At 34.8% G+C, this 71,331-nt stretch overlaps 5 protein-coding genes and 1 non-coding gene across 7 annotated transcripts; 5 read left to right on the top strand and 1 right to left on the bottom strand.

The window, feature by feature from the left end:
• Positions 1-4,134: 4,134 nt before the first annotated feature.
• On the top strand, positions 4,135-4,241 carry LOC133302364 (small nucleolar RNA R71). The gene has a single exon (XR_009750335.1). It is a non-coding gene; the product is annotated as a small nucleolar RNA R71 (small nucleolar RNA).
• A 6,397-nt stretch (positions 4,242-10,638) lies between these two features.
• Positions 10,639-13,685, top strand: LOC133302359 (probable mitochondrial saccharopine dehydrogenase-like oxidoreductase At5g39410). The gene is made up of 2 exons (XM_061502126.1): positions 10,639-11,324; positions 12,590-13,685. The coding sequence occupies exons 1-2, from the start codon at positions 10,656-10,658 to the stop codon at positions 13,277-13,279; spliced, it is 1,359 nt and encodes a 452-aa protein (XP_061358110.1). The 5' UTR covers positions 10,639-10,655; the 3' UTR covers positions 13,280-13,685.
• Positions 13,686-21,571: 7,886 nt separating this feature from the next.
• On the top strand, positions 21,572-29,188 carry LOC133302360 (probable mitochondrial saccharopine dehydrogenase-like oxidoreductase At5g39410). The gene is made up of 2 exons (XM_061502127.1): positions 21,572-22,284; positions 28,065-29,188. Exons 1-2 carry the CDS (start codon positions 21,613-21,615, stop codon positions 28,752-28,754), a joined length of 1,362 nt encoding a protein of 453 aa, XP_061358111.1. The 5' UTR covers positions 21,572-21,612; the 3' UTR covers positions 28,755-29,188.
• A 5,517-nt stretch (positions 29,189-34,705) lies between these two features.
• LOC133302349 (probable ubiquitin conjugation factor E4) lies at positions 34,706-45,178 on the bottom strand. Its single transcript, XM_061502113.1, has 16 exons — positions 44,207-45,178; positions 43,458-43,662; positions 43,129-43,280; positions 42,748-43,039; positions 42,443-42,595; positions 39,834-40,037; positions 39,630-39,742; positions 39,369-39,480; positions 38,825-38,914; positions 38,535-38,738; positions 38,340-38,435; positions 38,073-38,195; positions 36,034-36,126; positions 35,767-35,931; positions 35,178-35,267; positions 34,706-35,084 (listed from the first exon to the last, which is right to left on the bottom strand). The coding sequence occupies exons 1-16, from the start codon at positions 45,043-45,045 to the stop codon at positions 34,905-34,907; spliced, it is 3,111 nt and encodes a 1,036-aa protein (XP_061358097.1). The 5' UTR covers positions 45,046-45,178; the 3' UTR covers positions 34,706-34,904.
• A 12,288-nt stretch (positions 45,179-57,466) lies between these two features.
• Positions 57,467-60,541, top strand: LOC133302353 (uncharacterized). Of its 2 annotated transcripts, none has more exons than XM_061502116.1 (2): positions 57,467-57,589; positions 59,180-60,541. In XM_061502116.1, the coding sequence occupies exon 2, from the start codon at positions 59,266-59,268 to the stop codon at positions 60,061-60,063; it is 798 nt and encodes a 265-aa protein (XP_061358100.1). In that variant the 5' UTR covers positions 57,467-57,589; positions 59,180-59,265; the 3' UTR covers positions 60,064-60,541. The 2 variants fall into 2 exon arrangements, with proteins under 2 accessions (XP_061358100.1, XP_061358102.1); XM_061502118.1 differs by having other exon boundaries at positions 57,468-57,589; positions 59,265-60,541.
• A 1,729-nt stretch (positions 60,542-62,270) lies between these two features.
• Positions 62,271-65,743, top strand: LOC133302354 (uncharacterized). Its single transcript, XM_061502119.1, has 6 exons — positions 62,271-62,578; positions 63,089-63,238; positions 63,649-63,907; positions 63,997-64,215; positions 64,322-64,464; positions 65,324-65,743. The coding sequence occupies exons 1-6, from the start codon at positions 62,300-62,302 to the stop codon at positions 65,621-65,623; spliced, it is 1,350 nt and encodes a 449-aa protein (XP_061358103.1). The 5' UTR covers positions 62,271-62,299; the 3' UTR covers positions 65,624-65,743.
• Positions 65,744-71,331: the final 5,588 nt, after the last annotated feature.

Below are 71,331 nucleotides of genomic sequence, written 5' to 3'. Positions count from 1 at the left end.
CAAGAACAACATCTATGTCAGTCATAGGTAGATAAACTAAATCTATTTCAAATAATCTTCCTTCAATTCGAAGAGGACAATTTCTACAGATTTGAGAAGTGGTTATTCTTTCTCCAGTGGGAAGAAAGATTTTAAGATAAGAAAGTAAAATAGAAATTTGTAATTTTAACTTTTGAACAGAAGATAGGGAGATGAAAGAATGAGTAGCCCCAGAATCAAATAGTACAGTTATAAGAGAATCTTGTATTAGACCCGTACCCTGAAACAAATTTGAAGCTTGAGCCGCTTCCTGACTGTTTAGAGTGAAAACTCTTCCTCTTGCTGCAAGTTGATTGAATGAATTTTGACCTTGATTCTGAGGACATTGCCTCAACATATGTTCAGGCTTTCCACACTTAAAGCACACACCTTTTCCTGCCAAGCATTCTCCAGTACGAGTCTTCTTGAATTTTGGGCATATCTGAATATAAGAATTAATTCAACCTGCATTCTTCTTTCCTCCATTGCCAGCAAAATTATTTCCCGAGTTTTGTGCCCGTGGTAACCTTCTTTTGTTGTTGTCTTCATTCCTTCTCCGACTTGAAATTTTGTCTTTATTTCTTTCCTCTTCAGCTTCCTTCATACTTGCTTCAATGTCTTTGCACCTATTTATTAATGATGAAAAATCCCTGATTTGGGGCCCTATTACCATACTTTTTAGTTCATATTTTAATCAATATTCAAATTTAGTTGTCAACCACTCCTCATTAGGTTGATTCTATACATAATTAGAATATCTGGATAGTTCCTTAAATTTTGCCACATATTCACCAATAGTCATATTTCCTTGTTTCAATTCAAGGAATTCTATTTCTCTCCTATTTTTTTACATTTTGAGGAAAATATTTTTCCAAAAAGGCATTTTTAAAGGCTGTCCAAGTAATCTTCATTCCTTGACTTTGAAAATATCTTTTGGTATTTGTCCACCAATGTTATGCTTCTCCAATCAATAGGTATGTGGGAAAATTTGCACGATGAGTATTACTGGTGTAATATATGCTACGAAAAAGTTTGTCCTTCCTCTGGCCCAGAACTACCCCAATAGCATGATCACTTGCATCGCACATTAATTCAAAGGGTAAGTTCCAGTCTGGAGGTTGGATGACAAGCGTGGTAATGAGCTTATTTTTCAAAGATTCAAAAGTTTTCACACAGTCAGAGTTAAACTCAAATTTTATATCTTTTTCTAATAAGTGGCATAAAGGTCTAGCTATTTTGGAAAAATCTTTAACAATCCTTCTGTAAAAGCCTGCATTCCCTAAAAAGGATCTCAAGGTTTTTACACTTACTGGTGGTGGCATTTTTGCTATAGCTTCTACTTTGGCTTGATCCACTTCCAGTCCTTCTCTAGAAATTTTGTATCCCATGACTATTCCTTCTTTCACCATGAAGTGGCATTTTTCCCAATTAAGCACTAGATTAGAGGACAGACACCTTTGAAGGACTTCTTTTAAATTGTCTAAGCACTGATCATATGACGTCCCCAGTATTGAAAAATCATCCATAAAGACTTCTACTCCTTCACCTATTAGATCGGAAAAGATTGAGAACATACACCTCTGGAACGTTGCTGGTGCATTACATAACCCAAAGGGCATCCTTCTGAAAGCGAACGTTTCATATGGGCAAGTGAAGGTGGTTTTATGTTGATCTTCTGGTGCCAAAGCAATTTGATTATATCCCGAATATCCATCAAGGAAGCAGAAGTATTCTTTTCCTACTAGGTGGTCTAGCATCTGATCTGTAAAAGGAAGTGGGAAATGGTCCTTCCTGGTGGCATTGTTGAGCTTCCTGTAATCTTGGCAGATTCTCCATCCTGTAACCTTTCTCACAGGTATCAGCTCATTCTTTTCATTCTTTTCCACTGTGATGCCTCCCTTTTTGGGGACGCATTGGATAGAACTTACCCAACTGCTGTCAGATATTGGGTATATGATCCCTGCATCCAGCCATTTGATGACTTCCTTTCTCACCACTTCTTTCATTATAAGGTTCAATCTTCTTTGATGCTCCACTGAAAACTGTTACGATCAGTCAATAATATTTTATGCATACAAAATGAGGGACTGATACCTTTGAGATCAGCTATGGTCCAACCGATTGCTCCTTGGTATTTTTTTAGCTTGTCAAGCAAAAATCCTTCTTGTTCCTTGGTAAGAAATGAAGAAATGATCACAGGAAGGGTTTTGTTGTTCCATAGATATGCATACTTCAAATGTTAGGGAATGGGTTTTAGTTCTAACTCAGGAGGTTTTTCTGAAGAAGGTCTTTTGGGCTGCTTCTCCTTTTCAGTTCTTATCAAAGGTTCAGGCCTTCTTTCTTGCAGATAACAACTCTGCTCTTCCTGTTGTGGGTCTTCTTCTTCTTCCTCGTATTCTTCTTCCTCTGTTTTTTTGCTATGCTGATTGTCTAACAAAGTGAGAGCAGAACATTCTTCCAAGTCTTCTCCTTCATCCTGGAACTTTATTGCTTTGACAATATTGAACTTGATCTCATCGTCATGAATTCTCATGGTTAGTTCCCCCTTTTGTACATTGATAACTGCTCCTCCAATTGCTAAGAACGGTCTACCCAGAATGATGGGAACGTCAACATCAGCTTCATAATCCAGAATGATGAAGTCAGCAGGTAAGATAAATCTATCTACTTTGACTAGCAGATCTTCAATCTTCCCTTCTGGCTTGATGATAGATCTGTCTGCCATTTGCAGGGTCACCGTGGTGGGTTTAGTTGGTCCAGTGGATAATTGTTTGAAGAAAGATAGGGGGATGGGATTTATGCTGGCCCCTAAATCACACAAGGCTTTCCCTTGGTACGTGTTTCCTATAATGCAAGGAATGATGAAGCTTCCTGGGTCCTGAAGCTTAGGTGGGAGTTTGCCTAAGTATTGGCAACTCTCTTGTGTCATTTTTACAGTCTTATATTCTGTTATTCCTCTTTTTTTTGAGAGGACATCTTTCATGAATTTTACATACCTGGACATGAATGTTGATGTGAAGTTGTTTTAAAATGTCCAGGAACTTTCCAAAGTGTTTATCCTCCTGTTGCTTTTTTGTTCTTTGAGGGAACAGAATTTTTGTTGATATTTTCCTGCTTTGAGTTGGACTGATTGGTTGGTTGTTGGCTTCCTTTTCAGGTTCTGGGTTCTGTTCGTCTGTGACTGGTAATTGTTGTTGTGCTTTTGGGGCTGCTTCAGGTGTTTCAGTTTGTTCTTTTTCCTTTGGTCGAACTGTGGGTTGTGCTATGGCTTTCCCACTTCTTAAGGTGACAACCTTGATTTGCTCTGACGGGGAGATAGGTGTTACTTTTGGCGAGGTTGTTGAAGGAACGTCAGTATTCCTTGCTAATGATCCTTGTGTTCTGGTTTGAAGGTTGGCAGGAATCTGCCCCGGATGGGACTCAATGTTCCTGACCACTGCATCATTCCTGGTGACATATTCCTTGACATAATTTTCCAGGGTATTGATGTATTGGTCATCTCTGTGGAACGGAACGTAGTTGTTTCTCCTTTGTTCAAACGTTCCACTGCTGCTGCTTTGCTGATATTGCTACTGTTGATTGTTGTTGAATGGTCTCTGGTTAATGGGTGGCCTCCATTAGGTGTTGTGGTTCTGATCCTTACTGATAGTTCCTCCAGGGCTTAAATGTGTATTTCGTCCTGCTTGTTGATTGTCTCTGGTGAAGTTCCTATTGCCAAAATTTTCTGCATAACACACCAATGCAGTGGATGGGCAGTCTGTTGAGTCATGAAGGTCACCACAGGCTGAGCATGGTTCTGTTTCAGTTGCTGTGAGTTGTAAGACTTCCATCCTTGGTGCTGCTTGGTCGGCTTTTAGGTTCTTCACTTCATTCATGTGTGATGCCAGCTGGGCTTCCATGGCAGTTTGTTTATCTAGTTCTAGCATGCCTGGCTTCCTTACTGGGCTCACTCTGTCTATTGGCCATTTGAGACATCTTTCAGCAGTCCCTTTTATGATTTCATATCTTGATTAAAGTGATCCTGTAAAGAAATATCCTTCTGCAGCAAAATCTAAGTGAGACTGAGAAGTATGATCAAGTCCTTTATAGAAAGATTGTAACACTCCCCAACTTTCTACCCCATGGTTTGGACATTTTCTTATGATGTCCTTGTATCTCTCCCATGCTTCATAGAGATTTTCTCCATAAAACATTCTAAAGTTAGAGATTTTTGCTCTAACATCTGCTTGTCGAGACATTGGGAGAAACCTCTCTATGAACTTGTTAGAGAGTTCTTCCCATGTGTGGATTGACCCAGGGGTGAGAATTTTCATCCATATTTTTGCTTTTAAGCCTAAGGAGTGATGGAACAACCTCATTCTCATGCTCTCTTCTGTTACACCCTCAGCTTTAAAATTGTCACAGATATCTTGGAATGTGGTGAGGTGTGTGTAAGGATCATCTGCAGGGAGTCCATTGAAGACTCCTACTTCCCTAATCATGTGAAACATGATATGTTTTAGTTCAAAATTAGGTGCTACAGGAGGGAGGATTACTCCCCTGTCTGGTCTGTTCCTGAAAGGAGCAGCCAAGGTTCTGAAGTTCTGTTCAGGGGGAACCTCTTCATTGTTATTATTGTGATCAGCCATGTTTTCAGGAAATCTTTCCCTGAGGTTCCTTCTTCTCCTATGGAGTGTGCATTCTGGCTCAGGGTCAAAGAGAAACTCAGGTACTTCAATGGAGTGGTTAGAGTCTGTTTCAAACTCTTCACTCATAAACCAATAACACAGGGTATATATATATGCACAGCAGATTCAATGATAAAGAGAAAAAAATATAAAAGTAAAGGCAGATATACAGTATATGTGTTAGAAAACAATGATAAGAATAATAGTTAGTGTTTCTATCCCCGGCAACGGCGCCAAAAACTTGTTGGGTGGTTTGCTGATGGTAGAAAATATAAGTTCTGATAGGGGACGTTCCTCTGTTCTTGCAGAACACAGATTCGTCCCTTAGTTTCAACCCAAGTGCGCAAGTGCACGCATCAAGTAATAAAGGGAGTATTAATGCTCAAATTATCGTTCCCACGAGGATAGAGTGCTAATTATTGTTTTATCACTGTTTATAAAGAGTGAAAATGAGAAGAAAAGTTAGTAAATGAACTGTCGGGTCAAACATTCCCTACTGTCTTGACAACATTCCTCAAGAACAGTAGGTTCAATCTGATGACAAACAATTGCTCGCTGCGTTATGTATGTGATCCTTCTTGTTTATAAGAATGTGAGATAATAATCATTGGAGTTTTAATAAGTACTAAATAAAATAAAATAAAACTACTAAAATAGAAATAACTATAATCAAGAGACAACAGGGTGGTGGTTAAAACAGTTTAACAGAAGGAACAGATTCACTGCTTCACTCTTAAAGGGGCTGTTTTCTCTGCTCAAGACTTAGCACCTTTTGGCTTTGTCCTAGTTTCTTTGCCTGCTAACTCTGATTTCTCAGCTCATGGTCTAGATGGCTCACAAGTTTCCATATTCCTATGGCTCCCTTGACTCCAACAGGTACTTAGTTCAGAACCTTAAAATGGACGAGTTGGCCCCTTATTCCTAAGGTGACCAGTAGCGTTTTTGCCATGATATCTACCTTCCTCCAATGGCTAAGCTGTCTGAAATCCCTTCCTTATGGAAGTTCCTTTCTTAGTATGTACCCAATTTCCATTGGCACACAATGAATATAGCTTACTTAGCCAAGGAAATACAAAAAGCTTCGGTCAAGAGTTTTGAAAACAGTTCTTTAAGAGTTTCATAGTTTACCCGTTCCACAGATAGTTCAGCTCATGGCCGATAGTTTAAACATAATTATTCTCAACTGAGATCACATAGACCCGAGATTCAGTCAAGAGATAACGATTGGAACGAAGAGAAAAACACTTATATTAATTTAAAAGACAGTTTACAAAAAGAAACAGAAAATGGAGAAAGATGGGTATTTGCTCGTGAGGAGTCTTGATGGTTGTTTACAGAGAAGAGAAAATGGGTTGTCACTTAACTACAGTTACAGCTTAAAATTAAACTAAGTTATTGACTACTACTACTACTAGGTGATCTTCTTCCTTCTGGACTTTAATCCCTCCAGAATCCGATGATGTTTTTGTATGAGGGTGGTCCTATTTATAGATGGAAGGAGAGTGGAAGCTTGTAAATCCTTTGGAGCAAGTTGCTTGAATGAGGGGACGGGATGGTGGCAGCAGAGTATGGAAGCTGTGCAATTTGCTGAATGGAACAAGGTTTGGTGATGATTAGCCGTAGTTTGCAGGCCTTCCCATGTTTTGCTTCTGTTTTCAGCCAACGAGAACTCTTGATTCCCTGCTCTTCACGTTTCCAGCTGCTCAGTTGGTGCACCACCTTGCTTTTTAGAAGTCTTTAACCCTACGTCACCTGCAAAGTGTACAGAGGCATTAAATGAATGGAGCTGGTGCATTAAATGCGGCTCAGTCCGTTCCCCTTTTAATATATTTTAAAAGAATACGTTACCATTCGTTCCCCCACTGTGTTTTTGTCACAAATGTGTAAAACAAGTGATTTTCATGCTGAAGTTGCTCATCAGATGAGGGAACGTATTGTATTTTGCCATCAAAATGGGCTTAGATGGGAACAAATTTACGTCCCATCAAATATCACAAGTAACAATAAATAGTAAATTGTGTAATATTTAACTGAAATTAATTAAATGCCCAATTTTGTGGGCCTCTACATGTGAAAAGTTCTATATGACGGAGTTCAAGCCAAGTAAGGCGTCCCTTATAGTATTATCATCTGAACTCAAATCTTTGTGGTTCAGTTCACATGAGAATTTTACAGTTAAAATTTACACATTTTATTAACATTCATTTGGTACCAAAAGAATTAATGATTTTATAACCAAAATCATAGAAATAAAATTAAAAGATAAAACTAAAGATAAAAATAAAATAAAATAAAGTCAAGTAGAAAAGAACTCAAGAAGAATTTGACAGGGTATTACCATTATATAAAAATTCAACCTCAAACTATAAAGAAGAAAAATCAGAGAATAAGTTAATCCATCAACAGTACCTCTTTCTTTTTTTCTTTTTTCCCTCTACGTTCTTGTCGTTCTTCTCAATTCCTTAAGTCTCTGTTTCTTTCTTCTTCTTTGTTTTTACTTGTACATGATGAAGGAAGGTGGTTAATCATATAGCTATATATATAGCTATAGTCGCTAATTTCTATCTTTCCTCTCTATTTTATTTATTTTTTGTTTTTTTTTTCTAAAATAAATCTTATTAGAATCTAAATGATGACTTAAACAATTAGAATATCTTTGATGCTTATCAAATGTGGCTTGGAGGGGGTTGTTCCATGTGGCCCCCTCCTTGCCAAGTTATTATGTTTATATATATATATATATATATATATATATATATATATATATATATATATATATATATATAATAATATTTTATTATATTATTTTAATTATTTGTTAATACTTTAATATCTATATTTATTCTTATTATTTTATTTTTTTAAGATATATATTATTTTGTTTTATATATATATATATATTTATTCATTTATTTTTATTTCATTCTATTATTATAGAGTAAACACCCTTTTTAGTCCCTGTCAATATCTACGAAGTCCTTTTTAGTCCCTGGCAATAAAAAAGGACCAAATTGGTCCCTGAAATTACAAAAAAAGGGCCATGTTAGTCCTTATGTCAACTCCCAAATATGTAGAGTGGCACTTTTCTTGTACTTTCAGGGACCAATTTGGTCCTTTTTTATTGCCAGGAACTGAAAAGGACTTCGTAGATATTGCCAGGGACTAAAAAGGGTGTTTACTCATTATTATATTTGTGTAACAAAATTTTTTTTATAAAATGTGATATTGCTTATAAAGAGATTATACATGTAAATAACTGATTGTCAATTAAATATATTTAGCATGTTGTCTATTACATTACGTTAAAAGTACCATATAATATACTCATATCTCTTTAATATATATTACATCGTTAAATGCTAAAATATTTATTGATAAATTTATAATATATTATTTACATAAAGTAAAATTTTGCATACATACAATACATATGATTGTAAACTTATATAAAATGTTTATACTTTATTATGAATTTACGTAGGCTTTTTCACCCTTTTACCCCTTATTAATTAATTAATAACTATTTTGCCCCTGATTTGAAACTATTTATCAATCTGCCCCTCTTTAGTCGACTACCTTGCATTTTTAATCGACTAAATGGCCAAAACAGACAAAAAATGGCTATTACTAATATATTTTACAAAAATAAGATATTACAATAACCCTATTTAGTCGACTAAATCTTCATATTTTACAAAAAAAAAAAATAAGTCAGTATGATTTTAATCGATTAAGTAGAGAGATTTAGTCGATTAAATCTCCCAACAACCGTTTAGTCGATTAAAAATGCAAGGTAGTCGATTAAGGAGGGGAAGATTGGTAGATAGTTTCGAATCAGGGGCAAAATGGTTATTAATTAATTAATAAGGGGCAAAAGGGTGAAAAAGCCAATTTACGTAAGTATCCATGTAAATTGAATTGATTATATATATTTTATAATACTATCAGTTATATCTTATTTTATACAATAATTAAACTTTATTATTACAATATTATTATTTGGATATTACACACCAAGCCACATAAAATACCCAACAATAGATACAACGGAAGCTCTAACAGAAATAACGTGAATTCATCAACATATCATGAATTTGTTAAAAAATATCAATCAAATTGGTACCAGCAGAGAGCCAACAGCGAATCCAGCGGCGAGAAGAGAGAGCATTCTGATGGAACTCTTGTCAAAGCAAGAACCAACACCTTTGGCAATGGAAGTTCCGAGCTTGACGCTAGGACCTTCTTAACCCAAGGAATTATTGGTTCCTAAAGTAATAGAAGCTGCCATAGCCTTCAAGAAAGGGCATGCAGCGAATTTGAATGGATCTCGGTCAACATCAAAATCAAAACACTCTTTGCAATTACACGCTGGGTCTGTTTATAGTGTAACGTGGACCAGGGCAACGATGAACCACCCTCTTGCACAGCCACTTTGGCCACCTCAGCAAGCTCCCTCACCTTCTTCCTTGCTTCTCTCCCTTTCTCTTCTTCCATCAACTCTCGCGAAGCCCTTCTTCCAACTGCTTAATTATTTTTTCAAATTTCGCCAACCTTAGCCCTTCGGGGTCCATCATTGCAGCTAGAAATTTTGTTTAGCTCATGTCAAACATCAAATCCTGAAAAAAAAAAAACCAGTGTCAGCTATGGATAAAACTGTTATTTCCATAGTTTTCTATCATTTCCATAATTCTATAAATAGAAAGCCAACTATTTTTGAAAACCAGCCAGTGGACACTTCCTGGTAGGGGTGTTTATCAACCGATCCAAACCGTGGTGACCAAACCAAAAAATCAATAACCGAATAAATCGAAAATCAAAAAATCAAAAACCGAAAAAAAATCGCAAATTTTAATTGGATTGGATTGGTTTTTGGATTGATTGATGAAAACCGATCCAATATATTAATTTCTCTCTACCTACTTGGGTCTTTCCTCAATCATAACCCAAAAATTTATAATCCATGACCCATTAACCCATCAACTAAAATCAAGAAAAAATCTAGTCACATCTTATCAACAAATTTTCATGTGTGTAGAGCTTCATATTCCATTGCCAAAAAAAAAACTATATTATCGTTTAATGATGCTTTTGGATTTTAAAAAAAAATAAAAAATTTACAAAACCAATATATACAAAAGATGTTAGTTGCACAATAATCTTGAAACAAATTTTAGGATTTTTAAAAAACCGAAAACTGATCCAATCCAAATCGAAAAAAATTGGATTGGATCGAATCAGATTTGAAAAAAAATACAAACCGAATGGATGATTATATGATTAAACCGAAGAAATTGGATCGATTTATAAAATCGATCCAATTCAGACCGCGAACATATCTACTTCCTGATTCTAAAGTGGCTCTACATTGCCCCTTCGTTATTAAGGTGTTACGAAATAACAGTCGCGAAATTGAGTCATGTAATTGGCCCATGCTCCTTTGAAAAATATAAATTTGTGTTATTCTTTTTATATCAAATTGAGTTATTTAAGGGATTTTTTTTTTAAAGTGTGGTGACACTGATCATCCTCATTAATTTTTTTTTTCTCACTCATGATAATTTTTAATTGACTTATCCTATAACCGTAGTATTATTAGTAACGTATAAGGAAAGCCAGAGAATAAGAAAATTGTTATTGAAAAATAAAATTAAAAATACTCTCGCATTATACGTGTCTTTGGTTTATGCATAATTGAAAGGAAAAAATTATTCTTATGTTACATGACATAAGTTTTCTCTCCTATACACCCTTCGATAACTGTGTCACTTTTTTTTTTTTTTTTCAGGTGATAGATCCCACTAGTTTGTCTCTATGACATAAGATAATTATCTCTTTTAACACGAGATTAATAAAACCCTAATTGAAATTGCATCTACAATATTGTTTTAAAAATCTACACTGGTAATATACATGTAAGAGAAAAACGCTAACTTTTTTACTGTGTCACAAACAACACTGGATTTACAAAGAATGGGAGAGGCTCTCAAATTCGACGTGATAATCTTAGGAGCATCAGGTTTCACCGGCAAACATGTCCTCAAAGAAGCTCTCAAATTCCTCAACAACAACACTTCAACATCATCATCATCATCTCTCAATTTCAAATCCATAGCCATAGCGGGTCGCAACCCTTCAAAACTCACCCAAACACTCCAATGGGCAACCCGACCCGACCCGACACCAAAAATCCCCCTCCTCGCCGCCGACACTGCCGACCCGGAATCCCTCCGAGCCCTCTGCGCCCAAACTCGCCTCCTCCTCAACTGCGTCGGACCCTACCGCCTCCACGGCGAGGCCGTCGTCGCCGCCTGCGTCGAAACGGGTTGCGACTATCTCGACATAACGGGCGAACCAGAGTTCATGAACCGGGTCGAGCGAAAGTACCACGAGATTGCCCTAAAGAACGGTTCTTTGGTGGTTTCTGCATGTGGGTTTGATTCGGTTCCCGCTGAAATGGGAGTGTTGTTCAATTCGAGGCAGTGGGTGGATCGGGCCGTGCCGAACCGGGTCGAGGCTTATCTGAGCTTGGAATCGGAGAGAAGGATCGTTGGTAACTTTGGAACCTTTGAGAGTGCGATTCTTGCTGTGAAAGATGTGATGGAGTTGGGATGGTCCAAACCCACAAGAACAAGGCCTGTGGTATGATAAGACTTTTAATAAGATAGTTTCATTTTAATTGAGTTGAATTCAATGTGTTTGTTTGTTGTTTGCTGTATTATTTTTTATAGTATATTCTATTGCATGCATGTTGAAGATTTTGTATCTTAAAGTTGTGGGGTAAGAGACTCTTTTTGATGAAGGGTTTGGGAGGAAGAGGTAGGGATTGAGTAATAGATTTGAAAGATTTTATTATAAATATTATTTTATTCTTTTTTATTACTTGAAATGAGAGTGCGGAGCCTTGGAGCAGCAACGAGATTGCTCCTTTTGTGACCCGGAGGATTGCAAATATATATATAAAAGGGTAAGGTTGTTGTGTATAATCCACCCTCACCCCTACCTTTGTAAAGTTGGGGAGCCTTGTGCACAGTAATTTGTCTTTTTATTACTTGAAATGAAAAATTGATCTCCTTTGCTCCAAACATATGGAAGGATAAGTGAGATGTTTAGAGTGAAATGTTGCTGGGGCATCTGTTTAAATGGATTTATCATGGAACCACAGGTATGACACAATACCTCAACCTACAATGGATGCATGGAACCAATAATATATTATAGAATAAATACCATTTTTGGTCCTCAGTAAATTTCACGATACCCGTTTTAGTCCCTAGCAAATAAAAAGGCCCATCGTGGTCCTTAAGAAATTCAAAATAGACTCATTTAGCTGAAATCATGGTCCCTCACAAATTCAAAAAAGACCCATATTAATCCTTAAAATGACTATAATGGGTCCATTTTGAATTTCTTAGGGACCACGATAGACTTTTTTATTTGCTAGGGATTAAAGTGGACATCGTGAAATTTGCTGAGGACCAAAAAAAGATATTTACTCTATATTATAGGTTTGGGTATATTTTTGTCATCACATACATGTATGTACGACTAGAAATGTAACCATTTTGCACCCTCAATAAAATTCACAGTTGTTAATTTACAGTGAAGATGGCTGATACCATGGAATAATCCTCATTGGACACAATCTGTTCAACTGAGCTTTGTATTTTAATCCTTGAGTTACTTGTGCTAGTTGTTGATTATAGGTCCTCATTTTCAATGTTAAGATATTTACTCGTTTCTTTTTAATTTCCATGGATCTATCATCTAAAATGTGATTAACTTATACTAATGTAATCTTGTATTTTTGACCTTCCATTGCATTATTTATTTATTTCTTTCTCTTTTTAATATTTTTCATATATTGTGTCATTTTGCCAACTCTTATTATTCATGCATGGTTGTAGATTCCTGGGCCCTCACCGAAAGGAGAAATAATAGAACACCAGAAGAAAATTGGTCTTTGGGGAGTGACGATACCTTCAGCAGATTCAACTGTTGTTGGAAAAACACTTTCAATTCTAACAGAAAACCTCCACGGTCTCCCTGGGATGAATGAGAGTGCTGAAATGGTAGAGAAAAGGAAAGCCTTTTGGTCATCTGTAAAGCCAGCTCATTTTGGTGTGAAATTTGGCTCAAAATCTTTGTTGCACATTGTTGGACTTATAATGTTTGGAATAATCATTGGTCTTTTAGGAAGTACCTCTTTTGGAAGATGGCTTCTTTTGAAATATCCTTCCATATTTAGCCTTGGTGGGTTCAGCAAGAAGGGTCCTTCTGAAGAGGAGGTGGAAAGTGCTTCATTTAAGATGTGGTTTGTTGGACATGGTTTTAGCAATGAGAGTCTTGCTGCACAGGGAAACACAAAACCTGACATGGAAATTATAACAAGAATAATGGGACCTGAAGTTGGTTATGTAACCACACCAATAATTCTGATTCAGTGTGCTCTCATTCTTCACAGCCAAAGAAACAACCTACCAAAGGGAGGAGTTTACCCTCCAGGGATTATATTTGGTCCAACCGATCTTCAGGAAAGACTTCAACAAAATGGAATATCTTTTGATGTCATCTCAAAGAGCACCCTTTCTTCTTGACTGGTGCAGTTCATCCTTTGTGTTCTTAATCCTTCATTTTGTTTTTTTCACTTCATCAGAGCTGGCAAACTCCTAAAATTTTGCTTTCAGTTCATTATTAAGAATCACCAATCTTAACAAATTTTAGAACAATGCATGACATCTTTCATTTTGTTATACAAAGAGCAAATGTTGAAGATTTATGTTTTGGTATGGTGAGACAAGAAAAGAGTACTCTGATGTAGAGTGGGACAAGAAGAAAAGGATAAATTAAAGTGCAAGAAAATTGGTAAAGCGATTTAGTTGGATTTCGAGCCAAGTATTGTAGTTCCTAAAAGGATTGATACCCACTTACTTGAGCCAGAGCACTTTAACAATAGTGTTTAGGGTTGTTATTATTTATTCATTTATTTCGCAGTTGGTGTACTAGAAGGTATAAAATGAGCTGAATTGTGCATTCTTTACTTTTACACTATTTATTAAAGGGAAAAATTACTCTTATGTTATATGTGATAAATTTTTCTCTTACACACTCTTCGATAATGGTGTTAAATTTTTTTTTTCTTTATTTTTCAGGTGGTGGGGCCTAGAGCTGTCAAAACGGGCCAGCTCGGTCCATTTAGCCCTAGCCCTAGCCCAAGTGGGTTAGGGCCAAAAAGTCCACAATGATATAGATCCACACGGGCCAAAGCCCTATGGGTTAGGGCCAGCCTGCGGGTCTTCTAAATTTTTTATGTATTTTTCACACTACTAAAAAAGATTATATTTTTTACAAAAAATCTACGTTGCAAACGACTCGTCAAAAAAATATTTTTTCGTTGGAATACTTTTCATTGAAAGGCGACGGAATTTTCATCCGATGAAATTTTTTACAAAATTAAATATTTTGTCAAAATTTTCGACCAAATTTAGTTTCCGTCAAAAAATTTGACGAAAATGATTTTTTAAATATTTTTCATAAAAAAAATTTCACCAAAAGTTTTGACGGAAAAAAGAATTCCGTCAAAAATTTTGACGAAATATTTCCCGTCCAAAATTTTTATCGTGTCCCAATGAAAATTCTGACGGAAATATTTTTTTCAAAATTTTTGAGAAAAATGTTTTTGTGAAACTTTCAACGAAATTTAGATTTCGTAGAGAATTTTGACGAAATATTTTTTTCGTCAAAATGTTTTTCATCGAATTTTTTTAAAGAAATAATTTTCGTCGATTTTGACGAAAATGTGTTATGTTGAAAATTTTGATAGAAATGTTTTTTATCAAAAAATTTGTTGAAAATATTTTTCGTTAAAAATTTTCGATGGAAATGTGTTTCGTAGAAAATTTTGACAAAAAATTTTTTCGTCAAAAAGTATGAGGAAAATATTTTCGTTGAAATTTTTTGACGGAATTTAGATTCTATAAAGAATTTTGAAGAATTTTTTTTCCCGTCAAATTTTTTTACAGAAATATTTTTCGTCGGAACTTTGTACAAAAAAAATTTCAATGGAATTGTGTTTCGTTAATAATTTAAATGGAAAATGTTTTTCGTCGAAAATTTTGACAAATATGTTTTTTTTGTTAAATATTTTGACGAAATTTAGATTTCGTAAAGAATTTTGATAAATTTTATTTTCCTATCAACAATTTTTACAAAAATATTTTTCGTCACAAATTTTTACGGAAATATTTTTTGTCTAAAATTTTCACTGGAAATGTGTTTTGTTTAAAATTTTGATGGAAATGTTTTTTTGTAAAAATTTGGCAAAAATGTTTTTCAACAAATTTTTTTACAGAATTGTTTTCTGTTGAAAATTTTTGACAGAAATATTTTTCCTTGAAAATTTTGACGAAAATATTTCTGTTGAAAGTTTCAACGGAATTTAGATTTTATCAAGTATTTTGACTGAATTTTTTCTCGAAAAAATTTATGTCAGTGATTATGGCCAAATCTTATTTCGTCTCTATTTTTGACGTAATGTGATTTTTGTCAAAAATTTCGTCACTATTTTCGACAAAATATATTTTGTCGATAAATTCGTCAGTATTTGACACTTTTCTAATAATGTCACATTTAAAAATAATTCATATTTATTCATAAAAAAATGATTCATATTTATGTAATTTTCACATTTTAATGCTAAAGATATATATGTCACATTTAAAAATGATTCATATTTATTTAAATTGGGTTGAATATTGTAGCTCGCCGACCAACCCCAACCTAACCCTTTAATGAGAGGGCTTTAAGAGGATGAGGTTAAAATGACCCCATTACATAGAGGGCTAAAATTTTGTAGGGCTTAACATTGGGCAATGTGGGCTAGCCCTAGGGCTTGAGCCCTTTTTTATAGCTCTAGTGGAGCCCACAAGTTTATCTCTATAACATGGGATAACTCATCTCTTTTAATATGAGATTAATAAAACCCTTTATTAAATGTCTATTTGACATGTTTTATTTTCAACTTTTATTCTTCTTAAAATCAGAAGTTTAGCCAAATATATTTTATAAAAAAATTTATTATAAAAAGTGTTTTTTTATAATAAAGATAAAAAAAGCTAAGAACGTCTGAAAGAAGTTTTTTTTAAAGATGTATATCAATTTTTTAGAGTTCTTATATTTATTTCATAGTTTTATCCTTATTCTAAATTTGTATTTATATATATAAAAAAATTATTCTAATAATACATCAGTAAATTATTGAGAAAAGTTCAAATACCTCATGTGATTTGCCTTTGAATCACTCATCCCCTATGCTTCTTCTTTTTTATCATTTACTTCTTTGCGTTTTTTTCCCATTTAAGTCTCTCCTTAACTGTGCTAGAGTTTCTAATTAGTATGATTATTTTACCTTTTGTATAAAGATACACTTCAACTATCTTGTGTCATCTTCTTCCCCAAGCTTTTCAAGGATGTTTTAAAAATCACTTCCCGTTAAACTCGACTAACGAGTGTGGGGTGGAAGTAATCTTGTACACACCTTACTTTTGCATAATTGCAAAGAAGTTGTTTCCTGTATTCGAATCCATGATCTTTTAGTCATGAAAGAACAATTTTACCACTGCTCCGATTTGCAAGGATATTTTATCATACAAAATTTCTCCAGTTTCAAACGAAATTTGTGAAGGTAATAAAATTTTCTTTCCCACTTGTTGCAAATATTTTATGCATAAAATTTCAAGGTATTAAAGGAGAATTTGTGACAAAAAATAATGGCTCAAGGTAAAGATCCGTTCAGATTGACAAGCTTGATTTTATTCATTAGAGCTTGTAAAAGATTCTGCCAAAAGAAAAATCTACCAAGGATTTTTTTTACAAGAAAAGGGAATATGTGCAGAAAAAAGATGAAAAGAAATATCTTTAATCATCAGATAAGGAGGAATAGAGAAAATTAAATATATACTATATCTTAAGAAAATTAGAAATTTATAGTTCCATTATCGAAAAAAAAAAATGAAATTTGTAGTTACATGTTGTATGTTGTAGAGTGCAAAAGATATACAATTACTTGTATCTTTATGTGTGGCTCATCTGCTTAGAAACACCTTTGCAAAGCTTGGGGATAAAGAGGACACAAGGTAAAACTGCATTGTATTTTTATAGGAAGGGTAAAATAATTAGAAAATCTAATACTATTAATTAGAAACTCTAATACTATTAAAGATAGACTTAAATGAAAAAAAAAAAAAAACAATAGTAGGATAAATGATTAAAAACAAAAAACAAAACCATAGAGAAATAAGTGATTCAAAGGGATATTTGAACTTTTATCTAAATTATTTTATCTTTCTTCCTTCAAAACCATCTTTTCTTAAAAACCATTAAAAACAACTTTATATACTCTTAAAGAGATTTTTTTTAAGTTCTTCTTTTTTTTTACTTTATCTTAAAAATAACTTTTAGTTTGTATTCCTATTATTAGGGTTCTGAACCAACTTGTGTCATATTGATGAAATTTCCAAATTTCTTTAAATCAACTTAAGATTTATAGTTTAACATATTAAAATCTTAGAAATTTTGGTAAAGAGATGCAGCACCAATTTTAAAATTGGTAAACGTGGTTTAGTGTCGAACCGGACAATAGAACCCATTTTTTGGAATTGTTCTTCAATGGAAGGACTTGTGAATCCTTGTTAATAATTTAGGACCCTAAGAAGATCAGTGTGGACCTTTGTAAAATGTCTAATTCATAAATTAAGTAACCAATGCTTGTGGTTTTGGAAAAAAGCCTCAAGTGTTATAAATGGCAAAAGATAAGATTGAAATGAATGTGGTAGACTAGTATATTTGCTAATTGCCTTTATATCTTTGAAATAGGTTATGATTTTGTCAGTGCCTATGGTTGTGGTCCTTTGGATACTGAAAATACATTGGAGTATGTTGCTGATACATGTAATCTTTCAGTTCTCAGGGTTAATCCCTTATTTGTTCCATCAAACTCCATGGAAGGTTGGTTTATGTGCAAGATATGCTTTTGGAAAATGATATATGCACTATATATATATATATATATATATATATATATATATATATGGGCATTCAAAGGTTAATCAATTAATATAAAGAAATAAATAAATAAACCGACGTAGTTTTGGGATTGCCTGAGATAAACTTATCTCAAGCTGCTTGAGAAATATTTTTTCATATATATATATATATATATATATATATATAGACACACACACACATATATGATATCTTTGGAAATGATTTGTGGCATAATATGTTGATATATATGCGGATATGATAGTGTGTCCTACATGTGCAGGTAGCGTCCCTAGGCTCATATGTTTTTAGTATATTGCAGACGTGTGTGATGCATACTTGTCTCTAACCAGTAGATATTGATATTGCATATATTACATGCTATATATTTAGCATTATGCATTTTATTATTTTGTTGCACTTATTATACCTGTAAGTGAACTTGAGAATGAGTAATCCTTCGAGAATCCCAGTTTACTGAGTTGACATCTCACCCCTTTGGGGAACATTTTTCAGGTGCTGAGACTTATGAGATGGGTGCATCTCGAGGCAAGAGGCCGGTGTAGATATCATTGCATGATATATATGTTACTGACATTTGAGGCATGATATGTTATGTTTATATTTCATGTGAGTATAAGGGTTGCCTAGGCCATATTGTAATAAGCTTTGTGTATTGTTGTTGGGAAATATCTATTAATCATGTTGGTCATTATTTTGTAATATGATTTGTATGTGAGATGGCCTAAGTAAAGGATTGCTAGGTGTCACGATTTATGCATGTAGAAGTCATTTTAATCCGTTCAGATATGATAACTTATGTGCCAAGAAAGGTATGAAATGGCTTAATTAAACAATATACATGGTCGACACCTGTTGTATGTCTTAGATGAGGATAACTAAGTCCACGATGGAGTGATATGGGGCAAGGGGTTGAATTCTAAACCCTCATCCCGAAAAGAGATATTCCTTTTCGTCACTGTCATGGAATATCGGGATATTAGTAATTCAATATTCGGATATCAGGTATCTGAATATGATATTCGGATATGTCCCTGACATATATCTGAATATTCTTGGAGAATAAAAGCAAAAGCGAACGTTTAAAAAGAAATGTTTGTAAACCTTGTGGAATTTAAATATGGAAGGCTTAAATCCATCTCTACGGACTGTGGTACCTTAGTAAGTGTTAAAGTAAATGAGGGTAGCTAATATAAATAATCTAAATGTGATTGGATGTTCTAGGGTGTGTAATTGTTGAGACAATACGTTGGAGAACGTTCTCTCATAGTCATAGTTCAAGTAGTGTTAATTAAGCAAGAATGTAATTAGTAAATGAGATAACTAGGGAATAAGTAATGTAAAATGCTATTAACTTGACATACAAGCAATGTTATTAAAATCGGTCCGGTCATTGACCCGGTCGAGGTACTGGGTCACTGGTTCAAGCGCATGACCCGGTAATTATATGCAATTTTATAATTTATATTAAAAATTATAAACATACTCAAATATCTATAAAAAATTATAAAAATTTCAAATATTTTAATATAAAAAATAATAAATCATATATTATTATCCAATAAAAGATCAAACAAAAATATAATGATCGTGATACGGTGCTTTAGGTTCAGAAAATGACATCTTTAATTATAAATTAATTCAAAATTTTCTGCATAATACATAATTGAGAAATATTAGTGTTGTAGGTACATAACTTATGTAAGTCAATAAGCAAAAAAATATTCAAATATGTCCATTATGATTTTTATTTTTATTTTAAAAATTTGGATTTTTTTTGGGGACCGGGCCGGGTCACCAGTTTTTTATGAAAACTGGCCGGGCCGCACCGGTTCTGATGCATGGCCGGTCCGTTGCTTCAACCGGACCGATTATATGACCGATTTACCGGTTCCCGGGTCGACCTGATTTTAATAACACTGCATACAAGGAATAATTACAAATGATTGTAGAATTGAAAAAAGTTTATCCGCATTTCAATTTAATAATTCTAACGTTATTTCTGTTGCAAAAAATTAATATTAAGTTGCACTTAATACCATTCTGGTGATAATACACATGATGAATACGGGGTGTTACACACACTAAGATAGTGTCAATGACACCAGGCCACATAAAATACCCAACAATAGATACAATGGAAGCTCTGAAAATAAGTTGAATAATCTCTTCAGGATTTGATATATTTTACTGATATTTGACAGTGCAGAAAGGAGTAAAGCAATAAGTAACAAACAATAGATGTATGAAATTATATATATCATCTGAAAGAACAAACTTTCAAATTTTGTTGGCTTACCACTGGGGGAACGAAAGTCATACTCAGGAACTTTAAAAGCTGATTTAGAACCAAGGCCAATCTTGGAAACAAGAGAAGCTACAACAACACTAAGTGTAACCATTGATGTATTGTTTGTAAGTGGTAAAGATGAATCAGTAGCAGGTGATGGCCACAAAATAGATTCTACTGCGAAAAAATAACCAGCAACAACAACATTAAAACATTTGATAAGAAAATATAAATCAATCCCAGCCAATTCATCAATATATCATGAATTTGTTAAAAAGTAACATCAAATTGGTACCGGCAGAGAGTCCAACACGAATCTAGCGGCGAGAAGAGAAAGCATTCTGGTGGAACTCTTGTCAATGAAAGAACCAACACCTTTGGCAATGGAAGTTCCGATCTCGACGCTAAGACCTTCTTGACCCAAGGAATTACTAGTTTCTAAAGTAATAGAAGTTGTCATAGCCTTCAAGAAAGGGCGTGAAGCAGATTTGAATTGATCTCGGTCCACATCAAAATCAAAACGCTCTTCGCAATTACACGCTAGGTCCGCCTATGCTGTAACGTGGACCAGGACCACGATGAACTACTTTATTGCACAGCTGATTTAGCCACCTCAACAAGCTCCCTCACCTTCTTTCTCTTCTCTCCCTTTCTTTTCTTCCATCAACTCCTACGATGCCCTTCTTCCAACTGATTAATTTTTTTTTCAAATTTCACCAACCTTAGCCCTCCTAGGTCCGCCATTGCAGCTAAATTTTTTTTAACTCATGTCAAACATCAATTCCTGAAGAAGAAAAAAACAGCCAGTGTCAGCTATGGATAAAATTGTTATTTCCATAGTTCTCTATTATTTCCATAGTTCTATAAATAGAAAACCAACTATTTTTAAAAACCAGCCAGTGGACACTTTTTGATTCTAAAGTGGCTCATTCATTGCCCCCTCGTTATTAAGGTGTTACAAAATAAGAGTCGCGAAATTGAGTCATGTAATTCGCCTGTACTCCTTTGAAAAAAATAAATTTGTATGATTCTTTTTATATCAAATTTGTGTTATTTAAGTGTGGTGACACTCATCATCCTCATTAAAAAAAAATATTCTCACTCGTGATAATTTTTAATTGACTTGATCCGATAATCATAGTATTATTTTTTTTTTTTTGGTATAATCTGGAGGTATCTCTATTTAACCTCCTCTGGTCACCTTGCTCTCGGGTTACGGCCCTGTAGGCTAGGACCTCATTAGAACAACAAGTGCATTGAGCTTCACTGCCGAAAGAAGGATAAGACTAATTCCCAATTCGAGGAAGAAGACACATCCTCTTGCTCCCAAAAATTTTCCAAGAATTTTCTTGAGGTAGAATTTGAATCCTGACTTAAACTTAAACAAATTCTTGAAAGCTCAGTTGCCAAGTGAGAACGAGAAAAGAATTCTTGAAAAAATAAAATAAAAAATACTCTCGCATTGTACATGTCTTTGGTTTATGAATATTGTTTTAAAAATCTACACTGGCAATATACATATAAGAGAAAAACGCCAACTTTTTTACTGTGTCACAAACAACACTGGATTTACAAAGAATGGGAGAGGCCCTCAAATTCGACGTGATAATCTTAGGAGCATCAGGTTTCACCGGCAAACATGTCCTCAAAGAAGCTCTCAAATTCCTCAACAACAACACTTCAACATCATCATCATCATCTCTCAATTTCAAATCCATAGCCATAGCGGGTCGCAACCCTTCAAAACTCACCCAAACACTCCAATGGGCAACCCGACCCGACCCGACACCAAAAATCCCCCTCCTCGCCGCCAACACTGCCGACCCGGAATCCCTCCGAGCCCTCTGCGCCCAAACCCGCCTCCTCCTCAACTGCGTCGGACCCTACCGCCTCCACGGCGAGGCCGTCGTCGCCGCCTGCGTCGAAACGGGTTGCGACTATCTCGACATAACGGGCGAAGCAGAGTTCATGAACCGGGTCGAGCGAAAGTACCACGAGATTGCACTAAAGAACGGTTCTTTGGTGGTTTCTGCATGTGGGTTTGATTCGGTTCCCGCTGAAATGGGAGTGTTGTTCAATTCGAGGCAGTGGGTGAATCGGGCCGTGCCGAACCGGGTCGAGGCTTATGTGAGCTTGGAATCGGAGAGAAGGATCGTTATTAACTATGGGACCTTTGAGAGTGCGGTTCTTGCTGTGAAAGATGTGATGATGGAGTTGGGATGGTCCAAACCCACAAGAACAAGGCCTGTGGTATGATAAGACTTTTAATAAGATAGGTTCATTTTAATTGAATTGAATTCAATGTGTTTGTTTGTTGTTTGCTGTATTCTTTTTTGGGAAAAGTGTGTATAATTTTGAAGGATGTAAAGTTGTGTCATTTTAAGAGAGAGTAACATGACACTAAAAATGTCCTACAACGTAACATATATAAAACCCATATTCTATTGGATGCATGTTGAAGATTTTGTATCTCAAAGTTGTGGGGTAAGAGACTTTTGATGAAGGGTTTGGGAGGAAAAGGATGGGATTGAGTAATAGATTTGAAAGATTTTATGATAATATTATTTTATTCTTTTCTATTACTTGAAATGGAGCTCGTTATTTTGTGCTCCCGGAGCTTGTGATCCCTTTCCAAATATAAGGGGAAAAAAGGATTGAGAGTGAATTTAGAAGAAATGAAGGGGTATGAAGAGAGAAAATATTTTCTTTTTTAGTAAAGCACCACCAAACAGTATTATGCTCCACATTAAAAAAATCCCTTGAAATGAGAGTACTTAGCCTTGGAGCAGCAATAAGTTTGCTGCTCCTTTTGTGACCTGGAGGACAAAGTTTGAACATGGAAAATAGTCTCTTTATAAAAATAAAATGCAAAGGTAAAGGTAAAACTGCCTATAATCTACCCTCAACCCTATTCTTATGAAGGCGGGAGTCTTGTGCACCGTAATTTTCCTTTTTTATTACTTGAAATGAAAAATTTATCCCCTTTGCTTCTGTTCCAAACATATAGAAGGATAAGTCAAGATGTTTGAAGTGAAATGTTGTTGGGGGATCTGTTTAAATGGATTTTTATCATGGAACCACAGGTACGACACAATACCTCAACCTGCATGGGATGGAACCTATTGAAAAGAAGTTTTTGTATATTGATATTGAATAAATTACATGAGTGAGTATTTATACAAGAAAGAATCGCTAAGAATGACTAAGCGATGACTAATCAATCCTATCACAATCCTAATCACAATCAATTCTAATCAATCACAATTAATCCTAATCAATCATAATCAATCCTAATCAATCATAATCAATCCTAATTAATAGGAAATAAAAACAGAAACATGTTTGAATTCTAATTTTCTACACTCCCCCTCAAGTTGGGAGGTAAATATTGATCATTCCCAACTTGCCAATCAAGTCTTCGAATGCTGGACGGTGTAGGCCCTTGGTAAGGACATCTGCCGTTTGCTCTTTGGTTGGAACATATATCAAATGCACACTTCCATCATCTAATTTTTCTTTGATGAAGTGACGATCAACTTCCACGTGCTTTGTTCGATCATGATGCACAGGATTTTGAGCAATGCTAACAGCTGCCTTGTTGTCACAATATAGTTTTATTGGTAGGGAATATGAAATCTTCAACTCTTGAAGAAGTCTTCTCAACCAGATTCCTTCACAAACTCCATGAGCTAAAGCTCGAAATTCTGCTTCAGCACTACTTCTTGCAACCACTGTTTGCTTTTTGCTTCTCCAAGTAACAAGATTTCCCCACACATAGGTGCAATAGCCTGAGGTAGATCTTCTGTCTACTGATGAGCCTGCCCAATCTGCATCAGTGTAGATTTCAATTGTCCTTTTATACCCCTTTTTAAAGAATAATCCTCTTCCTGGAGTATTCTTGAGGTATCTAAGCACCCTATAGACTGCACTAAGATGCTTCTCCTTGGGTGAGTGCATGAATTGACTAATCATACTCACCGCAAAGGCAATGTCAGGACGCGTATGAGATAAGTAGATTAGTTTACCAACCAATCGCTGATATTGTTCTTTATCCACCTCATTTCCATCTTCAATACCTAACTTGGTATTAGGTTCCACAGGTGTCTCAGCAGGTTTACACCCTAACATTCCTGTTTCCAACAAAAGATCTAGAACATATTTCTTTTGTGTTAGAGTGATACCTGTTTTGCTCCTAGCAACTTCCATACCAAGGAAATATTTGAGAGTGCCAAGGTCTTTGAGTTCAAATTGAGCTGCTAGAAATTTCTTCAAGGTGTTCAATTCCTCAATATCATCACCTGTAAGAATTATATCATCTACATATACAATAAGAATAGCAATTTTACCATCCTTAGAGTGTTTGTGGAAGAGAGTATGATCAGTCTGTGCTTGAATGAAGCCTCTTCTTTTGACTGCTTGTGTGAATTTGTCGAACCATTCTCTGGGAGACTGTTTCAATCCATATAGAGACTTTTTTAGTTTACACACTGATCCATTTCCCTTTTCAAAACCAGGTGGAGGATCCATATAGACTTCTTCATGTAAGTCACCATTTAGGAATGCATTCTTCACATCTAACTGTTGCAGAGGCCAATCTAGATTGGCAGCAAGAGATAAGAGAACTCGGATGGTATTGACTTTAGCAACCGGAGCAAAAGTCTCATGATAATCTATCCCATGAGTCTGAGTGAAACCCTTTGCAACCAATCTTGCCTTGTATCTGTTGATGCTATTATCTGCATTGAATTTTATTGTAAACACCCATTTGCATCCTACTGCCTTTTTTCCTTTGGGTAGGGTCACTATCTCCCAAGTTCCATTTCTTTCTAAAGCATTCATTTCTTCAAAGACAACATCCCTCCATTTTTTATCATTGAGAGCCTCATGTATATTTCTCGGTATCTTTGTACTATCCAACATAGTATTGAAAGCACGAAACCCTGGGGACAACTTTCCATATGAAATATGATTAGAAATAGGATGAGTAGTACAAGATCGAGTACCTTTTCTGAGAGCAATGGGCAAGTGTAGATCATTTTCACCATGACACTCAAGTATTGGGGTGCTGGAACTAGAACATGGTTCAGAATCCTGGCAGTGTAGAGGCTCTGGGTTATTCACACTTTGAGGAGGCTTTCGCCTGCTATAGACTTGTCCCCATTTTGAGGAGGCTCCTGATGGTGAGGATTCTGTAGCTCCCCCTGTTTCTAAAAGTAGAGGTAATACTGTGGCATTAATAGGTTCCCATGACTGATCTTCATCTACTCCTATAGACTCCCCCTGAAGAGAAGTCGAGGGGAAGAAAGGGTCATTCTCAGAAAAAGTGACATCCATAGAGACAAAGACCTTACGAAGAGAGGGTGAATAACACTTATAGCCACGTTGAGTAGGAGAATAACCAATAAAGACACACTGGAGAGACTTAGGATCAAGCTTAGACCGTTGATGGGAGGGAATATGGACAAATACAACACAACCAAATAACTTGAGAGGTAAGGAGGAGACACCTCGGAAGGAAGGGAAGATACGAACAAGACTAGAAAGAGGAGACTGAAATTTCAGAATGCGAGATGGCATTCGATTTATCAGATACGAGGCAGTGAGAACTGCCTCTCCCCAAAGATATTTAGGAACACTCGTGGTAAACATAAGAGCCCGAGTAACTTCAAGGAGATGTCGGTTTTTTCTTTCCGCAACTCCGTTTTGTTGGGGTGTGTCAGGACACGAGCTTTGGTGAAGGATGCCATGTTGGGAAAGATATTCTCCAAGAATAGAGTTAAAATACTCTTTGCCATTATCTGTACGAAGAATTTGTATAGCAACTTGGAATTGGGTTTGAACCATGGCATGAAATTTTTTAAACACGGATGCAGCATCGGACTTATCCTTTAGAAGATACACCCAACAAACTCGAGAATGGTCATCAATGAAGGTAATGAACCATCGAGTACCTGAAATATTTTTAACACGGGCTGGACCCCATATGTCGCTATGAATTAAGGAAAATGGGGAAGAGTCATGGTGAACTTTAGAAGGATAATGAGCACGAGTATGCTTGGCAAGTTGACAAATATCACAAGAAAACAAACTTGGACTTTTATTAATAAATAAGTTTGGCAACAACTTCTGAAGATAAATAAAATTTGGATGGCCTAGCCTACGACGCCACAGCATAACATCATTACATGAATCAAAAGGAAACATAGAGTTTTTTTCTACGAAAACAGCTTCATGAGTCACATCCTCCTCAAAGTAGTAAAATCCACCATCCTCTCTAGCACTGCCAATCATCCTCTCCGAGTCCTGTTCCTGAAAAACACAACCATGTGGAAAGAATTTAGCAAAGCAATGCAACTCAGAGGTGAGCTTGCTAATGGAAATGAGATTACAAGTCAGAGAAGGAACATAAAGAACTGATGTCAAAGTAATCAGCTCAGAAAGTTTAATGGTGCCGTGTCCCGCAATCTGGGAAAAACTGCCATCGGCGATCTTGACCCGAGAAGGTTCAGAATATGGAGTGTATGAACAAAACAAGCCAAGATTACCTGTCATATGATGAGAGGCTCCAGAATCAAGGATCCAATGATTTTGACTATCAACATGGAAAGTTGTACCTTGCTGGACCACATGACTAGTGGCCTTAGGAGGTTGCTCGTGGTAATAAAAAGAGTGTTTTGAGGAAGCCATGAATAAAAAGAGAAGGGTTGACCGTTGATGAAAAATCAAGTTTTGTAAACTTTTGATCTGACCTCTGGAACAGGAAGGGGAGAAGCCGGCGAGAAGGTCTGTGCAAGTCGCGACGGAAAAAAAAACGTCTGGAAGGCGGCGCGTGGTGGCGCGTGCAGCGGCTGACGGCGATGGGTCCAGTGGCGGTCGACTCGTCGGATCCTTTTGAGTCGAATGGTCACCTCACTTTTTTGATCGGAGGTCAGTAAACTAGGTTTCTGTGTTGGACAGATTCAAGGCGGTGTTTAGGAGGTGTTTGAATGGTTATTTCAGATTTGAATTAGGGTAGGAACGAACCCGCTCTGATACCATATTGAAAAGAAGTTTTTGTATATTGATATTGAATAAATTACATGAGTGAGTATTTATACAAGAAAGAATCGCTAAGAATGACTAAGCGATGACTAATCAATCCTATCACAATCCTAATCACAATCAATTCTAATCAATCACAATCAATCCTAATCAATCATAATCAATCATAATCAATCCTAATTAATAGGAAATAAAAACAGAAACATGTTTGAATTCTAATTTTCTACTTGGAGCAGCAATAAGTTTGCTGCTCCTTTTGTGACCTGGAGGACAAAGTTTGAACATGGAAAATAGTCTCTTTATAAAAATAAAATGCAAAGGTAAAGGTAAAACTGCCTATAATCTACCCTCAACCCTATTCTTATGAAGGCGGGAGTCTTGTGCACCGTAATTTTCCTTTTTTATTACTTGAAATGAAAAATTTATCCCCTTTGCTTCTGTTCCAAACATATGGAAGGATAAGTCAAGATGTTTGAAGTGAAATGTTGTTGGGGGATCTGTTTAAATGGATTTTTATCATGGAACCACAGGTACGACACAATACCTCAACCTGCATGGGATGGAACCAATAACATATTAATGGTTTCGGTATGATTTTGTCATCGCATAAATGTACAAGTAGAAATGTAGCCATTTTACACCCTCAATAAAAGTTACTGGTGTTGTTTACAGTGAAGATGGCTGATACCATGGAATAGTCCTCATTCCACACACTACTCTATACTCAATCTCTTAAATTGAGCTTTGTATCTTAATCCTTGAGTTGCTTGTGCAAATTGTTGATTAGAGGTCGTCTTTTTGAATGTTTTACTCCTTTCTTTTTGATTTCCATGCTTGGATGGATCTATCATCTAAAATGTGATTAACTTATACTAATGTAATCTTGTATGTTGACCTTCCATTGCATTATTTATTCATTTCTTTCTCTTTTTAATATTTTTCATATATTTTGTCATTTTGTCAACTCTTATTATTCATGATGGTTGTAGATTCCTGGGCCCTCACCGAAAGGAGAAATAATAGAACACCAGAAGAAAATTGGTCTTTGGGGAGTAACGATACCTTCAGCAGATTCAACTGTTGTTGGAAAAACACTTTCAAGTCTAACAGAAAACCCCCATGGTCTCCCTGGGATGAATGAGAGTGCTGAAATAGTAGAGAAAAGGAAAGCCTTTTGGTCATCTGTAAAGCCAGCTCATTTTGGTGTGAAATTTGGCTCAAAATCTTTGTTACACATTGTTGGACTTATAATGTTTGGAATAATCATTGGTCTTTTAGGAAGTACCTCTTTTGGAAGATGGCTTCTTTTGAAATATCCTTCCATCTTTAGTCTTGGTGGGTTCAGCAAGAAGGGTCCTTCTGAAGAGGAGGTGGAAAGTGCTTCATTTAAGATGTGGTTTGTTGGACATGGTTTTAGCAATGAGAGTCTTGCTGCACAGGGAAACACAAAACCTGACATGGAAATCATAACAAGAATAATGGGACCTGAAGTTGGTTATGTAACCACACCAATAATTCTGATTCAGTGTGCTCTCATTCTTCACAGCCAAAGAAACAACCTACCAAAGGGAGGAGTTTACCCTCCAGGGATTATATTTGGTCCAACCGATCTTCAGGAAAGACTTCAACAAAATGGAATATCTTTTGATGTCATCTCAAAGAGCACCCTTTCTTCTTGACTGGTTTTTTCACTTTGTGTTCTTAATCCTTCATTTTGTTTTTTCAGTTCATCAAAGCAGGCAAACTCCTAAAATTTTGCTTTCAGTTCATTATTAAGAATCGCCAATCTTAACAAATTTTAGAACAATGCATGACATCTTTCATTTTGTTATACAAAGAGCAAAAGTTGAAGATTTATGTTTTAACATTTTCAGTTAAGGTATGGTGAGACAAGAAAAGAGTACTCTGATGTAGTGTGGGACAAGAAGAAAAGGATAAAAATTTTTTTGAACACTACTGGAATTAAAAAGCTAACAGACAATACAAAGTTTGGGGCTCGACACCCCCATCAAATCCCTTCTTAAAAGGGTGTTACACATTTGCGGAGGCTCATGCAACACATGCAGGTAAGTAGCAGTGACCCATTGCTGCAAGTTTGTCAGCAACCATATTTCCTTCTCTAAAGGCATGACTAACCTTAGTAACCCACTGTTTTCCCAATAAGTCACGAATTCTCTTGACAGTAGAAGCCGAAGGATGCTGCGAATCACACCCTTTGTTGATTAGAGCAACTGTCACTTGCGAGTCTCCCTCTATCCAAAGCTGTCTAACCCCTGCATCCCAAGAAAGCTCTATACCCATAAGGAAACCCCATAACTAAGCTCTTGTAGAAGAACCAGCCCCTAGATTATGACAGAAACCGTATAGCCATCTGCCAGAATCATTCCTTAGCTCTCCCCCACAGCTAGACTTCCTTCCACCATCGCAACTAGATCCATCGACGTTAATTTTGCATCATCCCACATCTGGAAATTTCCAGCAGATGAGCATTTCCTCCTTTATTTGTGTTTGAAACCATGAGCAGCAAGCACCTTGTATGCTTTTGTGATGTGATCCACAAACACTTTCGCACCTCTAATCACAGAGAGCTGGTATTGAGGATTTGTTCTCGAACACAAGGTTGTTCCTAGCTCTTCAAATAAACCAACACAACACCCCAAATAGGTCCCCCAAACAAGATTCTGAAATTTCTCAGTGCTTCTAGTATTATTCAACAACCAAGATTGAAGGGGAGAACTGAAGAGTTCCTGCGCCTTACTCCAGAGGTTGGAGACTTGGACGGATGGTTTAAGCGAAGGAATTTGAACATCTATTTCCTTCCCATAACACGCTCAAGGATGCTGAGGACAGCTTTGTGTTGCAGACCAGCTTCTTCAAGAGTCTGACGCAAGAAACACCAATTCACTCTATCATAGGCCTTTTCCAGATCAACTTTTATAGCCATCCAACCCACCTTACCTTTCTTGAACTTCATGGAATGAATTATCTACTGAGCTATGATAATACTATCACTATTATGTCTTTCTTTTATAAAGCTACATTGATTTGGCATAATTAGAGAGTCCAGGGTGAGGTCTTAGCCTATTAGCCAGGATTTTGGAAATCGCTTTAAACACCACATTACTTAGGCTAATAGGGCGGAGTTGCTTAATGGAATCTGGGTTTTCTTCCTTGGGGATAAGACAAATAAAAGACTTATTTAAGTGCAAGAAAATTGGTAAAGCGATTATTCATTGGAAGTTTTCCCCCGAAGATTATGTTAAACTTAATGTAGACGCTCCAGCATAGACATCGGACAGAAGACTGCGTGTGGTGGTGTAATTAGGGATGTTGCAGGGAACTAGTTTCACAAAGTTCCTAGGAAGTGGTACGTCTACTTCAGCGAAAATTTGGGGCTTCTTGACAGGTATGAAACTGGCTTGGCAGAAGGGTTTTTAGAGAAGTCTATGTAGAAGGTGATTCAAAGGTGGCATTGGAGTTTATAAAGAAAGGGTGTGAAGAAAGTCATCTATTTTCCTCTTTAATTATCAGAGCTCATAGCATGTTTCAAAGAGGCTGGGTCTTACAGCTTAATCATACCTATAGGGAAGGCAATTATGTAACTGATTGGCTTGCAATACATACACCTCATTCTAGATGGGCAACTGATTGTGCTTGACATTCCTCCGACTGTATATTTGGAGTTGCTACAAAATGATATGAGGGGAGTTAGTCTCCCAAAGATGTGCCCATTACAGATTTTTTTTGTTTTTGTTTTAGCTTTCCTTATTATTTCCAAAAAATAAAAAAATAAAAATCGGTAAAGCGATTTAGTTGGATTTCGACCCAAGTATTGTAGTTCCTAAAAGGATTGATACCCACTTGAGCCAGAGAACTTTAACAATAGTGTTTAGTGTTGTTATTATTAATTTATTCAATTCGTAGTTGGCGTATTAGAAGGTATAAAATGAGTTGAATTGTGCATTCTTTATTTTTACACTATTTATTAAGATTCTATTTGACATGTTTTATTTTAAATTTTTATTTTTCTTAAAATCAAAAGCTTAGCCAAATATATTTTTATAAAAGTTTTTATTATAAAAAATCTTTTTTTATAATAAAAGATAAAAAAAAGTAAAAACTTCTAAGAGAATTTTTTTTCTTTTAAAGATGTATATGAGCTTATTTTAGAGTTTTTATATTTATTTTACAGTTTTATCCTTATTCTAAATTTATTTATAATTTTTTTATCCTATAATACATCAATAAATTATTGGGCAAAGTTCAAATATCTCCCGTAGTTTGCCTTTGAATCACTTATTCCCCATGCTCCCTTATGCTTTTTTTCCTCCAAGTCCCTCCTTAACAGTGCTAGAGTTTCTAATTAGTATGATTATTTTACCTTTTTTACAAAGATACACTTAGTTACCTTGTGTCATCTTCTTCCCCAAGCTTTGCAAGGATGTTTTATCATACAAAATTTCTCCAGTTTCAAATGAAATTTGTGAAGGTAATAAATTTCCCTTTTTCGCTTCCTGCAAATATTTTATGCATAAAATTTCAAGGTATTAAAGGAGAATTTTGTGACAAAAAATAATGGCTCAAGGTAAAGATTCATTCAGATTGACAATCTTCATTTTATTCAATAGAGCTTGTAAAAGATTTTGCGAAATTAAAAATTTGCATTTTTTTTACAAGAAAAGGGAATATGTGTGGGAGAAAAATGAAAAAAAATATCTTTAATCATCATATTAGGAGGAATAGAGAAAATTAAATATATACTATATCTTACGAAAATTAGAAATTTATAGTTGCATTATCCAAAAAAAAAATGAAATTTATAGTTACATGTTGTAGAGTGCAAAAGTTATACAGTTACTTGTATTTTTTTTTAGTACATCAAAAGGGGCTTATAGCCAAAAACACAAAAACTAAACAACTAAATTACAATTGTCATGCAATTGGGGATATAGTTAACGTAATCACTGGACAGTGGAATATGGATCTTATCCAAAGGTGCCTGCCCCCAGTTGTATCTCAAACCATCCGTGCGATCATCCCTCCCTCTGATGAAAGGGGCCCTGACCTGATCAGTTAGTTTGAATCATAATCCAAACCAAGGGAGCATTGTAAAGAAAGCGTATATGTATATCAAGAACTTTGACCCTGCTAATTCGGATCCCATTTGGAAGCGTGTATAGCACTGGAAGGGCCCCTATAGGATCAGAACTCTTGCCTAGCTGGTCATGCATGGGTGTATTCTTACCAAACAATATACCCCAAGATGGGATGGATCTTCCTTTTGTCACATTTGTCCTCATAAGTCGGAAGATATATCCTATGTCCTTAGAAGGTGTGGCATATCAACGCCTATCTGGGTGGCTTGGTTTGCTGGTAACCTCCCTGCTGATTTCATCACTCTCTCCCATGAAGACTGGATTCGCAAAAACCTCAACAACGGCTGGGCTCACCCTCAGACTTGGGAGTGGCGTGACATCTTCTTAATTACCATCTAGTTCTTATGGATGTGGAGGAATAATGAAGTTCATGATCCCATCTTCACTAGACCCTATAATCCTATCCTTTATATTTCCTCTTATATAAGCGAAATCAAGCTTGTTGGGACTGCTCTTGCTCCTACCCAGAACATGGCTCTGAGTATTCAACCTGTGAGATGGCAGCCTCCTCCTCAAGGTGTTATGAAATTTAATGTGGATGCAGCTGTCTCAAAGACCTCGAAGCTGGCATCCTGTGGTGGCCTCCTCCGGGACCACAGAGGATCCTGGATCACTGGCTTCACATATAAAGTGGGAATTTGCAACCCTTTGTGCGCTGAGTTATGGGCAATTCTCAAAGGTCTTCAATGTGCTTGGAGCGTGAATGTTACTTCCTTAATTATCGAGAGTGACTCTCTTCTAGCTATTAAGGCTATAGAGAACGACTCCAGGAACTCCCCCAACAGGGCTCTTGTGTCCTGTATCCAACAATGGCGTGATCTGCAGTGACAAATTCCTTCCACCATACCCGCAGGGATGAAAATAGGTGTGCCCATTGGATTGGCTGGCTGGTGTTGCTGCCCACGCTCATGAGAATTACGTTGTTCTTTCTAGATGTCCGCAAGGACTATTTTCTATGCTGGGATCTGATGCCTAGCTGATTAACATTGTATAACTTTGTTTTTCTTTTGGGCTTAGGCCCCTCCTTTGTACTTAAAAAAAAAATTACAATTGTCATGAGCCAACAAAGGGCTCAAACCGAAGGGAATCTCCCAGTGAACAACCATGTTCTCCTCTATTTGACCACCTAACTTAAGCCAACCAATTAGGCACATCTATTTCCTTCTCTTCTTGTATGAACAAGTTGAATCTGCCACTGATGATTAAGCCAATCCTTAATAATACTAACCACCTGATAATTAGCAGCAAGGCTGCATCAATTTGAGAGAGCCTTAATCGCAATGGAAGAATCACTCTCAACTATCAAGCATTTAACGTTCAATTCCCATGCTACCTGAAGGCCTTTCAGAATTGCCCAACGCTCAACAAGTAAAAAAAGAGCAAATTCCTATATTATACGTAAATCCTACCACCCAAGAGCCTTTGTCATCTCTTAATAGACCACCACAAGAGGCTCTTTTAGTATTGATATTCACTGCCCCATCCACATTGATCTTCCACCACCCTTGAGGAGGAGGAGGGGGGGTTTCCACACAACCTGCCTCAGCTCTCTAGAGACGTTTGACCTCTGCACCCTTTTGACATCAGCAATGTAATTGGAGATAACAAAAACGGGATATAGACCAGGAAAAAACCTGTTAAAAGACGACCACGAAGAATAAACCAAATAAAATTTTGCAATCTACGATTCCAAATAGGATCCGAGACCTGGCTATCGAAAACCCATAATCCGGTTATAGCAGTTGACAATTTTCCTTTCAATTGTGTTATTTATCCAACTAAGATAATCAACCCCCCTACCATTAGAGGGAGGGACAAATGACCGGATATGGTGCACTAATCTTTATTACACCAGCTACGAATTCTAAGAAGGTTCCACTCCCCAGATACTTGTATCTTTATGTGATTGGTTAGTATTTTATACAGTAAAGTATCAATCAATCAATGAATTTATAAACTATCAATCAATGAAAGTTGTTATAGCAAATTTTCAACACCTATAATGGCTTAACTATACAGGTTTAATTTTGAATAGTTTGTTTGGCTTTTTGTTCTCATTACATTATTAATGGAGCTTCACAAATTTTTTCTGCGGTAAAACACTCTTGCAAAACTTGAGGAAGAAGAGAACACAAGATAACTAAATTGTATTTTTATAGGAAGAGTAAAATAATCATATTAATTAGAAACTCTAATACTATTAAAGATAAACTTAGATGAAAAAAAAAGACAATAGTAGGATAAATGATAAAAAAAAAAAAAAAAAAAAAACAAAGCTATAGAGAAATAAGTGATTCAAAGAGGTACTTGAACTTTTCCCTAAATTATTTTATCTTCCCTCCTATCATTTTTTAGAAACCATTAAAGCAACTTTATATAAGCATTTTTTTTCTAAGTTCTTTCCCCTAGTATTACAGTTCTGAACCAACTTGTGTCATATTGATGAAATTCCAAACTTCTTTAAATCAACGTTCATGGATGTCTTTAACATGACGCCAGAAAAAGAATTAAAAGACACTGACAAGCTAAGAGATGAACAGGTTTAGGTTTGTTCAAGATGTATCAAGCAAACGATAATGGCTTGTATAGAATGAGATATATCCTAATATTCAATCTGATGACTTCTATACATTCGAGATATTTCATTTTTCTCTTAGGAAACTCGATATTTTGCTAATCAATTAACATTTCCCCATTTGTGGTCTGAATGGTGGCCTTGGTACTCTGTATGCTTAGCCCGTCAGTCTGTTTCTTCATGTGCTGCGACCTGACAAACTCCTCAATTCTCGCTTTTAGTTCATCATTAGGAATCAGCGAATCCGCAGTAAGATGGGAACGGTTGAAAGGATCAGTCTGCACAAATAAAGCAAACAGAAAAGAATAAAACAGGGAACCTCTTCTCCATATGAACATCATTAAATGAGGAACAAAAGGTCAAAGACGTACACTATCACTAAGAAGATGTCTCTGAATGACAGGTCGATCAACTGTGATCCTTGAAGAAGGCAAGATGACTGGATCCTTCATCAAAGTGTACTACAATATAAACAAAAAAGGTCATGTATTTCTGTGTGTGTTTAGATTAACTTAAGTATTCAAAACAGTCTATAATCAAAATTTACGAGTCCTTTTGAAACAAAAGGAAAAAGAAGCAATTTTTCACCCAAAAAAAATGCACCAAACATGCACCTAGTCAGCACAAAACTTTAATTTTTGCTATTTCAAAAAGATGATATGCAAGCATGTGTGAGCAAAATGATTTAGATTAATATAAACAATATAAACAAAAAAGGTCATGTATTCTTTGTGAGTTTAGATTGACTTATGTATTTAAAACAGTCTATAATCAAAATTTATGAGACATTTTGAAACAAAAGAAAAAAGAAGCAATTTTTCACCAAAAATAATGCATCAAACATGCATCAGACACGAAAAAAGTGATATGCAAGCGTGAGCAAAATGTAGATCACATGTTAGTCACCGTGTACTTTTTCACAAACACACACAAGGAGAGAGAAAGAAGCACTGAACATACTTGAATTGGATCAAGGAATTCATCTGGTATTTCTCCTAGAGTAGCTTCGGTATCCATGGCCTCTGAAGCTGCAACTTTAGCTTTAGCACCAAGTTGAATAAATTCATGGATGATTCTTGGATCGTCACCAATCCTGTGAAGGACTTCTGCTGCAGCACTAAATAACTGCAGCAAATTCTCAGTCAGATTGCATTTGTTTATGGTAAAACAGACCAAAAACAACTTCAGAACAATTCTGCAGTACATTAAAAGTCTCACAAAACTTACCTGATCATTATATGATCGACCATCCTTTGAAATGGCAGCTGAGAAGACGGACTTTGTATCACCTCTAGCCACATGAACATATACATGCACAATCTTCAAACGAATAATTTAAAGTTATTAGTAATATATCAGTGTCATGTAACATATATGACACAAGATTCTGGTGCCAAAGAGGTTGAAAGTGGAACTTCAATTGTAACTATATCTCTCCCTTAAAGAGTTAAAGTGATCCGAAGAGAAAACCTCCCCACATTCCTCTTCCGAAAAGACAAACCAAACTATCATTAATATTTAATATAAAATAAATAACAAAGAACAAAGGGGTTTTGGTAGTATGCAAGATTACAACAAACAATAACTCATCATAAAATGATTCAACCAACTTACTACTATTGGGAAAAGTTTTTCCAACAAACTAGAAGTTAACCATACAGAACAACAAGGAATACATAAGAAGTTAATGTGGAATCAGCATAAGGCAGAAGATTCTGCTACCACATATAGGTTGAAGTGGAACTTCAATGATTTTGGCAATATATATGCAAAAGAGAAAACAACTCATTCATGAAAAGACTCAACCACTGTTGAGAAAGTTTTCTCAATTAGAAATTAAGCATGCAAAGCAACAAGGAATACAAAAGAAAATAACATGGTGCATAAGAATATAACAGAAGAAATAAACGTTAAGTGTAGCAGCACTTTTTGTTATTATTATTATTATTATTGTCTTTGGGTTGAGCATAAGAGGAAATCAAAACCACAAGACTTGAAATCATGCCTTAAATTAAAGACTTATATTACCTTTATATAGATTTCATATATAATTCTCATAACTTCATTAATATAAGAGTTCTCGGTTCCCCAAGAATATGATAAAAAAGCAAAAAAGAAAATAGAATATCTATAGAACTTACATTAGCTAGCTAGTTTACTAGTATTTTACTTCATAGATAGCATGCTTAAGGTGGTTCTTTCTACTCAATCACTAAATCTATAATTCACATAGGCTCTATTTAGATGGCCAGAAAAATTAGCATAGTAGATATTGCTCCCAGGAAAAAAATTCTTAAGAAATCTTAGCTCCAGTGCTTCGTGGAGTTGGTGAGAATAATGGAAATGAAGACAGACAAACAGATAGACACACACAATAGAAAATCAAAATTACAAAGAAAAATTCCAGTTTCATTTATTGACTTCTGTTTTTATTCAAAGAAAGACTCTGGTGCACATTTTGCAATTTACACCCATACATCACATATCATCTCATTGTCAAGCACCAACTCTTCTAAATGCATAAGCAATTGGAAGGAAGCCTAGGAATGATTTTATATCTTTAACATGACCCCCTCATACAAGAAAACTTTGGCCTTCAAGCATGAACAATACGCAGGCTCCCCTTATCTTGAGCTGAAATTTAAGAGTAAACACCCATTTTGTCCTTCAAAGGTATAAGCTTCGTTAGTTTGGTTGTCCAAAAAATGAATCCATTAAAATGGCCCTTCAATTGCAATTTTTGCTGTCGAATCCATCAATGTCAATATTTGACACCAAATGGACCAATTTGATGTCAAAAATTAACAATGAAGAACAATTTTAATGTAGTTGGAGGACCAAAATGAGTGTTTACTCTTCAATTAAGAATGGGAGGCTAAGTGGCAAGAACTGAACTCCTAACCACTTGGTAGTAGAGATTCTAATACAATGTCAAGGACCAACTTTCCTAAAACTTAAGATGTTGGATAGAGAGTTAGAGGCCCAAGAATGAATTTTATATCTCCAACAGTCATTAAGTGGTTTTTCAAAGGCTCAAAAGTCAAAACTGTAGATCATGTACAATTGAACCAGTCAAAAATTGAAGTTCTTCAAATTCATGTGATCAATGAAGCAGTATTTATAACGTTTTTAGGACCAATCCTGAAACAGTTATGTTTAAACCTATAGACCGCAAAAGAATAGCATATCACCACTCCTGTCATAGTTGTTCACCATAGAAAAAGAAGAATTCACTTTAAAATTTTTGGAAAATAGTTGATGCCAACCTGTTTTAGCAAATCCTTTGGACGAAATTCATACTTCTCAGGGTCTTTCAGGCTAAGTGATTTTCTTTGTGGACCCACCAATTGCAGCAAAAAGTAATTGAGCATGCTAGCCACTCTTTCAACCTTGAAAAAGTGGAAAAATAAGATTAAACTCATAAGGAGATTAGCAAATTTCAGAGGAAAATTATACTTTAGCTACTAATACTGTTTTATGACATGACAAGATGAATGAATAACAAGCAAAGGTTGGAAAGAGAGAGAAATTACCATCTCAGGAAGTAGGAATGGAGCAGTAATTTGCTCTGAAGTAAATGCAAGCATACTGACATCTTCATTTGCCAACTTCATATCAATCCGAATAATCTGCAAAATTGTCCAGCATTATATGCTTTACTAGATTACTTAAATTTAAAAACAAATGCAAATACATAATTACATATTAGACCAAAAATTCAGACAGACATTTTCTTGAGAATGGAATAACCGGGTCCTCTCCTGCCTCTCTTGATCTGTCCGTTGCTCCCATTCAACCGTATTTGACATCTCAGCCTCCAATTCTTTCAGCTCAAGAATTTTGTTCAGACTTTCGTCAAGAAGATAAATACTATCATTAATCAGAAAGTTTAAGAAATTCAGATAGACACCCTTTTCCTCTTCTTTAGCAATCTGGAAGAAAATTAATTGCAGCGAAAATTAGAGACAGTTGAGTATGGTGTGAGATAAAAAAAAATCAAATATTTTTAATATATTACCTGTCTCCAAGCATTACGATGACTAGGGACCTGCCACAGGTATTCAAGGAGTTCGGCGATATTGTGGCGGATGTTAAACTTGTCATAAAACTGCAACGAACAAGTGACAATTAAGACAAATACTAAGGTCAACAACAGACACCCTTTCTTGAATTCAATAAACAAAAAGATTAATGATTTCAATTATTAAACCCCATCGTGTATATAGGAAACCATATCCGAGGAATAAACTACGAGCTACAAAAAATGGAGAAACAGTTTGAAATAAAATTCATAAGTTCCCCTGACATTGATAATCAATGACATGTTTAGGATTACAATAAAACATATTTATTTAATCATCTTATATCATCATTTAGTAAAGAAGACCACCAACATGACTCACATGGAACCCCGTGTGGATGCTCAAGCTTGAGTTTCAAGACAATAATCAAGAGAGGCGATTAATTCAAACATATTCCTCACTAATATAGAAATTTATGGCATTTAAAAAAAAAGAATTATCTAGTCATGCCACTAACACAGCCTAGAAATGTAGACTAACCTGCGTGTGAGAACCAGTGAACTCAATGTCGACATAAAGATTTAGAAGATTCCTCACAAGATACTCAAGAGACAGTTGGTGCCCTTCAAATAGAGTAGCTGTAGTAGATAAGCTGCAGCAAAAAGGGAATAGGGCAGGGCCGGGCAGGGACACATATACCCAATTATTAAGCTTGAAGACTTCAAGCAAGATTTAGCGATATAAAAATAATAATAATAACTGAATATTCCACTTTTATACATAAGAATGGCACCAAATTACCTCCTACTGGGCATCCAACAGTTCAATACTTCAACCATCTTTGCTCTCAGATATGGGTTTTTGATAAATTTAGGGCTGGCCATGAACATGATTATAAAGTTCATAAATTCATCCTGCAAAACAAGAACACAAATACATTATCCTTCATAAATAGAATTTGGGAGAGAGAATTAATCCAAGAAAAACTCTTGATGTGAAGTTTACCAGTACGACTCCATCCAACGCCTTTGGAATACGAGAAGCAAATATTAGAAGTTCCATGGCATCTTCCACAAAATGCTCAGGCAGAGTAGCAAACTCCATTGGGCAAGTTGGTGGTAGAGGCATCTTAAATCCACCAACCAAGCCAACTAACCAAACAATCATCAGGCGGTGGAAGTAAAGTGCATTCTGAATAAGAGTGCTATCCTAAGGAAAATAATGTGAAGCCAATAAAGTCAAAATGAGAATATTGACACTTTAAAAAGCTAGAAAAAAACATTTAAAAGCAACAAGAACTTATAGCATAACTACATAATACGACTGATGAATCAAACATCAAACTTAAGTAAACATTAGGCTCGGAAGAACATATAAACTTTATAGGTACAATATGAAACAATTATCCTTTTAAGCAATCACAATAATGAATCTTGTCTTCACTATGAATAAAAAGCTCCTTTAGGTTCTATCAATGCCCAAATGTCAAAAGAAAATTGAGAATGGTAACAATACTAAAAGTTACTAAACAAAGAGAACCCCATTTGTGACATTGTGTAAATAAATAACACTGTATAAAATTAGTCTTATTTATATTATAGCATAAGTCTATGTACAGCAGGAAGTACAAGGTTTAGCACAAGATTAGTACAGTACATCTGTAGAATACTACAATCTGCAGTACACGGTATACAATAAACACTATGGCAGCTACAACTTTTACACTCCCATCAAAATAGAGCATATAAATCATATTCTTGCAGCTTGTTACAAATGTAGCTAATCCAAGGACCCTTGAAAGACTTCATTAAATCCATATGCTTGAAGGTCATTCATGTTGACGAAATCACGAAACTAGCTGCATAACATCAATACAAAAATCTTCTCTTGGATGAAGTGACAGTCTACCAATGTTTGGTTCTCACATAAAACACTGGTCTGCAAATAAAATGCAAGGCCGTTTGAGTTGGGACTTGCGTATATATTTTCAATTGGAATTTAACTAAATATTAGTTAAGATTTTAAGAGGGCGAGCTTGGAGAAATGGTAAAGCTGCTCCTTTGTGACTGAAAATTCGAAGGTTCGAATTCGGAAAACAACTTCTTTGCAACTATGCAAAGGTTGTGTACAGTAAATGGGGAATGGTCCTTTATTAGTTATGATTTTAAGGTTATTATTATATTAATACATGTTTGGGCACACTTGCTTGTGCAAGTTTGAATATAATTTTGAATTTTAGATAAGATCTTATGACGACCACGTAGATTGAGGAGGTTTGGGCACGTAATAAGAAGGCCCCTGGATGCTCTAGTAAAAACAAAAATTTGTTACCAAGAGCTCGACACAAAGAGAGGTAGAGGTAGACCTAACTTACTTGGGGGAAGGTAGTAAAATAAGACTTAATGGAGTGAGAAATAGATTGGCGGACGGTGTGTCTTAGGATGGAACGGAGAAAAGCTATAAGAATGGTGGAGGGTTAGACCTGTTGTTATTCCTATGTTCCACATAATCTCTTTTTAGTCTTTTTCCTCTTCACCTCCCTCCCTCCTTTATTTTCCTTTATCTCTTTTGCCCTTCCCCATTTTTTTTCTTACTTATTTATTTGTTTTTTTCCACACCTTTTTTTTTTTTACTTTTTTATATATATATATATATATATATATATATGGGGAAGGATATTATAACAACCAAGTTGTGTTACTATCATGTTACTACCAATCAATCTCACCGTTAGATCGATTATGTTGATCCAACGGTTATATTTATTTTCATCTTTGTATGATTATGATTCTCCATATTTAAAGTGAAAGCATTAAATATGGGAAATCATAACCATACAAAGGTGGAAATAAATATAAAGTATTAAATATGGGAAATCATGACCATACAAAGATGAAAATAAATATAACCGTTAGATCAACATAATCAATCTAACGGTGAGATTGATTGGTTACAACATGGTAGTAACACAACTTGGTTGATACAATATCCTTCCCCTATATATATATATTATTATTTTATTTTTTTATATATTATATTTGTCTTACTTTCTTACACTATTTTTTGCCCTCTTATATATCTCTTATCTTTAGTTTACCTTAATATACTTTCCCCTTTTAATTGTTTACCTCTATATATATACACACACACACTCTTAAATTTCATTTTTATCTTTTTTCAATCTCTTCGTATTTTTCATTTGGTTTCATCTACCACCGACCCCAATTAGTTTGAGATAAAGGTGTTGTTGATGTTAATCTTATGACGACCACATAATTTACGTGTCATCCCCCTTCCGAGGTAGGATCTCAATTTTGAAAACCTTGACAGAGTTGCAAACAATACAAGGTGTAGTACATGAGTACAGTCGTACAATGTATAGCTATTATTTCTACAGAAACTATAGAGCTATTTAAGTCTAGTGATCTCCTCAAACCCAAACCCCCACCCCCACCCCCCTCGGAAACACACACACACATACAAATATACACAAATTACATGAAAACTAGGAAGCACGGAAGCAACTTATTTCATCTTCATGTGCATTACTGCATGTGCACATGCTTATAGAAATAACAAGCAACTGCAATGAGAGAAAATAAAATATGACCTACCCTCAATATCTGAGCTTCGTAACATAGCTTTTCCTGTGAGTACAACTCCATTTCTTTCTCAAGTCGAGATATATCCGACTCCAACTGAGGAGAGGGAGACTGCCCCCGCATGGCTTTAAATGTGGAAAGAGCATCTTCACACCTAGAAATATCCTGGATAGAATATGACTCTAGAGTTTATATTCTACATAACTTGGAAGAAATCATTCAAAGCATATAAGAAATAAGGCAATATTAAAACTTAGGCCCCATATAATAATAATACTAACAATCTTTAATTCTAACCAAAAAAGAGACGTGATTACCTGAACTAAGTGTTTGAAGTCAGAAAATGCTTTTAAAAGGCCTAAGTTGAGCACTCTTGCGGTCATGAAGAAGCATTCACAAATAAATGAATATTTCGTCTTTCCACCACGTGCAGAATTTTCATTTGAAAGCTCACCGGCATTATTACTACCAGAACTGCTGGCTTCTTGAGACTGTTGCAAGCGTTTCTGACCATCATTACATTGATCGATTTCCCCAACCTTAGCTGGGGTTTTACTATCAAGCCATTCAGCAACTTCTTCTGATGATGCGTGAAGAGCAGTCAACCCACTAAAACAGTATTACAACCAAAAGTTAACTCTAGAGTGATACATGAAACTTGCATAAGAAATTTACTATTTAATATACAAATCCCTCACCTTAGCTTCAAACGGTTTGAATAGTGTACATATTTTGGATCAATTTTGTCCCTTTTTGTTAAATTTGCGTCTAAAAATGGCTCACAGAGCCGAAGCATGACAGCACCAAGACTTACAAACATGCCCGAACTTGCACAAGTTATAGGGTCAACCTGTTTTTTAAAAATGTCATACATATTCTCATAAGACATAACAAAGCAAGTTAAAAAAGAGAAACTTCAGGCATGAATACGAAGAAAGTAAATTAATACATATGAAAGAAGCTATTGAATTCTATTTCACCGTTCTTCAATTTTTTCTTTTTTAAATGCAGATAAGAAATAATTTACCTGTATATGAGCTCTGGATGCGTTTAAATTGATCACCTCCGCAAGGAACTCAAGTACATTTTCACGAGTATCTGTACTTTTAAGGAGGATGAGGAGAACTTCAGCCAGGCCATCATATAAGCTATTCATGACAGTTTTGATAGTGGAGAATGAAGATAACAAATCAGATTGTCGCCGAGTTGATGCATCAGAAAAGCACTGCTGTCTGGATTATAAACAAGAGAAAAAATATGTTACAAAAGGAATTCAATTCAATTAATAAACAATAAAATATCTCATCCAAATAAGTCCAACAACTAAGGTTCGTGGAGTACATATATAGACCTCGACAAGGAAAGAATCATCAAGAAGTGGAAGCACGAATATAGGGTTGCAAATAAAAAGCAACAAAAATGGGACAAATGAATGTAAGTCTGTAACACACAAAGCAAGAAGCAAGGTGCAAGGAACTCATCCTCCCAGCAATCAATTGAGTTTGACAAAGAGGAAGCAAGAATATGCCTAGCACATACACTAGTTGTTATCACTTCATTACTATTAACTCCAATAATATGCTGAAATACCAACATATTGACCATAAACCAATTATTTATATGAAAGCAATCACAAGTAATACTATTCTACTTTGTTCCTCACCAATCCAGACTAACAGAAAAGCAAGACTAAAATATCATCAACAACTGAATTTTAAACAAACTAATTACACAACCAAACATAACTCCTAAAGAAAATGAAAATTGTAAGCTCACCCAACGTCAGGCTGGCTCTTGAAAAATGTTTGGTCAGGAAGGGCACTGATGTGAAAAAAGGGACCCAAAATGCTGGCCATTTCAATGGCACGCCCATTCATGTAAACGGCTTTTGGAATCCACCATTCATGACTCACAAAGGACTTTGCACCAATGGGAAACCTAACCAAAAACAACAAAGCCCTCAGAGAGTCTTGGAAATTCCCAAGAGCAGAGACATTCATCACACTCTCTCTCAACTTCTCATACAGCCCTTTAAAAATAGGGACCAAGCTATCAACGTCAGAATCCCAAAACAACTCCTCAAGAAACCCCGGCGGACTCTTCACTCCTCCGCCACCTCCTCCGCCGCCAAACACGCCTCCACCACCTACCTCCGCGAATATCAGCGGCAAAAGCGACGAACTGCCTCCGCCGGAACCAGAACTCGGGCTCGAAAAGAGTTCCGGATTCGCCAAATGTATCCTGCAGTACGAGACGCAAAGCTTCTTCGCTTGCCTCACCACAGCTTCCATCTCCGACCTCAAATCCTTGTCCTTCATGTTCGCGATTTTCTTCCCCTCATCGTGCGCGCGCTGGTAACAACCTACGAGGTACTGAAAGGTGGATTCGCTGGCAGCGGCAGCGAAATCGCCGGAGATTCGATCGATGAGTACTCTCTCCATAGAATCACGCGAGAGACGAAGGTCCTTCCCCTCGCTGAGAATCTCAGCCGCGGTTAACTCCAAGTACACGATTCTTGAATCGCTGTTGGTTTCGGTGATCGAAACGAGGAAGATTTTCCTGATGATAATGTCCTCCACTTCCTCTGGAGTTCGTTGGGGTTTCGAAGTAGCCATGGAGTAAAGCTAAAGAGTAATCAAAATCAATCGGTTTTTCGTTGTTCTTGAATTTTCTTGGGGTTTAGGTTTGGGTTTGAATGTGATTTTCTATTTTCTTCTTTCCAGAGAAACAAACAGAAAAAAGAGCGAGTGAACTCAGTTCAATATAAAAGAACTCGACTATGCTACAGAGAGACGTGCTTTTTGTATTAGAAAATTCGATTTTTCAGATTTGAAAAAAACAAAATTGATTTTATTTAATTAGTATCCCTTGAAATGTAAATTCAATCTGATAAAATCAGAATCTGTTTAGATTAATTAGACTGAATCTGTATAGAATCTGAAAAGGAGTGAAAGATGGCTTTTTGAACATTATAATCCTTTATTAATAATTAATTACCAAATTGACCTTTATTATAAACTATTTCAAAAATTTAACCCCCTCAAAAAACATAACATCAATCTGCCCCTGTTTGATCGTTGACCACCAAGCCTACCCGGGTACACCCCTCCCTACTCGGATAAGGAGGTGTGTACCCGGGTATTGTTCTTGACACCTGAAAAATTGTTTGAATTATTTACCCGGGTAAGAAGTGGTGTACCCGGGTAAATATTTCTCCACATCTGGTAAATATTTCTCCACATCTTCGTTTTCATCTATGAGTTGGGTGTTGTTATTCACAGTGGCATCCTTTCAGGGCTAATGGTCTTGTACCCTGACAAAATGACATTTTGGTTTGACATATTCAAAGTAAGTTTTGTCTTAAAGTGTTGTTATTCATAATTCTTAACTTGTTGCATTATTTATCACTGATGTTTTGTATTGACAAAGATCTCTTTTATCATTTCAGAATATAGATAAAATAAGGAATGTTAACTGCCCAGTCTTAGTCATACATGTACGTATATCTTTTTATCTATGTTTCTTATTAGTTTCTGCATTTATACCTCTTTCAGTGTTCAAACTTGCTTAATAGTTTCTTTCTTGAGGCTTCTATCCTGAAGAGATTGTTATTTTTTTCTTTTTGGTTATATGAAGAGATTGTTTTATAATTCACTATTTTTCTCTGTGAGTGAGTTATTCATATGGAGGGTTGGTTGATCCCCTGGAAAAGTAGAAAAGAATAAAACAATCAGGATTGTGTGGGTTATTTAGATTGATTTGTAATCACACTCATTATCAAAAGAAATCACACGTCACATAGTGCAAGTTAATTTACTTTTACTTACTAGATTGATGTCATCTAAATGAAGAACTCAGTGTTTAGGAACCTGTTGGTGTTTGCATTCAAGAAGTACTATTCTTTTTCATTCAATCAGCAAACTATATTTTTTTTTAATATAATGATGACACTGGAGATTTAAAGTTATAATCTGATGTCATGTAAATTATGCAAACCCCTTATCATTACACAATTTGTAATAACCTAATTGAGTGCACCTTCTTAATAACCATAACTAGTTATTTATGGAAAGATGAAGATATGACCAAAAAATTAAAGGAGTGAGTAGTAGGTAGCACCATGATAGTTAAAATCGGGATTTAAATCTTAAAATCTCGATTTTAACGATTTATTTTTGCTAAAAAGATTTAGATTTCACTTAAAATCCTTTCCAATATAAAATCCCGATTTAGACATTTACTTAAGTCCGATTTTAAGATTTAAATCCCGATTTTAACTATTGGAATGATGTTAAGCAAGTTAGAAAAATGTTGAATATAACATTGCTGATGTTTCATCTGAAGATGAATGGATTGTGAAAAATGAAAAAACTTTATCTTCTGATGAAAGTTTAGATGAAGACAATTTTGAATGATGTAGTTGAAGAAACTTTATCTCATGATGAAACTTTATCTCAAGATATTCTTAATTTTTTTTATACATAAGCATATGTATATAAAAATTAAATTTTAGAGTGCAGGTAAAATCTATAATTTTTATTACGATTTTACGATTTACAATTTTTTATTTCCTTTTCGATTTTAGGTAAAATCCCGATTTTGACTACCTTGGGTAGCACTTATGGCATCTAAAAACCTACAACAATACAGGTAATAAAAATAATTAAAATATTTCCTCCATTTGTTTTATAATTTAAGATTGTATTTTACAACAAAAAATAGGTAAATATATTTTGGTTTCATTTTTCTGCAATAAATGTAAATAAGTTATTTTCATTGAGTCTAAAATAATGTTTTTTTTTTGGGAAAATTAAGGTATTTTTATAATTATAATTTATTTCAAAATTATAATAGTATTTATCATTCTAATTTTTTAATCTTTCAATCCAAAATGACATTATTTTGAGAATAAATATAAATAACTTATCTATATTCACTGTAGAATATAGATAACTTATAAATATATTCACTGTAGAATAAGTTATAAATAATTTATCTATGTTCACTGTAGAAACACTAAAGACATTTATTATGTATATTCATCATGACTTGTGAACATTACTAATAGGTTTGTAATTTTCAATTTTTTTTCTATTATGTATATGCTATGATGGTAACATTACTAATAGCTTTGTAATTTTCAACATCACTTGTGAACATAATCCAAACAGGATATATATATATATATATATATATATATATATTATTTGTGTTTGCGTCCATTTGTTTGAATTAAATAATTATATAATTATATCTTTACCCTTATTTATTAATTTGAGATTATTTAAATAATTTTTATTTAAAAAGTAAAATTAACTTGTTATTATGTCGTATTGCATCAATGTGTAATAAATGAATTAGGTTTGTGTCAACAATTTTGATATGAATAATTATTCGTGTTGTATTCATCTATTTATTGAATTATGTCATCAATTCAAATTACTATCCTTAAATATTTATATTTTAAAAAATAAATTATGTGAGGATAAATGTACACATTTAGAATAATAAGAATGTGTTTCACAAGTGTGAAGTTCATAATGTAAGAAATAAAATACTAGAATAATATTTTTCTTACTGAACATGCGAGCAAGCATTATTAAGTTATATTTATATTTGTCGTTTATATATGATTTTAGATAGTGTTGTTAAACCTGGCTCAACCCATAAATCGGTGAATCAGTGACTTAATTGGTTTGAGTTAGCCAACGAACCGACCATGCAATTGACCCAGTAATAATCAGTCTTGACCAATTTTTAACAAAACTGGTGACCCGATATAACAAAACCCAAAGAACTTAGAGAGAAAACTTTCTCCATTTCTGAATAATGAAAATTGTACAAACTATCTGCATATTTATATAGAAAGATTATTTGAACTAAGAATAAAGAATTACTACTAACTAAATGTGTAACCTCTTGTAACTACATACAAACTAACTTCAACTAATATGGGCTTCTCAATAATTAGTTACACAAGAATTAATCTGATGTTGTACACTAATAGAGAGTTTATGCAGTCTCTTAGCACCATCCATATTTGGTTGTAATATCCCCCCTAAATTTGGCAAGTGGATGTTCACAAGACCCAACTTGCCAATTAAGAACTTGAAAGGTCCAGAGCTTAGTGGCTTGGTAAAGTTATCCGCTAGTTGAGCTGAAGATGCAATCGGTAGAAGATGAATAAGACCTTGATTAATTTTCTCGCGAAATAAATGGCAATTAATCTCAATGTGCTTTGTTCGCTCATGGAAGCTAAGATTATAAGCTAAGTATATTGTCGATCGATCATCACAATAAACTGGAACAGATTGCAATGAATCAACACCTAAATCCTTTAGCAAGCATTGCATCCTCTGCAACTCACAACCCAGTGATGCTAAATCTCTATACTCAGTTTTTGAAAATGATCGTGACACTGTAGTCTGCTTCTTTGATCTCCAACTAACCAATGAACTTCCAAGAAATACACAATACCATGCGACAGATCATACGATATCTAGGCAAGTTACCCAATTCGAATCAGCAAAACCACTAGGCTTAAGATTATTTTGTGTAGGGAAAAATAATCCTATACTATGAGATGCTTTCAAGTATCTCAATACATGAATAGTTGCTTTCATGTGCAAGTCAGTGGGGCTACTTATATATTGACTAAATTATTGTACTGTATAGCTGATATATGGTCTGGTGGTGGTTAAATATAGAAGTCTTCCTGTAACCACTTGAATCTTCACATGGTTCATCTTTGTTACACTCAAGCATGGCTCCTGGTTCCATTGGTGTGGGGCATGGTTTGGCTCCTAGAACTCCTCCATCAGCAATAAGCTCTAGAGCATACTTACATTGATTGATTACCAATCCTTTCTCAGTGCACAAGATTTTTAAACCAAGAAAATAGTGCAGAGGCCCCAAATCTTTGATTCTAAATTATGCATCAAGAAAAATTTTAACTGCTTTGACTTCTTCCATATCATCACCCGCTAATACAATGTCATCCACATATATGAGCAATGCTGTGAATGAACTCGATACTGATTTAATGAGGAGAGAATGATTTGCTTTTGATTGTCTATATCCAACTAACAACAAGGCTGATATAAGTCAAGAATACTATCATCAACTTGCTCGCTTCAGCTCATGCAATGATTTCTGCAATTTACATACCTGATTGCTTTTTGAACATTTAACACCTGGTGGTAAAACCATGTACACTTTCTCATGTAATTCACCATGAAGAAATGTGTTGTTAACCTCCAAATGCCATCCCCTCGCAATGGCAACACTGAGCAATATACAAATTGTAGTGACCTTATCCACCAGAGAGAAAGTATCAAGGAAACCCTCAAGTTGGGTGTATCCCTTAGCAACGAGATGGGCTTTGTGCCTTTCGATCAATCCATCAGCTTTGTCTTTGACTCGAAAAACCCACTTACAACCAATTGGGGTCTTTCCTGGAGGAAGATCAATAATTATCCAAGTCTTATTTTCTGCTAAAGTAGAAAGCTCAGCTTACATGGCTTCTTTCCAACAAGTGTGTTGAACTGCTTCACCATAGGTTTTTGGTTCTGGGTTTGTATGAAGGTTAAGGCATAAGCTAGTATGATTTTGTGGTCAGTATGCATATGATAAAACAGAGGATAGGGGATAAGGTGTTGAAGAGGATGAGTAATAGCAATGAAAGTCTTGTAGGTAGGTAGGGTCTTTTCTGTTTCTAGTGGAACGCCATAGAGGGATTTGGTTTGAGTTTAAAGTTTGTGTTTGTGAAAGTGAATTGTCATTATCATTAGGTGGTGGAAGAGGGTTGGCAGTGACATGAGGTATTGGTGAGTAGGTCTGTGTTAATGGAACGGAGGGGAAAATGTCAATAGTTTGTGGACAGGTGTCATTGGGTAGGATAAGTGAGGTATTAGTATCATTACTGCACTGAGAGCTATGCAGAGGAAAATATTGCTCATAAAATATTACATTGCATGAAACAAGTAGTTGATGAGAGTGTAAATCCAAGAGTACATAACCCTTGGTCCCTTCTCTATAACCCAAGAACACACACTTGTTTGCACGAGCAATGAACTTAGTGCATTATGAAGAGAGACTGCTCGCATAACACAAACACCCGAAGACTTTTAAGTGAATCATGGAAGGAAGACAACCATGTAATAACTCATATAGAGTTTTCTTATGAATGACAATTGCAGTAATTTGGTTAATCAAGTACACTGCGTGAGGAATGTAGAAGGACCAGAACTTCAAGGGTAAATTTGCTTGGAACAAAAGTCTTATAGCTACATTTAATATATATTGATGCTTCCTCTCCACGGTACCACTTTGTTGTAGATTTTTTGGACAAGACGTTTGGTGTATAACTCCCTTACTAGAATAAAAGTCCTTCTTTATGAACTTTATTCCATTATCACTTCAAACAATTTTAATAGAAGCATTGAATTGATTTTGAACAAGTGCAAAGAAGCTGCGAAGATGATTATGTGTTTCTCCTTTATTTTTCATTAACACCACCCAGGTGAACCTGAAAAAATCATCAACTATGATTAAGAAATATTTGTCTCCATTAATAGAAGGAATGGAAAAAGGTCCTCATATGTCTACGTGGACAAGTTCAAATGTTGCGGAAGTACTGTTTGTGCTTGGATTACAAGGAGTTTTCGCTGTTTAGCCAAATGACATATGTCATAAGGAAGGCCAATTTTATTACAAACCATAAAGGGAAATTTAGTGCACATATCTGCCATAACAGTATCAGATACATGACCCAGGCGAAAATGCCATAACATGGAATCATCAACAGACTTAGTATGAACAGATTTATTACGAATACAATGACTACTACATTTATTCTTCACTTTTGTCTTCGTGAGACTGTCTCCAACTGACTTCAACACATAAAAGCCATTGATTAACTCAACTGAACCAATCATTTGTCCTGAATGAATATGCTTAATTGAACAATTAAAATCACGAAACGTGAGTTCACACTGAATTGAATGCAGGAACTTTGTAACTGATACTAGACTTACATAGAATTTTGGCATATATAAAGAATCAATCAATTTTAGTTGGGAAGGCAAATGAATAGTGCCTAAATAGTATGACATAACCTTGCAGCCATTTGGATTGTAATGGCAACTAGCTTGATTTTATTAAGAGAACTAAAATGATGAGCAATGTAGCAAATGTGTTCAGTGGCTCCTATATCTAACACCATGAGTTACCAAATGAGGGATCAAAAATAAAATTAAAGGTCATTTGTTGACTCTTAGTCTGAATAAGATTTGCATGATGATTGGAATTATTTCCACTAATGTTTGACTTTGTCATCGATTGTTGCAGGAGGTCAAGATAGTTAATATACTGTTGTTGCAAAATAGTCATCTTTTTAGTATCTTCTTTCTTGTCAGACTTCTCCACTGTATAGTGTGTAATCATATTTGCTGAAGTTGAGCCACCTTTGCTTCGAAACCCTGATGGATAACCGTGCTTGGCATAACACGTATCCACAGTGTGATTGGTTCTTCCGCAGTGAGTGTAAAACTTGGAACCACGTCCTGTGCCAAATTTGTTTTTATTGAAGGCTGCATTGCGCGTTTTTTGTTGATCCATAACATACACCTTGTTGTCAAGTGAAGCCTCAGTTTGAAGCTCAGTGTTCATTTGTCTTTCCTATTGCATAACAAGGGGAAATGTCTTGTTCATGTTGGGCAAAGGATCCATCAACATGATATGTGATCGCACTTGCGTGAATTGATCATTCGATCCCCTCAGGAACCGGATAACTTGATCATGCTTCCTAGTTTTCTTGATTTTCTCAGCTGCACCACAACAACAAATTAGGAGAGACTGAAGATTTTCCAGCTCATCCCATAGAGTCTTTAGTTGAGTGAAATAATCACTCACGGGTCGTTCACCTTGTTCAAGGTGATGGAAATCTTCCTACAAATCTGCTATCCTGAAGACATCTGTTTGGGAGAAGCGTTCTGACAAATCTGTCCACACATTAGGAGCCTTTTCTATCCACAAAATTGATTTGGAGATTGATTCATCAATGGAACAATGAATCCAGGAGATGAGATTACAATTGTATTGCATCGCTCCCAAGCAGAATACGTAACATCTGCCTTTTCTGGAATTGTGAAGGTTCCATCCACCAAGCATAACTTATCCTTTGATAATAAAGCCATTTTCATGGCTCGTAACCAACTATGGTAATTTCGTCCATTGAGCAGCGGAGTGACAAGAATAACTGAAGGACTCTCGCTTGGATGAAGATACAGTGGATTCGATGGGTTTGACAATAATCTGGAAGAGACGTCTGGCTCGCCATCGAGAACGAGAAACGCATAGAACAATGAGAGAAGAACGAAGATGAAAGCAAGATATCAGAGCTCTGATACCATAACAAAACCCAAAGAACTTAGAGAGAAAACTTTCTCCATTTCTGAATAATGAGTGAAAGTTAAATGGCCTTGAAGGCCGTAGCATGTAAGAGAGAAAAATAAAAAATTTCTTATGTGGAATCACACATGCAATCAAGAATCATTCTTTATGACAGTATGATGTTACCTTTGTTTGTGAGTTCAAAACTCCAAGACGATTAGTGTTAGGTTTGAAGGGTTCAAACCCTCTAACGTTGATCCACACCACCCACGTCAAGATGCAAAAACTCTTCCTGTCAAGCGACCAATTGACCACCACAAAAAGGCTTGCTATGCGCTCAATAGGTGAAGAAGGAGGCTAGGTAAATGTGTTTAGAAGAGTGAAGTCTTCAGCATGAAAACTTCACAAGAGTGGGAATGGATTAGAGTAGAATTGGCTAGGTCTTTTATGAAAACCTTAAGGAGAACTTACCCCTAGTATGCGCACAAGAGAGTGATAGAGTGAGAGAAATCAAATCAGAATTTTCACTTAAAAAACCAATGAAAATGGCGCACAAGAGAGGAGAAAAAGGTGGAGTTGTTGCAATTCAAAATTTCCAACAACCTACCTTTGAATCCTCATGAGACTAGGTCTCTATCTAGTCAAGATTCTGAACTAATGGTCATCATATGACCATCCTATTCATGCGCCTCATTCAGCCCCAAAAGGGGTCCAGATACTTTGAGCTGTTGCATTCAAGTTTGAACTAACTAGCTCGCTGATTCTCTCAACAACCAAATCTGATTGGAGCTTGTTTGTTTGAAAAAGATGACACTCATCTCCAACCAAAGTGGCGCCCCAAATCAGCCTTTGGAGATCTCCATAGATCTTCTCTTAATACAAGGAATTTGTTCCAACAAGATCTCATCTTATCCTTTTGTTATGAAACAACTTTTCATAGCCAATTCAAATTTGAATTCAAACATTTAAATTCAAATGTTCAAACATTTAAATTCTAAATTCAAATTCAAATTTCAAATTCAAATTGCAAATTCAAAATTCAAATTTCAAATTTCAAATTTCAATTTCAAATTTCAAATTTCAAATTTCAAAATTCAAATTTCAAATTCAAAATTCAAAATTTAAATATTTGATAATTAATTTAACCAATTAAATTAATTAGTAATGTCTTGGACCATCCAAGCCCATTAACCATACCATGCGCCCTCTCCCTCTTAGGTGGGCTTCCAAACTTCATCTTGGGCTAACAACCATTATTAGGCCCAATACCTTGAATGCTAGATCATCATGACAATAAGGTGTTAGTGTGTGATCCATTAGGTCCAAAATAGTCAGTGACATAAATGGGCTTGGGCCTAATAAGCCCACAACCCATTTAATGACAACACAGAGCACTAGCAATGCTTTGTTGCCCAGAGCTAGTTAGATTAATGACTTGATCATCCTATTACACATATTTGGTTGCCGTATATATTTCTTTTTGTCTCGGTTACCTTCCCATTAAACCTAGGGTAAGGAAACGTATCAACCCTTGCGGTTTAAGGTAAGCTTTATTCGAAATAGGGAATCTTCAATTTACCGACTCTAAAGGCAGATCATCTCATGATCTCTTTTACTATGCATAGATTCCCGAGTCCCTGTAAATGTCATCCTGATTTCTCCGGTTTACAGATAACCTAATCTCTCACAGAGATTTGACGAATTCCTTCAGCTTATCACCCTAGCCCTGTGCTCTTTCAGGACAAGCCCAACAATGTACCTATTAGTCTCCATGTTTCAGGCAGATGAGGTATACAATCAAAGCATGCCTTCTAGAACACAGTCTAGGTAATAACTTATAGTCTACGGAAAGACATACCCAAATATAAAGAGATTACTCTAATGATACTATCTGTGAGATTTCCTCATAGAGTCTCTTTGTGGGTCTGTTCAGTGCGAGCTATACCCTTATAGGTCCACCCACGACTTTAGCTAAGACATCTCCATATCTGTAGCACATGAGGTCTTTACCTTGTATCCAAATACAAGTAGATAAGTCGTGCTAGTCTTACCCGAGATCACTGATCCCCATTCTTAGTGTCTCTAGACTAGGAACATAAAATTAGGAATAAACATGTGGTATCCTTGAATCGTCATGATCGTGATCTCATCACAGATACTCAAGAGATACTTGTTCTATTCCAAGGGGTTTATCCAGTTACTCATATAAAATATTAACAATAATATTGAGACAAAATATGAAACAAGATAAAGAGTGCTTTTATTTATTTGCGACAATATAAAAGGTCCACATATGTCCTAATCTAATCAAAAGATTGTCTTTAGGACATCCATATACTAACAATGAGTATTGTACAAACTATCTCCTTATTTACAAAAATATTATCTGAACTAAGAATAAAGAATTACTACTAACTAACTGTGCAACCTCTTGTGACTACATACAAACTAACTTCAACTAATCACGAGCTTCTTAATAATTAATTACACAAGAATTTAATTTGCTACTGTACACCAACCAACAGAGAGTTTTATGCAGTCTCAAGCACCACCCATATTCGGTTGTGACACGATCCATTTTTGTTAACCCGGTCGGGTCATGCATATTTTTTTTTTTTAAAATAAAGCGAAACGACATCATTTTTTAAGCAACGAACAAATGCAAAATCCTTAAGTTGTCGTGCATCATTTTCAATTCACATGTGCACATATCAATCACACAAAGAACAAAATACAATTAAACATTGAAACTTAAGAATAGTGAAATTGAAATGAAAACTTAAGTAAGTTGGATTGAAATTTGAAAGCATAGAAGACAAAGAGGAATAACGAATTTAAATTTTGTGAAGAGATATTGATATTTTTTATTTTATTTTTTGGTAAAGGAATATTGATTTTATTTTTTAATAATGACCTTATGGAATTTTTTTTTCTAAATTAGGGAGGGCCTAAGCATAAAAAAATAAATTATAAATATACAAGAGTTATATAGTTATGAAAAGTAAGTAAATGTCCATCCAGTAAACTGATCATTTGAGGAAGAGACTGTTTGAAAATGGCAATATCTTCTTTAATGTCAAGGCCTTGTTATGCAAACTAGTTCCCATGTTTGTTGCTAGACATAATTTTGGATGATTCTGGAGAGACATAGTTATAAATTTTGCTAGACAACATAAAAATTATTATGAAGAAATTTTAATATAAAGTATAAATTTATATGCATCTATCCGTATCATTAGGGGTGTAAATGGGCTAGACCGGCCTACAGGGGCCTACGACCTAGCCTATATTAGGCCAAACTTGGCCTATTATAAATAGTAATATAGAACAGGCTTAGGCTTTTAAAAATATCTATTTAGCAGATAGGCCATAGGCTTTTTTTGTATATGTCTGGCGTATAAGCCTACAGGCCGGCCTATATCATATTATTTATTTAAAATATAATAAATAAAATAAATATTTTAATAATTTTGAATAATAAAATAATATTATATTAGTTATTCTTTTAATTGTTGAATGTTTAATAGGCTTAAACAGGCTAACAGACTTAGGTCAAGACTTTTATTTTTTAAATATAGATCAGGCTAGAATTGTAATTTGAAGCCTACGCGCCGGCCAGGCCATACCCAATGTTTTTTACACAAACCTGTCCTATTTAAGCCAAAGCCTAGCGCCCCACCCATTTACACCCCTACGTATCATGCTGTTTAATTAGTGACTCAATACTCTAATCAAATGGCTCTTTGACAAATTGGGGTTTTTTGCGATTTTAATTTATCAATTTAGTATTTGGTTCAAGGTATTTATGAATGAGGGTCATTTAGTGACGCGAGGGGGACCCAGCGTCACTGAGTGCCGCTACCAACCCCCCGCGCCACTCCTACTTTTTTATTTTTTATTTTACTTTTTCCTATTGAGTGCTGCTCCCCTCCCCCGGAGCACTCACAGAATTGTGCCAAGTGGCACAATCTGGTTACTTCTATTACCGTAAAACTTCGGAAAACCATAACTTTTGACTCGGATATCCAAATCAGATGATTTTTTTTTGATTTCACATAACTTTTCGAAATCTACGCAATGACATCTCATTTAACATATTTTATCTCTCACAAACATAATTCGAATCTGTAAAAAAGTGTAATTAGTGTTGCAAATTTGAACTATATTAATGAAAGGTAAAATATATCAAATGAGGTGTCATTGGGTAGATCTCGAAAAGTTATGTGAAAAAAAAAAAATCATCTGATTTGAATACTCGAGTCAAAAGTTAAGGCTTTCCGAAGTTTTACGATAATAGGAGTAACCAGATTGTGCCACTTGGCACAATTCTGTGAGTGCCTCAGGGGAGGAGGGCAACACTCAATAGAAAAAAGTAACAAAAAAATAAAAAAGTGTGAGTGACGCGGGGGGTTGGTAGCGGCACTCAGTGACGCTGGGTCTTCCTCGCGTCACTAAATGACCCTCGTTCATAAATATCTTGAACCATATACCAAATTAGTAAATTAAAGGAATAAAAACCGCTAACAGGTGAAAGAGCCCCAATCAAATAGGTGTCCGATTCGGATTTAACAAAATTGGTAATAGGGAAATAATTTATCATTCAATAATTTTTTTTTATATTGTCGAAATATTTATTCCCCGAATACGAGGTCGTTTGAGGTCGGAGGTGATTGTAATCGAATTGAATGGAAGCAGCGTCTCTCTCCTCGTGCCATTGCTGTTCTTCTCCTTTCTGATTTTCCAATTCTCTAATTTTGCGGGCAATCGGTATCATCTTCTTCAAATCCAATTTGATTTCTTCCTCTCTTTTTTGTTCATCTCTCTCTCTCTCTTCTTCCGATGCTTCGTTTCTATTAGGGTTTATTTTTTGTTTTAATTTGGGGTTATAATTTGCAATTGCTTTTCGTGTTAATTGATTAGTTCATTTTTCACGTTTGAAAAAAAATTATCTTTTATCCTTTTTTTTTCATTGTTATTTGGATTTGGATGCTGTTGTTGATGGGTGTTTTGGATTGGTTTGAGAAGCTAATTTTGGACAACCCTTTTGAATTGGGCAAGATATGAAATTGGGTGAACTTTGATATGGACTATGAAAAATGGAAAATCTAAAATCTATGTGCTTTTTCTGAAAATTCTGCTTCCTGTGCTCGTTTCTTATCTGCCATCAAGTTATTGGTAACTCGGTTGAACTTAACTTTTTTGCTAGTGTGCATTTGTGTCGTGGGGTGCTTTGATTTGATTGGTTTCTTCATGCTATGCATTTCCTGAATTGTTTCAAGCCATAAAATTTAGTGTTTTTCACTAAGTGTTGACTTTTGATGTTAATATAGCTTTCTAGTTGTGCTGTGCAGTTGAGTCAGTTCATATAGGGGTGGCAGCTAGTCAAACATATTATTCATATTTGTTTTCTAATTGTTAGCTGGATTGAGCTATGTGGTGCTTTTTCGTGCATGCTTTATGATCATACCTCTGGATTTGAATGGTGAATACATCCACCGTTGACTACTTTAGTATTCTTGATGTCTAGCATTTTTTTGTTTTAAACAAAACAGTGATTGGGAGATTCTTCGTAGGACTAGAAGGAAGTTTCGCAAAGCAAAACTTACTAAATACTGAAAGCTTGCTTTTAAACTTGGTGGGACTTTTAAGCAAGTAGCTGTTAGTTTGGAATACGTTGGTCATTGTGACTGATTTTCCCCCATGATCCAAAATACAAATAAATGTGTACAAACTACTTTTCATATTTAGGGGATATCACACATGGGTTATAATATTCAGTATTTCTTTCATGAGTATGATTAAAGAAAATATTCTCAAATGCATGAGTGTGACTATGACATTCTGGCTGATTGGCTGGGCCTTCACTCCCAAAGGAAAAAGTGAAAAAATAAAAATAAAAAAGCGTTTTTCATAACTGACTGAGTAGCACATATGGATTATACTTATCAGTTTATTTTTGTAATTGATATTGTGTAGAAAATATATTAGATGCATATAGTATGAGGTTGTATCATTATGGCTTAACTTGGCCTCTCACTCTCAAGTTAGTTAGGAAAAAATAAATTGGGTATTGAAATGAATAACAATGTTCATGTTATTTCCTGATTGATTATGGTTATAGAAAGTGTGTCAAATGCATGCATTAGTTTAACATGATTGCATATGATCTTGACCCTGCAGGATGGGCATATGTGATCATGTGTATCATTTTACTTCAAATGAATATTCGATTTCTGTTTGTAACATTTATATTGTTGTGTGATATTATTATGGCAATTATATTATATTTTATTTTTTTGTAGTTTTATGTTTATCCTTGTTACACTTCTGTGACTCAGTCCTATTGGCATGTTTCAGATTTTATGCTTTGGGTCAGTCCTTAATGATCACATTCAGGCTTGAATGATGCCTTTTGATTGGTTATTTACATATTGTGATTCAGAATGTGGAACTTTGCGTCAAACTGTGTAGCTGGAAGTGTCGGGCTGAAACGAGATTCTCCAAAGCCAACTCATTCTGCAGAATGTTCTGATGATGAGACTTCTATTGTAGGCAGAGAGGAAGGGTTGGAATGCCCAATATGCTGGGAATCGTTCAATATTGTGGAAAATGTGCCCTATGTTTTATGGTGTGGTCACACCCTTTGTAAAAATTGTATCCTCGGACTGCAATGGGCTGTTGTGAAATTTCCAACGCTGCCAGTTCAACTTCCACTATTTATCTCCTGCCCATGGTGCAACCTTCTATCTTTCCGTTTAGTTTATCGTGGAAATCTTAAATACCCTCGCAAGAACTACTTTCTTCTTTGGATGGTTGAGAGCATGAATGGTGATAGAGTGAAATCACATTCAACTTTCTCTGCTGATAATCAACAACACTGGCCAGTCAAAGACAATTTAACCATGGGAAGCCAAGTAAGCCATGGCAACCTTCGGAGGGGGCAAGTTCTCCAACCAGATGCATCACGTTCCAGCCAGTATCATGGTAATACTGGTAATTACCTCAGTATGGAAAGACTTCATATATCTCTTCGGAAGTCACTGGTTTTCTTTGTCCAGTTGACAGCTAAGTTCCCATTGGTCATTATATTTCTTTTGATTGTCTTATATGCAATACCAGCCAGTGCAATCGTTTTAGCTCTGTATATACTTGTTACAATTCTGTTTGCACTCCCATCTTTTCTCATCTTGTACTTCTCATATCCGAGTTTGGATTGGCTTGTCAGGGAAATCATCACTTGAGATGGGGAACTAGTATAGACTCCAACTTTGTAAGCATTAAGACTATAAGTTTGCTTCACCTAATGGCCCTCTTTATCCAATATCTTGTATTTTTTATTAGCCAACTTCTTACCTTTACAAGCTGTGTCATTTTTCTTCCCATATAGAGCCCCACTCAATTTCAGTATACTTGAAATATTGATTTTAGCTCTGGTAGAGCTTGGCTAGCTGGTAGGTGTGGCGTCAGTTTTTGGCATTAATAGTGTTCATGTCAACCACGGCTGTGGAATAGGGTAATTGAAATGCTTGTGTCTTTTCCTGGTGGCAAATATTTGCATTATCAACATCAGGTTTTGTTTTGTATGGAGACATGGATGTTCCTTTCAATACAGCTTATAATTTTATGCTTGTAAATTGTGTATATAATAGTTGAGTTGTTTGTCTGGCTACGTTTGGAAGTACTATCTGCTTGATTTTGAAATTAGTGATACAATTAATATGTGGTTAATACAGTGAAATTGTTGATTCAATTCATGATTAAATTTAATTTTGATGTGGGTAATGTATAAACTGAATTTTGTTTAAAAAAATTATGGTTAAACTTAAAGCAAAGGTAAAGCTAGTATCTTGAACCCTCAAGGTCAGTTGAGATTTGCTTTGGTTAGGGGTTCAAACTTTAACCAAAGCAAAATTCTTGGATTTTTTTATGGCCAGAGGGAAACTGTCTCCCGCTCGAAGGGAGAAGTCTCAATGCACCATTTGTTTTAATAAGGAGTTAGTTTTAAGGGCTATATTTCCAGAAGATAGTTGTAAGAGGTTATGTGTGAATACTTTCATGTTATTAAAAAAAAAAAAAGCTAGTATCTTGAACACGGGTTTACATACTATTGTTTTAAAAAGTTTTGCAATAAACAATTATTCAAGTGCATTTAAACTAGTTTGTGTTTCATTCCAACTTTTAAAATAACTAAACTCTTATAATTTGATTATTTATGTCAAACATTAAATTTATTCGAATTATATTTAGTACTGTATATTATGGGTATTCTTCTACAAGACTTGCTTCTCTTGACAAATATAATCTAGTTTGGTCTTCTGACAAATATACTTTTATCGATAATTTGGTCATACTTCAAATTATGAAGTTTGATTATTGAGAAATACTATTCTCATTTTACATGAGATAGTTATCTCATTTTGTCTTACTTCGAAAATTGCACCTTTTTTTTTTTTTTTTTTTTTTTGCTTTTTAATGGTGGGTCTCACTTCGATTCTCTCTGTCACATAAGAGAACTAATCTCATGTAACATGAGAGTAATATTCTCCTTGATTATTTTATATATGGGATTTATACTTCTCGTTTTATCGGAAGTTTGAAGATTTTTGCAAAAACAAAAAATGATGAGTCCCACATTTAAAAAAAAAAAAAAGTCTGGCTCTGAGATCGATGGGTGAATGATATTGATATGATGAGAGAGTTGTCCACTCTATTTTTCCCTTTGAATATATTTTGGTGAGAATAATAGAAAAATCATCCCAATAAACAATCAATTGTGCTATCACGTAGTAAAAAGAAAATATAAAGTTTCTCAATTATCTTAAAGATTTAATATTCAAATTCATTCGTCCAATAATATTGCCAACTGGAATACTACGGAACCTTCCACTTGGTCTGCCATTGGAGAAAATGAAATAGAAACTCAAACAAATATAAAAATCGTCAACTTTTTTCAAAACAAAAAGAATAATTTTTTTAGGCAAGATCAGAAACAGATTTTCTCATATCTTATTTCAATATGATTATGACAGTTGAAATTTTTTAGTTATTCATATATAAATCAATGATTAATAATTAAAATAATTATTTTTAATTTAATTTTATAAACTCAGTTATTAAAATTGGGTTCATTAATGTATTCATATATAGATGAGATTTTTCACATGACGTAATTAAGGTAAGAACAGAACCGATGAGATTTATCAAAATTTGTAAATATTCATTAAACAAATATTACACAAAATTTAGAAGATTCATTTTCTAATTCTAATTCTTGGTTCTTTGACACTTTTAGCATCATTTGTTCCCTGTGTCTACAATTAATGTGAGACACAAAAACATCCATGTAGGACAATCCAACAACATGACTCCACGTGTCCAAAACATAACCACGCATGCTTCCCATTTGGACACTGCAGCCATGTACTCACAAAAAGAAACAGTGCATTGGTTTATGGTGCCAAAGTAAGCTTTCAAAAGATGGTGGCAGTCATTGCTATTTCTTCTCCAAAGTCCACACTTTTGCAGAACCCCATCTATTTGCATTACCCAATTTCAAATTTTGTTGGTGGGTCTTTGAAGGGTCGTTTCTTGCATCTGAAACCAAGACAACAAAGAAGAGATTTAACCAATTTGGTTGTGGCTTCAGCTACCCCCACTGTTACAACCAGCAATGCTAGTGGTAGATTTTACTTCAACTTCACTGGATTTCCTTTCCCACTTGGTCCTTTCCTTAACAGGCGCACTATTAGGACTGAGGTTTACCATCTTAATTTATCTTATGTTTGGTTTTATTTCTTATTTTGATCACTGTATTGATTTGGTTATGATTTCTTTTCATTGAATCAGCTATCTATGACATGATGCTTATATAATATATATATCTTCTTATGTGTTCCCGGTGCTCCAATTTTCTTTTTTCTTAATTCTATAGGAACTTCCTTACATGTTATATAGGATGGACTATACTTTTGATTGAGTTAAGAAATTCCTGATTATTTTTTTTTCCTTTTATTATTGTATTTCTGATACTTGATGTGCAAATCACTGTGACCTCTAATTTTATTGGATTCTGAGTGCATTTACTCCTTGATGAAATCAGTTATTGATTTATTTTATTTTGGTGTTGCATATAATAACTGATGGCATGTTGGCATTTTCTAGTACATAAAAATCCTATTATTTTTTGGGAACATTTCACTATAAATTTCAGCTATAAATTCTGTTTTTGAGACACTTACAGATCCTTTTCTTTTAATCATGCTGTAGGCTGTGAAGGGATGTATATGGCTATTCGAACAAGAGCAGGCATTAGGCTTCAGCAGTGTTTCAACAAACATTAGAATGACGGTTATCAAACTCAAATCTGGTGGCTTATGGGTCCATGCACCCATAGCTCCAACTGATGAGTGTATTCAGGTTCCATTTTGATTACTAATTCTCTTACTCTGAGTATGCAAACTAGTTATAAGCTTTTATGAAAGTAAAAAAATGCTAGTGCTTGACAATTTTTTTCCTTCCATTTTTGGTAATGAATCGGAATTGTCTCTATAAATTCTACTTTCTTGTTGGACTATTATTCATTTGGAACAAGTTGAGTTTATATGGTTCAAGGGATGGCCCTATTTTTCACATTTAATTTTGAATTCATTGGTTGGATTGTTTCACTATGCAAACTTTCACTCCTTAGTAATGCTGCAGGGCAATTTCTCTGACTTGATCAAGAAGGTTATTTTTATGAGAAAAGAAATATAAAAAAAAAAAAAAACCATATTGATAGGGTGATTTTATGATGCTTTCTTAACATGTCTATTTTTTGTTTCTTGCAGCTTATTAAGGAATTGGGGGCTCCAGTTGAATATATTGTCCTCCCTACTTTTGCTTACGAGCACAAAATATTTGTTGGTCCATTTTCTAGAAAATTTCCCCTTGCTCAGGTATGGGTGGCACCAAGGCAATGGAGTTGGCCATTGAACTTACCAGTGGAATTCCTTGGCATTTTTCGTGCTAAAACCTTGAAAGATGAGGATTTATCCACTCCTTGGGCTGGTGAAATAGAGCAAAAGGTTCTAAGCTCACCAGAAGTTGGTAATGATCATTCCTTGTTGCAAATTTTCAAGACTTAATCTTCATAAATCCACAATGAAAATGTCATTTGCTTGTGTTGATGTTCTCAGGAATCGGGCCCTATGTGGAGGTAGCTTTCTACCACAAGCCTTCAAGAACACTTTTGGTGACAGATGCTGTTATTTTTGTCCCAAGACAGCCACCTGAGTGTATAAACAAAGAATCCCTTTTAGCATCTGCAAAAAATGGCTTGGCTGTAAAAATTCTTAGTAAAGGAAAGGAGGTACCTGATGAACCAGTAGTTGACAACAATAGAAACCGGCAAAAAGGTCGGCGTTTTTCTCTTTTATTTTTTATTTCAACTTGCACAAAGTATATTGCTTTTCAATTGAGGTCAAAATCAAATTAAACCAACCTGATGGTTGTATCCTGCAGGATGGGAAAGAATGGTCCTACAAATCTTGTTTCTTGGACCATCAAATCTTTTAGAACCTAATGCTAGCTTTGCACAGATGTCACAGAAGTTGATTGTTTCACCTATTGTGAAGACACTGGTCTTCAGCAAAGTTCCTGAAAAGGTAATCTTCATTCTGCAGTTGTATATAATTTCTTTTCTTATTAAGAATATTATAATCTGGTTCTACCTCATAATAGGGCTATTAATTGATAATGTGATTACTAGTGGTGAGTAAATACCAACTAAATTGTTCAACCTTGTGTTATTTTCTTTTTTACTTCATTCTGATCTGGATGTGATTAAATTTATGCAAGACATGTATCCTTCAATTTAATGTAAGCTTGAATGTTCCAAAAGTATGACAACTAAGTTTTCATTATTTTCTTTGAAATTCTTGAAAATAGGAAACGAAGTAAAAACAAGGTGGTACTTTTGTGATTATCAATGAAAATATATCAATTGTATTTGATGCATATGGAGGGACATTACAAACATAACAATACACAACAATTTTTTGTGTTGTTAGCTATTTGATGACCAATACACAATATTAAAATTTTTGGGATATCCATGGATAGAATAATGCAAAATTTATTATAATACCAACTGTGTTCTGCATTGTTTTGCGCATAATAAAACTGGAATAATGAAAGGGTAGAAGATAATTGTCTTTTTCTCTTCTTGTGCTGTGGACAATAATTTCTAACCTGGAATAGTAGGTAATAAAAATCTATAGTTTTGTGTTGTTTCTTTAGTTGTTTTTTGTCCACTACTTACTATATGAACAATCAAACGAAGTATAATTCTTTTCTGCTGTTCTGTCCCTTATCTTTTAGCAAACCAAATGCATTCATCAACTGAAAATGAGAACAAAACACAAACCAAAGTGATTCTAAAAATCACAAAGTTGAATGATGAAGTGATAAAGATAATTACAAACATCTCAATTCACATCATTTTGCATTGTTATGATGATCCAGGTCAGAGACTGGGTTGATAGCATTTCTAGAGACTGGAGGTTCAAGAGAATTATCCCTGCTCACTTTGCTGCTCCAATAAATGCAAGCAGGTCTGATTTTCGGGCTGCATTTGCATTTTTAGATGAGTTTTTGGTTGAACAAAATGCTACTTGGCCTTCACTTTCTCTTCTGTTCTCATCAATCATGGGAAAAGCAGCTAGCTATTTTCCTCCTGATGACATGAGGACCTTGTCATCCCTTGACCAGTTTTTAGTCTCAGTTGGAGCAGTCAAGAAAACTGTTTCAGGCAGGAAGAGGTAATGACAAGTGCATAACAACTTGGCCTCCTAATACTTGTTAACTTTGAAAATTTGAAACATGTATAATTTTGTTACATTAGGAGCTTGATTCTCAATGAAAAAGATGTAAAAGTTTCATGTAGGGAAAGTGTTTTGCATGTAAATGAAGGGATATAATATGATACGGTTTGTGCATTTCATCTAAAGCAGAGAGCCACGTGCACTCGAAAAATTCGATTAGTTGCAATGAAATAAGCACGGGAGCAGGTGGGGTGAGAGCATGTGTTCGATATTCCAGTATCGAATTAATTGTGAAGCGATAAATCAATTGAAATATTTAAAAAAAAAAAAAAAGCACCGTGAAAGATGTGAACCCTGCAATTGTGTTACCAGCAGGGTAAGTGGGCTCGATATTAAGGCGTTAATTTATTCTTTTATTTATATAGTACTCACTTTTGAGTTATATAAACCTTACTTATTTCATTTCTAATCAATATAGGATTTTATACTACTCGGTTTGATTTCCAACAATTTTAGATTATACGTGTTCAGACTTTAAAATGATTCATTTATAGAATCGAAAAGATTTTTTTTGTTTTGGTAAACTAAAAGATTCTATTTAAATAAAGTTGTTTATGCTTCATTAAAAAAATATAAAATACCATATCATTAAATGAAGTTGTTTATGCTTCATTAAAAATACTATATAATTAAAAAATTAATTAATTCTTTAACATACTAGTTTGAAGAAAGTTATATAAGAATGTGGAAAAATAGATGACATATCATCTTTTAAAATAAAATTTATTGACATGATGTCTAAGTTAGCAGCTCTAAGCACAATCTAGCCACCAAAGCGAGGGTTTCACGCCCTAAATTTTCAAGGCCCCATAATTTTATATTAACATAACAAGTTAAACTAGAATATTAAAAATGCATAAAGTAAAAGTTATTAACAAGTTATGTACTTCTTTTTTTTTTTTTTTTTGGAGTTACCCAATCCTAATTATCTCTTTGAGACGAGTTGGCTCCCTCCGGTATTCCCACGAGCTTCGACTCTTTGAGCCGGCTATGGGACTAATCCGGAGTGCGGGGGAACAGTGATGGCTAAAGGTTCAGCCCCTTCCCCAAGAATGCATTCAGCGGGAATCGAACACATATCCAACCCCACTAACTCAGTGCCAAATTACCAACTGAGCTGCACCTTCACTCCTCACATTCACGTTATTTCATTCCTTATCAAAAATAAAATGACATATATATTTTTTATCAAATAAAAATGGCATATTTTTTTTTTTTGGTGTGGATGACATATTATTTTACTTTAGCTACTTAAATGCCTAATAATTCTAGTTCTACTACTTACCTATTTTCTTAATACTAAATTCTCAACTATTTTTTTAATTGTCAATATTCTATTGGTCCCATATATTAATAGTATTCCAACAGTTCTTTCAACTTCGTTTAATTGGGAAGTGAGTATCTTCATAAATCCCTAAGCCTCACTTGTAGCTTACAGAAAAACATTTAACAATTTTATCATCTCTATTTTATTTATTATATTAGAAACTTTAATTATTTATTGTATATATTGTCCATTAAAATATTAGATATAATAGCTAATTCGTTTTAGTATTTCATAATAGAAATCATAATAGCTAGCTATTTGATTTTTTTTTCAGAACTCAAAATTTTAAAAGAAATTATACAAATGAAAGAGATAATAAAGAAATTGACATAATCATATAAAAAGACTCAATTATTTTTCAAATATATATGTATATATATTATTTCTTAAATAATGAATAATTCTAGAATATAAGTTTTTTTCAAAATTAAAATTGAGAGATTATACTTACTATCTATTATTCTTACTACATTTTACTACTAAATTTTAATCGTTGATTTCCGTCAATCTAACGGTTATAATTTATGGGGTCATACTTATTAATTAATTATTAATTTGCAATAAATTATAACTGTTAGATTAGCAGAAATCAACTGTTAAGATTTAGTAGTAAGAGATAGTAAAAAAATAGGTAGTAAGTATAACCTTTTCCATAAAATCTTATTTAAGATAAACAAATGTCTTCAAAAAGTTTAAATGAATTAGCGATATATTATCAATTAAAAAGAAATATTAGAAGAATCTGATTTTAAAAGTTTAAATAAAATTTTCTATTTGAAGAAGTTAGAAGGGTAATTTTTTTTTTTTATTTCAATAAAAATTTCATTTTATATTTTGCTTTCGGCCTCTGATCAAATTCTTGAGTTGCGCCTAGTTTTTTTTGCAAAAGTTGTTCATTGGTAACAAGTTCAGCATATTGAAGAATTTCATTCCAATAATCAATAAGATTTAAAAGTCACTTCTAGCTCAAGGTTTCTCTTTGCCCTTTTATAAACTATTTAAAGGTTTTCATTACTTGATGAAATTTATCTGGAATAGGTATATCGTAACATAAGACACCCATTTTAGGTATGGTCTTCAACACAAAACTATGGAGCCACTGAAGCTTAGCTCAAGTAATAAGAAAGGTGAAATTCATGTAGAACTAAAAGGTGGAATCCTTGTAATTAAATCTACCATATGTATTACAACATTATGACAATCCCGTACGTATGTCTAACAATGTCAAAGAGATGATAGAAGGCTATCCTTTTACCTTATTTAGAAAATTAATAATACCCATGTGTATGTGCACTTCTTTTATTCAAAGTTCTTCTTAACTATTTTGTTATAGTTTACGTGTAAAAAAATTAATTCAACTCAAAAATTTAAATTATTAAATAAAAATTATATTAATGAATTGATATATTATATCTCTAACACATGCGAAGAGTTTTAAAGGATTGCACGGATAATACATACAACCCACTATGTCAAGAGTTCTTTTAGGGATTGAAATATGATAATTTACCGGCCAATTATGCTAAGAGCCTTTTAAGGATTGAAGTATGGTGTTGATTTTTTTATTAAAATTGGAGTCCGTAATGATTAAACTCGTGACCAGTTAATTATTTATTATGATACACTATATATAAAGAATTGGTTTTATTTTTAAAAATTGTAAAGAATCAATTTAATAAAAAATTTAATATATTATGTGAAGATCACATTAATAATTTTATATATTATATATTTAACCATTAACAAATGGTTTTATATATTAATTGTTTAAGAATTCTATTCTTGCACATGTTTTTATTAGGCAGTTGAATTGGTAAATGTTAAACAGGAACCTTGAATATTGATATGGAGTTATTACATGTAAGTTAGAGGCCCAATTACTAAAAGCTCAAAAGGCCTAAAAGACTCATGCAACGTAGCCAAAAAGGCATTCCATCTCGTCAAAGAGACATGAATCTTGTTGAGGTACTTGGCCACCAAGCCAACATATATAACTTAACCTGAAAGAAACCATCATTGCCGAGGTCAATAGCTCATGTAAGTTGGCCACCACCAGGAACCAGTAAAAGGATGACAGCTTCTACTTGCCACCATATCTACAAAATTTACTTTGAATATAGGCTTGCCCACTAAGGAATAGCCTAAGAGAGATCATCCCTTTCCACCAATCAACATGAACATCACCTCATGAAGGACGATGATAAACACGATGCTCAAGCACTATTAATACAGAGGTTATTGGCCCATGTTTGAATACTTGAATCTCCTTGAATACTAAACTGACTTGAGCGTCAGAGTGCCATTGCAGGTACCATCAGTCGCTCTCAACCTACCCAGATACGCCAAAGTGCTGCCCAACCATCTCGCAACATACTATATCATCTCGCCAGGCATCCTAGTGCCTCAACATCAACATATATATCTCTCATTCTCCTCATTAACATCCTCTACCTTCAACCGTGTGTGATTAGGCCCAACTCAATTGTTGTTGAACTGATAAAATATAAATTTAACCAGATTGGAGTAATGGCTTTTCTTCTATATCTTTGCAGGATATTTGAACTTTTGAAGTCTCGCCAGTGTAAGTTTATAATCTGTCCAATGGTTAATATTTTTGGCCACATAATGACTATCCTTCATGTTCAAAATTTGAGGATAATGGTGGCCTTTCAGCATCAGCTATAGACCTGTTAATAAATCTGCAAAAGAAGTCAACTTCAAATAGCTGTGTCTTAATATACAGAAAAATAAAAAATAGCAAACAAGACTTTGCTCTCTTCTGAAAATGTAATGCCTTTCGGCGTGCCTTGCCTTAACTCTTAAGTAGTGTACCCCAACTAAAGATGCCATTAGATGAGAGTACTTAATTAAACGGCTATGGCCCAATTAAGGTTGTAATAGAATCCAAGTGAAATTTATGAGAAATAAAATAGCGGAAGCAAAAGAATATTCTTGAATCACATTTCTTTGTTCTACCAATAAAAATGAATGATTCTACATTGTTCTCTATACTGAACATATTTTGCACATCAACCTAACTTTTGCAATACCATAATACTTTGAAGAAATTAAAGGATTCATATTTTTTTTTTTATTTCTTCATTTGTTCAATAATTATTCAATTAGTCTCACTACAAGAAAAGATCTTATTAGTGACAAAATTTTGTAAAATTTCGTCACAAATTCCTACGTCGCAAGTAAACTTCGTCATAAATTCCTGCGTTGCAAGTTTATTTGTGACGAAATTTGATTATTTATGTCAGAAATTGTCATTTGTGACAAAATTTTTTTGTCACAAATAAACTTTTTTCTTGTAGTGTCTAGTCGAACCAAATAAGACCACAAGAGTATCAAAACTTTACGTGCTACGTTTTTAATAGAACTGCCTATCTAAATTTACGTGTCTTATTTATAACAAATTTAGTCCTCATAGCTGGAGGGTCACCCTCCTAGACTAAGCTCAGCCACCAACTCATACTATGGTCAGTTTCATATTTATATATGATTATTGGGGAATTGTCGATATATATATTATATGATCTATTAGAGGCACGCAGGTTGAGAGGGAATCCAAGGAGATTTTTTATGCTTTTTCTCTTTTCTTGCTTATCTTTTTAGTGCCTCTATCAACCACAACTTTGTTAATGCTTAAAGGCATGCATGCTTCCCTACATTGATGCATCCAACTTCTTTCCCTTCCCAGAAAATAATTTAAAAAGCCCAACTTTTTTACTTCTACTATAAACCACGCTAGATCTTTGGGAACCCCACTTGGCCATTGTCCAAGTTTGTGATAAAAATAGGTACACATGAGGCCTTATGGGACCGTTTTCTTGGTTGGTGTAAATGCAAGGAAAAGTTTGCCCAGAAAATGGTTGAATGGGGCCGAAGTGTCCTTTCCGCATAGGCTACATGCTATCATCAAAGTGGAGAAGGCACCAAATGATGGAGCGTAAAAGATGACTTTAACATACAATGATTCTAATGATTGCCATAACGACTATTACACTAGTTTGCCAATAATCATAATTTGTTTGGAAGCATTGGGAAATCTAAATTGACCCCTTAAATATGTAATTTTGTATAAGGGAAAACATGAATTATTTTCTCTCTCAGTGTCCTTCGAATTTTGTGCACCAATTTATTTTTTTTAATAAATGGGGGCCCCACATAAAATGTGTCTATAACATGAGAAATTTTTTTCCTACTGCATAAAAAAATTGAAACCCTTTGTATAATTATTGTAAGTGTATTATAAGTAGGGGTAGCAAAAAGTATTGTGATCCGCAAAATGATATATTGAGATGCGAGTCATATTAATT

Source organism: Gastrolobium bilobum, unplaced genomic scaffold, assembly GCF_033153095.1.
Source record: "Gastrolobium bilobum isolate Gb01-03AN ecotype WA unplaced genomic scaffold, APGP_CSIRO_Gbil_v1 utg10233, whole genome shotgun sequence".
Taxonomy (NCBI): domain Eukaryota; kingdom Viridiplantae; phylum Streptophyta; class Magnoliopsida; order Fabales; family Fabaceae; genus Gastrolobium; species Gastrolobium bilobum.
This window is presented reverse-complemented; position numbering and strand designations above follow the sequence as displayed.

Excerpts from the sequence above, each read along its gene's own strand:
- LOC133302359 (XM_061502126.1), top strand. The coding sequence starts at position 10,656 with ATGGGAGAGGCTCTCAAATTCGACGTGATAATCTTAGGAGCATCAGGT. Across the intron at positions 11,325-12,589 it reads CCACAAGAACAAGGCCTGTG|ATTCCTGGGCCCTCACCGAA; the intron begins GTATGATAAGAC and ends GCATGGTTGTAG.
- LOC133302360 (XM_061502127.1), top strand. The coding sequence starts at position 21,613 with ATGGGAGAGGCCCTCAAATTCGACGTGATAATCTTAGGAGCATCAGGT. Across the intron at positions 22,285-28,064 it reads CCACAAGAACAAGGCCTGTG|ATTCCTGGGCCCTCACCGAA; the intron begins GTATGATAAGAC and ends TGATGGTTGTAG.
- LOC133302349 (XM_061502113.1), bottom strand. The coding sequence starts at position 45,045 with ATGGCTACTTCGAAACCCCAACGAACTCCAGAGGAAGTGGAGGACATT. Across the intron at positions 39,481-39,629 it reads TGTTGGATGCCCAGTAGGAG|CTTATCTACTACAGCTACTC; the intron begins GTAATTTGGTGC and ends TTTTTGCTGCAG. Across the intron at positions 35,932-36,033 it reads GTCGATCATATAATGATCAG|TTATTTAGTGCTGCAGCAGA; the intron begins GTAAGTTTTGTG and ends AATTTGCTGCAG.
- LOC133302353 (XM_061502116.1), top strand. The coding sequence starts at position 59,266 with ATGTGGAACTTTGCGTCAAACTGTGTAGCTGGAAGTGTCGGGCTGAAA.
- LOC133302354 (XM_061502119.1), top strand. The coding sequence starts at position 62,300 with ATGGTGGCAGTCATTGCTATTTCTTCTCCAAAGTCCACACTTTTGCAG. Across the intron at positions 62,579-63,088 it reads GGCGCACTATTAGGACTGAG|GCTGTGAAGGGATGTATATG; the intron begins GTTTACCATCTT and ends ATCATGCTGTAG. Across the intron at positions 63,908-63,996 it reads TCTAAGCTCACCAGAAGTTG|GAATCGGGCCCTATGTGGAG; the intron begins GTAATGATCATT and ends TGATGTTCTCAG.